This window comes from Rattus rattus, chromosome 13, assembly GCF_011064425.1.
Source record: "Rattus rattus isolate New Zealand chromosome 13, Rrattus_CSIRO_v1, whole genome shotgun sequence".
NCBI lineage: Eukaryota > Metazoa > Chordata > Mammalia > Rodentia > Muridae > Rattus > Rattus rattus.
The window spans coordinates 22,386,042-22,458,130 of record NC_046166.1 but is presented as its reverse complement, the minus strand read 5'-3'; the positions used below and the strand labels follow the sequence as shown (position 1 = coordinate 22,458,130).

At 40.5% G+C, this 72,089-nt stretch overlaps 1 protein-coding gene across 1 annotated transcript; it reads left to right on the top strand.

Annotated features, from left to right (window-relative positions):
* The first annotated feature begins 16,864 nt into the window (after positions 1-16,864).
* Naf1 (nuclear assembly factor 1 ribonucleoprotein) lies at positions 16,865-47,622 on the top strand. The gene is made up of 8 exons (XM_032918767.1): positions 16,865-17,251; positions 20,832-20,994; positions 34,528-34,621; positions 36,790-36,872; positions 40,982-41,142; positions 43,295-43,346; positions 45,254-45,356; positions 46,484-47,622. Exons 1-8 carry the CDS (start codon positions 16,980-16,982, stop codon positions 46,933-46,935), a joined length of 1,380 nt encoding a protein of 459 aa, XP_032774658.1. The 5' UTR covers positions 16,865-16,979; the 3' UTR covers positions 46,936-47,622.
* The last annotated feature ends 24,467 nt before the right edge of the window (positions 47,623-72,089 follow it).

Sequence of the window (72,089 nt, the reverse complement as noted above, 5' to 3'; positions counted from 1 at the left end):
ACTGCTGATGGGAATGTACTCTAGACTAGCCTGGATGGAGATCAGTATCGAAGCTTCCAAGAACGCTGTAAATGAAACTACCTTATAACTCAGCAGCCCTGGGAATTTACCTGCAGGGCTCCACATCGGCCTTTCTCAGAGAGCCCTGTAAATCAGTGTTTATTACAGCAATATCCTCAACAGCCACGTTATAGAACCAAGGTAGGTATCCAACAACAGAGGAGTATATACAGAAAACATGGCAAATATACACATGGAACGTTTTTAAACTTTAAAGAATAAAGCTATGTTGCTTGTGGAAAAATGGATGTAACGAGAAAACCGTATCAAGCAATTTTAAGCCAGTTTTACAACGATAAATACTGGTTTTCTCTGATTTCGGTTGGAGCTCCTAGACTTTACATTGTCACATAGAAAGCATGCGTCTACATTTAGAATGAAAGTACAAGTGAAACTGTCTAGGGAAATAACGGGGACAAAGAGGAAGGTGGAGACATCCCATATGAAATATGCATAAAAATTATAACAGTCTAGTGGGCTTTGCTTTGCTCTCTTTTGGTTGTGAAAGGCTCTTGCTAGTACTCAAGACTGGCCTTGAACTTATGATCCTTCTGCCTCAGCCTCTCGAATCGCTGGAATTGTAGGCATGTATCACCAAGCTCAGCTCTTAAAAAGGTTTTAAGCCAACCGCTTAAATGAGGAAATTGAGTATATAGTTGAAATGGGTTGCATGCAATTAGCAAAGCAGTATTTCTTAACATGATACTTCACTGGTAAGCAGTAAAAATGGTTATTGGTTGGAGGGACTCTGCCTTTGTATGAAGGCAAGATTCAGGAATGGAGAGGTGGCAGGAGAAACGGCTCAGTGAGAAGGGTACTTGTTACCTGATGAAGAAGATCTCATTTGCTCCCTGGAACCCACATGGGGGAAGGGGAGAACTCTTCTGACCTCCACACAGGATCCATGGCATGGACACATGACAAGCATGAGCATTTGCACACCAGGTAGGCACATGTAATAAATACAAGTAAAAGACTTTTAGAAGTATTAAAAAGTGGGTTACTCACAGGACCGCAGGAGAAAAGAAGCCTGGAGAAATGCCATTGTCTGATTTCATCAAAATACAAGATTGCATGTGACAATAAAACTCCAGGGTTAATTAGGCCAAAGTATCTCTTTTCTCTGTCATCCAAGTATTTTATTTCCAGACTAACTAATCTACTGATTGGCATTATAATTTAATTCTGAGAATAAATAACCTTGACACACTTGATTTTTGAATAAAAGACAAAAATACAATATTTCCTGTAAGAACTTTTCAGTCACCCATCAGCAAATCTCAGTGAAGCCGGGTGAAAACAATTTTCTCCCATCCAGCACACAAACCACAAAACATCTGTTTTGATAGCATCTTTCCCGGATTGGAAATGTTGACAGCTGCCACATTTGCTATTTTGTGAAACCATTCGTCTATTGATTGACCTCTGTTTAACTTTCAGGTGGCTTTATATTGTGCCTGGAAAAGAAAAATCCATTTTAGTAACTCCGCGACTAAATTAGAGGTCACACACAGAAACACTTGGATTACTCCTCAAACTACTACTTAGAAAAAGGGGATTAACCCCAGAAGTCTGAAAATGAACAAAAGTCAAACACAGCAGAGGAACTGCATGAATTACCCTGTGTCCACCTTGTGTTGGCTAAGTCTAGATGAACTGCGGTCTTTTTTCTGGCAACTCTGCCTCCTGCTACTGTCACGTTTAGTTCAGTAAATGTGACACAGGTGGGTGGTGGCCAGGTTCACAGCAGCAAGCCCCAGCTAAAGGATGCTATAGTCCCGGTAAAGCAGAGTTTATGACGCAGGATTAGCCAAGGCACTGACAGGAGACAGGAGCAAGGCAGCCCGGCTCTGTGGGTAGTTGTTGAGGATTACACATATCAAGACAAGAAAACGTCTATAAAAATCCTGAGGGAACCCGTATTCAGCTCAGGTTTTATGATGAATTCATAAACCTAGTCTGAGGTAAAAAACTAAAATGCAATTCTTTTTACTACCTGGTTCTTTTTGCCCCCTTGGAACTTTTTAATGGTGTCTCCCTCCCTTGCTTTCAGGATTTCCAATCTGTGGGTCCCATGGAACAATCAGGATTCCTCCCCATTAGCATTCAAATGAACTGACCACTTTCATCTTAAATGTGTGCCTAATTTACCCACAGGCAGGACGAAATTGGCCTGTTCCAGGATATAAAAGAAGCTGTGTATTAGATTTCCATACTACCCTTCAAGGGGTCCATAATTTTAGCCATCTCTGCACATCCTCCCTTCCTTGTTTGTTCCATTTGATCTGCCTGCTCCAGCTCCTGCCCCATCCATCTGTAATGATCTATTCTAATTCCTTCTCCTAACAAGATCTGTACTCTAACCTAACCCCTGTGGTTCTATGGACTGAAGCATGGTTGTTCTTGATTACACAGCTAAAATCCATATGTAAGCGATTACATACCATACTTGTCTTTCTGAGTCAGGGATACCTCACTCAGGATGACCTTTTTTCTACGTACAAACATTTGCTCCAGAATTTCATGATTTTTTTTTTTATGCTGAGCAATACTGCACTGTGTAGATGTAGCACATTTTCTTTATCCACTCATGTGTTGGACATCTAGGTTACTTACAGTCTGTAGCTATTAGGACTTGAGTAGCAATAAACATGGTTCGTCGAATGTCTCTGTGGTGGGAGGAAGCAGAGCATCCTTTGGGTCTATGCCCAAGAGCGATATAGATGGGGCTTGAGGTAGATGGATTCCTATCTTCCTGAAAACCTGCCATACTGATTTCCACAGTTGGTGTACAAGTTTGCACTCCCACCAGCAATGGAGGAGTGCTCCCCTTATGCCACATCCTCACCAGCACGAGCTGTCACTTGTTTCTGGATCTTAGCCATTCCGACAGGTGTAAGATGAGATCTCAAATTAATTTTGATTTGCATTTCCCTGACGGCTAAGGATGTTGAACATTTCTTTGTCTTTCAGCCATTGGAGGTCTTCTGAGAATTCTGTTTCGATCTGTACCAAACTTTTAAACTGGGTTCTTTGTTTTCTTGATATCTAGTTTATTGAATTCTTTATATATTTTGTATACTAGCTCTCTCAATGGGTAGTTGGTAAAAATCTTTTCCTACTTTCTAATATATATATATATATATATATATATATATATATATATATATTTACCAAATGAAGGAGGAGACAGAGCCCCAACTGGCCATCACTTGTCACCAAATAAAACTTCCAATATCGAAACTGGGGTACATTTAAATGAGTTGTTAGCCTGGAAACAAACAAACAAAATGCAGGCTATTGCCAAAAACTATAGATTAATCTACATAAAGTGACATCAAGTTCCCATTGTTCAGTAGAGCACCTACAAAAGCCATTGGACATGGAGGTGTTGAGCTGGTGCCTACATAGAGCCTTCGCCCTTATGTGCTTGTGCCTTTGGTAAACAAAGTTACTCTTTAGGATTCCAACAAGCCATAAACACCCTGCCAGGCAGAAACCCTCTCATCTACAATGGCATCCTGACTGTAAAATATGCTAGGTCAATGCTGGCACAAAGCTTTTGGGAGTAGCCAACCAGCATCTGATTTGGCTTAAGACCCACGCCATGAGATGGAACCCATTCCCAGCACTGTTTGGATGACCAGAGACTAGACAGCCCGGGGAACTCGGGTGAAACCAAATGCTACTGGTGAATGAAAAAAGGCAATAAAATGAGTCCTGGTGACATTCTGCTGTACCCATAGATCATTGCCTTGCCCAGCTATCACCAGAGAAACTTCCTCCTTCAGCACATGGGAATAAACGCAAAGACCTACAGATATTACACAGAAAGTGAGAGACCAGGGAACCTTGTAGAAGAGGTAGGAAAGTGGAGTAGCTAGAGGGTATAGAAGGCACCATGAAAACAAGGTCCTGAAAATCAAAGTTCCTATGAACTCACGGCATCTTATGCAGCATGCACAGGACCCACAAGAGTCTGCACCAGGTCCTCTGTGTATGTATTATGGCTTCCAGTTTAGTGTTTTTATGAGATTCTTGAATATGTAAGCAAGTGGGTCTCTGATTCTTGTGATTTCTCTTGGGTTCTTTTTCTTCTTTTTTGCTTGTTTTGTCCAATTCAGAAGGGTTAGTTTTTGTTTTATATTATGTTTTATTATATATCTTATTATCTTACTTATATTTTATTATATTATATCTCATGTATAATGTTATTAAATTCTGTTATTTTATTTATTTTTTATATATTATATTATTTTATTATGTTATATATTATGTCATATGTTATATTAAAAACTTAAAAGAAAAAACAACTAATCCTAATCATATTTTGCAATCCATTTTTGGGTCCCTCGTGGAATCAGTCAGCTGTTTACTTCTCAATATACTCTGCAAAATTTTGCCCCTCTGTCCTCCCAGTGATGAAATCACTAGTTCTGGGAAGGAAACCCTCAATAACAATTTTGAGATCTATAGAGGATAAAGAAGCAACTTTGATATAATGCCTGGTCTGGATAGTTGGATGTCAATTTGACACAAGCTGGAGTCACTATCAGGAGGGACCCACAGTTGAGAAAATGCCTCAATAAGACCGAGCTGTCGGCAGGTCTGTAGGGCATTTTATTTAGTTGTTTGTCTCTTTTTCATTTTTCCAATAGTGTGCTTGTCTGTACAGCCCTGGTTTTCCTGGAACTTACTCTGTAGGTCAGGCTGGCCTTGAACTCACAGAGATTGGCCTGCCTCTGGCTCCTGAAGGCTCGGATTAAAGGAATGTACCACCACCAACCAGCAAGGCATTTTCTTAATTAATGATTAATGTGGGGGGGGGGCAGCCCACTGCGGATGGGGTCACCCTGAGGCAGGTGATCCTGGGTTCTGGTTTCATTCTAAAAAAAAAAAAGTTGGCTGAGTAAGCTATGGGGAGCAAACCAGAAAGCAGCACCCCTCCATGGTCTCTGTGACGCTCCTGCCTCCAGGTTCCTGCAGTGTTTGAGTTCCTACCTTGACTTCCTTCAATGATGGACTAGAATGTGTAACTATAAGCCAAGTAAATGCTTTTCTCTCCAACTTGCTTTTTGTCATGGTGTTTCATCACAGCTATAGGAACCTTAGCTAAGACAGTGCTTAATGAACAAAGAGACTTGAAACGTGAATCCAATTATGAGATGACAATGGGGGGAAATTTTACAAAGGGGTTCCAAGAAGAATAAAAGTGAAAAAAATAATTCCAATTCTTGAGAAAATTTTCTCCAGTGGCAAGAGGATCTAGAGTTCAAGGTTAGCCTGGCCTGCTGAGTGAAATCTATAGAGGAGGCTACAAAGCAGCATTTGTGTCCAACATGTCACAGAACCCTTTGACCTGGAACCCCAAGTCTACTGCAAACTGATTTGCCAGGAAGGGCGTGGTCATTCTTCCCTTCCTCTCTTATTGCCTATGTTGCTAGTCTGGCATAGGTTTTACGCAGTGTGTTGGTTTGATTAAGAATGCTGCATAGGCTCAAATATTTGAATGCTTAGTCACCAGGAAATGACACTCTTTGAAAGGATTAGAAGGATTAGGAGGTGTGGCCTTCTTGGAGGAAGCATGTCACTAGGGGTGGGCTTTGAGGTTCAAAAGCCCATGCCATGTTTAGTTTCCCTCTGTGTCTGTGGATCAGGATGTACCTAACAACTACTTGCCTAGCACCATGCCTAGTATTCTTGCTACCACGTTCCCCACCATGATGATATTTAACTAAACCTCTGAAACTGTAAGCAAGGCTCCAAGTACATGCTTTCTGTTATAAGAGTTGGCTTGGTCATGGTATCTCTTCATGCAATAGGATGGTGACCAGGCAGCAAGTAGGCCCCTGGTGGGCTCATCAGGATCATATCCTAGTGAGGCATTGGAAGTTGAGTTTTAGGACTGGGTTTGGATAAAATATATTTTGCCATGTGCCAAACTGACAAAAAAATAAACTAACAAACACTGATGCTGGTGTGGGTCACTTTGCAATAGTTAGTGTCTTTGCTTGAATTGCCTTTTGCACTCAGAGAAGCATGCTGCTGGTGTGCTTTGTGGAGTCTTGGCTGTGGCTATGAGAGTATACAGTGGCAGGAAGTTTCCTGTATTTTGATTAGCAGATAATAGGTCTGAGGACTATGCCTGTGTAGCCATGCCTGGCATTTGAAATGTGGGGGATCAATGTCATATAAAAAGCAGTTTTCTATAAAAACAATCTGTGAGACATCTGCACGTGACAATAAAAAGCAAAGGAGAAGAGACTATCCACTAGAGAGATGGGCCATGGGAAGGGTTGGAGGGAGGGTAGCTGGGAAGGGATGGAAAAGGGAAGCAGTAGAAAGTGATTAATTTTTCTTTTAATTAAAATATGTTTTTAAAAGTCAGTACTGAATAAAGAATGATAAAAAGGAAAAAAGGAAGAAATTTAAAATAAAATCAGGTTTACTGTTTTCCCCTTGCACCATCCCATTAAACCTACCTGGTGAGGAGTAATTGCTCCCTCTTCCTTTGTTAATGCATATGCATGTGCTCATATTTGCAAATGTGTGTGGAGGCTGGGTCAATGCTGAGTGTCTTGCTCAACCGTTCACCCCTTTAGTTTTTCAACCAGAGTCTCTCCCAGGCTGCAATCTGTAATCTGAGGTTTACAGATATGGCCGAGATGGCTGGCCTTGGAGGTCCACAGACCTGCCTGTCTCTGATCCCCAGCGCTGGAATTACAGCATGTGCCTTTGTACCTGGCTTTCACATGGATTCTGGGTCCTCATGTTTGCGTGGCAAGATCTCCAGCTCCAATTCATCTCCCAAGCTCCAAGCCTTCCTACTTTCATAGTCTATTTTGTGTTGTTTTGGGCAGGCAAAATATATTTAATGGAGTTTGAGAAAATAAAATGAATGATAATTAAATTTTAAAAATAAAAAACAAGTTATGATTTGACCCTTGCGTTTCCAATGAGATGGCTGCCTTGCTTCATGAGAGCATCAGTTGCCAACAAAATAAATGTGAAGTGTCCTCAGCATGGGCCACTTTTGGGAATCAGAGATAGCCAGGGTCATGATGGAATGACAAGTGTAACGGTTGACCATGGGGGTGTCTACTGGAGTGGGATGCACTTCCACTATAAAAGAAACACTGGACACCAAGCAAGTGTCCACTGGGAACTGAAGGATGTCCACCATGAGAGAAACACTAGACAGTGTCTGAGCAGGATTATAAAAACCTGAAATGCCATCATCCAACATGGTCACTGCCTCAGCAATATATAACTTTGGGTCTAGATAGGTTTATCCCTTGAATTTAGTCTTACCTAGTCTCTTTATACTCTACCTGGAGGAACATGTAAATTGAAACTAAGTTATCAAACAGAAGTAAATATTTTTGTTTTTTGGTTTCAACTGCCTTATCCACATTTCAAGTTCTCAGTAATGAAGTGTGACTGGTGGGTTCTGCCATCCTTAGTAATAGTTATATGTAATAACCAGAGTTCATGAAGAGAAAACCACCTACAAAATGAATTTTTTAGTGCTAAGTATGAACACCTCTTCCCTTTAGAAACAAATGTTTAGAAACAAATAGAATGTAACATTCTCCAAGGAGGGTGTTTCCAGCTAGCATTGCCTGTTGAAATCTCTTCACTTCACTGTGTAATTTCTAGAGTTTCCAATAAACTCCATGTGTTTGTTTTCCACCCGAGCAATTTAGAAATGGGACACGGGAGTACTTGGTTGGAAAATTATCCTAATTATTGATAAAATTACTTAGAACCAGAACATATACTCATGATCACACTTACTCAGGATGCTGAAGCAGGAGGATGTCAAGTTTGAGGCCAACCTGAGCAATTTACCGGGACCCTGTTTCAACTAAAAATATGAATCTTGCCTACAGTTGACCTCTTGCTTCCACATGCATGCACTCTGAACACAGGACACAAGAAGACACACGCAAGAAGAGGAGGAGGAAGAGGTGGTGGTGGTAGTGGTGGTGTTGGTGTTGGTGTTGGTGGTGGAGAAGGAGGAGGAGGAGGAGGAGGAGGAGGAAGAGGAGAAGGAGGAGAAAAACTATCACAATGATTTGATTTGAAAACCTGATTTTAGATATGCAGCAAAATAGCCTTTTTGAGATCGACAGATCTCTCTATCCAGTCACTCTACTAGTTAGAATTTTCAATGTTCCTCTGGAGGAATAGTCAGAATCTATCCTAGCTATATAATCTAATTAAACCTCCTTAAGTTTCAATTTCCTTATTCATAAAATAGAGATAATAATTCTATCTAATATTTATGGAGAAAATCAATTTAATATAATGCTTAGAACAGTACCTGGCATACAGAGCAGAGCTGGCATATATGTGCACTTGTTAGTATTACATTATACAACAGAGGGTAATTCAAAATTCAGTCTTTGAAAGGATACAGAACTTACTGAATTCCCAGATGTACCCAGCCAGCCAATATGTGCAGTTGTTACTCCAAGCTCACCAATAGGATAAGTCATTTGCTACTGTCTGAGTGTTAGAGGAGAGTAGGAAGTAAGTGAGTTACTCTTTTTTGTAAAGTTCAGTTTGTGTGTGTGTGTGTGTGTGTGTGTGTGTGTGTGTGTGTGTGTTGTGTGTACTTGCATGGGGGTGCTCTTGGAAGCCAGAAGAGGGCATCAGATACCCTGAAGCTGCAGTCACAGGTAATTAATTGTGAGCTGCCTGACTCTTAGATGCCAGCCTCACCTTCTTTTGATCTTCTCCTTGAGGGCTACCTGAAAAGTTTCCGTACATGTATTAATCCTTGTTCTTGTGGCAATCTGCTGAAAGGCTGTAAGGCACTGACACTGGGTATGAGTCAGCACAAAATGGCTGACACCAGATGTCTAAGGGCCCCAAAAATGACTAGTGATAGAATCTGTTGTAGAACTGTTTTGTGCAGAGTAACATTTTTGTGTGATTCTGTATAACTTGTGTACAGTAGTTTGAATGAAAATGGCTCCATAGGTTCATAGAAACTAGCACTGTTGGGAGGTGTGGCCTTATTGGAGGAGGCGTGTCACTGGGAGTGGGCATTGGGTTTTCATGATGCTTAGGCCATGTCCATTTTGTTTCCGTTTCTATTCCTGCTGCCTTCCAAACCAGATGTAGAATTCTAAGCTCCTTCTCCAGCACCATGTCTGCCTAGATATCACTATGCTTCCTGCCGTGATGATAATGGCTTACACCTCTGAACCGTAAGCCAGCCCCAGTTAAATGTTTTCCTTTATTAGAGCAGTTACAGTTGTGGTGTCTCTTCAGAGCAATAGAACCCTGACTGACAGTGATGAGAAGCCTGCTTGTGAGTTTTTCTGGAGGTATGGGTGTCTACTTACTTGCAGGCTGTGTGACAGTCTATGTGTGTGCTGTGCCTGCATGTGTGAGGCCTGTATGTTAACATGTGTCTGGGTTCCTTCTTGGGCAGGGTTCCTTCAGGAGGCTCTCTGCTTAGTGATCAGTGTGTTGGTGAATAAAATGTTTTATTTGTCCAAGGCTCCTTAGTTAGGGATTTTTTGCTGTGAAGAGATGCCATGAGAGAGGAAGCCCTTGGTCCTTCCTATAAAGCTTGATGCCCCAGCATAGGGGAATGCTGGGGCAGTGAGGTAGTATGGGTGGGTGGGTGGGCGAGCACCTTCATAGGGGTAGGGGGTAGAGGGGTGGGATGGGGGTTTTCAGAGGGGAAACTTGGAAAGGGGATAACATTTGAAATGTTAATAAATAAAATAACCAATACAAAAATTAAAACAAAAGAAATACCATGACCAAGTTGGGGTTGGCTTATAGTTTTAGAGGCTCAGTCCTTTATATCACGATGAGAAACATGGCAGTGTTCAGGCAGTCATGGTGCTGGGAAGAAACCTGAGAATTCTACATCTTGATCTGAATGCCTTCTGCAGGCATTCAGGTTCAGGAGGCTCTCTTGTGCACTGGACCAAGCCTGAGCATAGCAGGCCTGAAAGCCCACCTTTACAGTGACACACTTCCTCCAACCAGGTCACACCTCCTACTAATACCATTCCCTATGAAGTAAGCATATTCAATCCACCACAGCTCCTCACAATGTCTTCAGCCTCCCAGCCTCCCATGACTTTCTTGGCATCTATGGATGGCCTTCACATCATATCTCATGTAAAACAGATGACTACATTATGAGTTCTATGAGCTCATGAGCTTTTTAGTTAATCATGCTTCCCCCTATAGCTAGGGCTCTACTTAACGCAGATTTGTTGACTTGCCGATTGAGTGAATAAATAGGAGACAGAGAAAACTAAGTGACACAGACAAAATCCCTCAGCATATTTGCAGGTCTGGGACTTTGTACATAGTGAGTGACTGGCAGGCAGTGGAACTGTTATGAGAATGGGGACCGAAGGAGAAGTGTGAGGAAGGGAAGTCGAGCATTTGGGAGTTTGAGGAACTTGTTGCTAACCTAAGTATGTGGGGTGGCCTACAATAAGTGTACTGGCTGGTTTTGTGTGTCAACTTGACACAAGCTGGAGTTATCACAGAGAAAGGAGCCTCCCTTGAGGAAATGCCTCCATGAGATCCAGCTGTAAGGCATTTTCTCAATTACTGATCAAGGGTGGGAGGGTCCACTGTGGGTGGTACCATCTCTGGGCTGCTGGTCCTGGGTTCTATAAGACAGCAAGCTGAGCAAGCCAGGGGTAGCAAGCCAGTAAGTAATTTCCCTCCATGGCCTCTGCATCAGCTCCTGTTTCCTGACCTGCTTGAGTTCCTGTCCTGACTTCCTTTGGTGATGAAACAGCAATATGGAAGTGTAAGCTGAATAAACCCTTTCCTCCCCAACTTGCTTCTTGGTCATGATGTTTTGTACAGGAACAGAAACCCTGACTAAGACAGTAAGATATTCAATACCTGGATTGTTCTCACTGACTGCACAGTGACCATAATTTTTGAGACGGATTTTCAAGAGCCCAGAACTGTGTAGAGTTAGGCTAACTGACAAGTGAGCCTCTCCAAGGTCTGCTCATTTCCTTCCTTATTTTTCCTCCTCAGAGAAGGCATTGGTATACGTGACACTACATGTGGTGGTTTGAATAGGTATGTCCCTCATAGATTCATGTGTTTGAATGCTTAGCCACAAGGGATGGCATTATTTGGAAGTGTGGCCTTATTGGATTAGGTCTGGCCTTGTCAGAGGATGTGTGGCACTGTTGGGGCAGACTTTGAAGTTCTATATCTCTGGAACACTCAGTGAGATAGGCAGTCCCCATCTGCTGCCTGTGGATCCTTCTCCTGCACCATGTCTGCTTGCACGTTGCCATGGTTCCCACAATGATGATAACAAGACTATAAGCCAAACCCAATTGCAAGTTTTCTGTAGCTGCTTGTATTCTAACACAATTGGATCCCCCAAAACTGTTTGCACAAGAGGGTCTGCAGGTAGCTTCTGGGAACCTGTACCAGTTAATTCTGATTGGTAAATAAAGGTGCCAGCAGCCAATAGCTGTGGAGGAGAGACATAGGTGGGGTTTTAGGTTTACCAGACTTGGGACCTTGAGGAAGCAGGAGGGAAAGAAATGTCATGCTTTAGGTCTGTGAAGGAGAGAGATTGTAGAGAAGCAAGGAGAGCACCCTGGGCTCTGGGCCAGAGGACTGACTAACTGAGTTAAGAGCAGCCAAGATGGAACACAGAAATTAGTAAGTAGTAAATCGGAGTTACCGGTGGGAGGTAGATTCTAACAGCATGGAGGGTAGACTCTGCCCAGCTATTGTGCTGCTTAAGGATATTGAAATATAACAGCTGCGTGTGTCTTACATTCGGCAACGTAAACCATTGCAGTGGGTAGTAACACCGTGCCAGGATTTATTAAAATATTCTTACTATAGTTTTTCTTTGTAAGAGTTGCCATGGTCATGGAGTCTTCTCACAGCAATAAAACCTGAACTAAGACACCAAACCTGTCTGACATTCCTTTCTCTTTCCCTCTCTTTCTTTTTTTCTTCATCTTTCTTTCTTTCCTCCCTCCTCCTTCCTTCCTTCCTTCCTTCCTCCCTCCTCCTCCCTCCCTCCCTCCTCCTTCCTTCCTTCCTCCCTTCCTTCCTCCTTCCTCCTCCCTCCTCCTCCCTCCTCCCTCCTCCCTCCTCCCTCCTTCCTTCCTGCCTTCCTTCCATATAGTTTTTTTTTAAGTGGGTTCCAGGGAGGGCACTTAGCCCTTCATACTTGCATAAGCAAGCACACCCCTGACTGAACTATTTCACTAGCTCTGATTTATGTTTTTGAAGTCGGGTCTTACTAAGGCTACAAGCCCTAAGTAGCTTTAAACTCCCTAGGGTACTCCTGCTTCAGTCCCCCAAGTGAATGCTGGGATTACAGGTAGGATCCACCCCTCCTCCCCAAACTCAATTAAAATGTGGATTGTAATGTAGAAGGTCTGGGGCAAGGCCTAAGATTCTACATAGTGCTCTGTGACAGGTGTTAACCTCCTACATTTTGAACAGCAACACAGACAGTGCAGAGTAACAGCCTCGTTTTTGTTTGTTTTCTTTTTTGTCTGTTTGTTTTCTTTGTAATTTTTCAGTCGTAACAGTGTACAGAATATTGTATATTTGTTAAACTGTCTTCCTAAGTTATTTTCACATATTAAATAATGTGTCATTCTGAAGCGGGATTTGGCCTTTGACTTGTAACTAATCGAACACAAGGCAAATTCTCCTCTCGAAATTTTACTGGTGATTCTGTCAGGTATTCAGATGCCAAAAAGTTAGAGTTAGCCTTGGGCTAAACACTTCAGGCTAAGTTTAGTAGCTATTAGAAATAATGCAGTAGGCAGGAAGGTTCTAGAAGTACTGGAGGTAAATTCAGGACAGTTTGAAACGTTCGAGCACTTAGAGAAAGCATCAATTGTGAAAGAGTGACCTACTTCAAAGCCAGGCACAGGTACAGCTATTCTTATTCTAAAACCCAGATTGTCCCCATCTCAGGAACAAGAGAATTTTATCTGCAACAGTGGCTTTCTTAGATATCGCTGAAGGACCATACAGAGAATGAACACAACTGCGCTGTCATCCTAGGTGTTATCTAAATGTAAAAATATATAAAAAATAAAGTATAAGTTTTACATTTTTTGTTTTTCTTTCATTCTTCTATTCAAACATCTTTATGGGGGTTGGTAACATGGCACAGTGGGTTAATTCCCCTGCTGTCAAGCCTGGTGAGCTGAGTTCAATCCCCGGAATCCACATGGTAGAAGAAGGGGACTGGCTCTCCATATGTACCTGCCCACATACATGTGCATGTGTGTATACATGCACACACACATACAAAAGATGTTTCAAAAAGTCTTCATAATATGTTATAATCTGGACAAGAAAGAAACAGCTGTAATAGACAGACAAAGTTCTTAGTTCATGAGACTTCATTTTTCAGGAGAAAAAGAGACAATAAGGGATGATAAATATAGTAAGTAGTTCCTAATTTCTTAAGTGTAACTTGGAGGTATTGGACAGAAAAAGTGAGCAGTAATGATTTAGGCAGTGACTAATACTTGAGTACTAAGGTTGACTAAGGTCGAGGGGTCTCTTCTGGAGTGTTACCAGGGTAGGATGAGTAAATAATTCTTGTTCTTGCGCAAAGAATTAATACCAGCAAAGGAGAAAGATCATAAATGGAGAACAAATCTGGCAGTCTGAAGGGTTTCTCAACCGGAAACCATGGGGCGCAAGAGAGAGGGAGAGATCAGGAGACAAAAATAAGAGAGTAAATTGCATCCAGCTCGAGATCAAGTAGAACTTGGAATCTAAGACGGGCATTAGGTTTGATTGGTTTTGGTTGTTGTTTGGTTGTTTTTTGGTTAGTGCAAATATTTAGGGTTTGGAGCAGGAAACTGTGTATCTGATTTTTTTCCCCAATTCTCTCTTGTGAAGTTTTCCTGTTTTCTCAGATTAAAATATTCCTGGATCTCTTTAAAGGCTTAGCTCACTCACCCTAATGTAAAAGCCTGCTACAGTGCCGGGTGGGTATGCGGCAATCCTGGGGCTCCCTATCTATCCTGGGGACCACTTTTCCACTTTGTTTCAGTTTCTGTTGAAGATGACCTTAGACACTGGCTGGAACTCACCCGTTTTCTCCTGGTCTGACAAGATAGGGTAAGGCAAGGGGCGTAGCTCAGTGGCAGAGTTTTTGAATAACCTATTAGAGGTCCTGCCTTCACTCTACAATACTGCAAAGAAGGACATTGGTGGCCCAGCTACATAGGACAGATATAGTCAGATATGGTAGCTACCAGCTAGTTGGGTCTCTACGTGGAGGTCGTTCGTGGGCTTTGTGATCCTTTTCCCCGCTATTGTTGTATTTGATGTGGGTCAGTTACAAAATATTGGCTTCACAGAGAAAAGTCTGAGCTGTTCTTAGAAGGGTCAGCTTTGTTTTATGGTTCAAAAAAGTCTTGTTTTCTAGAAGTCCCTGAGCCCAGCAGCATCATATTGCTAAATGATCTGTAGTGAGGACATTGAGATATGCTTGAGGCAGGGTTATGGCCACTGTGAATAGTTACATTATTTTCCAGACTGCATACTCCATTCCCAGTTTTCCGCATCTGTGCATTTCTGCCATAAAAATGCACAGAATGAAAACAAGCAAAAAAAAAAAAATGCCAGGGGAGGTGGTGTACACCTTTAATGTCAAGAGGCAGAGACAGGCAGATTTCTGTGAGTTGGAGGCCGGCCTAATATATAGTTCCAGGACAGTAGAGAAATACTGCTCAAAAAACCAACCCAACCCAATCTAACCCAACCCAAGCTAAAACCAAAACCAAACCAAATCAAACCAAACCCAACCCAACCCAACCCAACCTAACCTAAACCAAACCCACCAAACCAAACCAACCTACACCACACCAAACCAACCCAAACCTAAACCAAACCCACCAAACCAAACCAACCCACACCACACCAAAGTACACCACATCACACCAAACCAAACCAAACCAACCCAAACCCAACCCAACCCAAACCAAACCAAACCAAACACTATAGTACGTGCTTCTAAAGTACTTTCCTCTACTACACAAATATCTCGTTTTCCAACTTATTGGTTTTTTTTTTTACTGATCTATGAATTCCGTCTGAAGGATTGTGATTCATTAATCTTCTTGTCCAAACAAGTTATTCAGCCGTGCACAGCTCAAAACAGTGCTAAATAAACAATTTTGGAATGAGCAGATGAATTTGGGAGTTATCCTTGAACTCTGCTTCTGAGCCTAACTTTTTATCGAATGTCTGTCTTGTATTTTTAAATTCCTTTTGGCATTTTCAATGAATCGGGAAGGTTTATTTTTCCTCTGAGTCAATTTCCCACATTTCATTAGCATTTTCCAATTTCTCCAGTTTTACAGGCAATATCAACATCTTTGCTCTTTCCTAGGTCACAGATCTTCTAGTACCTTGTTTTCGGTCTTAAGATTTTGAATAGTCATTTATTCTACCTCATTAGAACCCCTAGTTCAGATTGCCAACATCTAGTTCTTGAAAAAAAAAAAAAAAGCCCATAACATTTTGCTGCTTATAGCATTATTCTGAATCAAATGTTGTGTCTTGTAACATTCAGCTCGGTGTCTCTGCACTATTGGTCATTATCAACGATGCATACCACTCATAAACCCCAGCTTCAGTTCACTTGGCAAGGATTTCTGTACACTGAATGCATGTTAGGCAAGTCTTGCTTCTCCACACAACCTTATTTAATGTTGTATAAACTAAATGAGATAGTATTTTTGTCTGTATTTGACAGATAAGAAAATTAAGATTTAGTTCCAGCAGGTTGCATATTTCAGGAAAAATGATAGAATTGGGGTTTTAGGACATGTGCATTTACCTGGGAAATACTGCCTAATTGTTGTGTTAGTGCCTGCCGTCTTGACTTTCTACTTCATCTAGAAGGCTTTCCAGGATACAGCCCACCAATCTTAACATGCCATTGCTGTGCTCTGGAATCTTCTCTTCTATATTTCACTTCTCTGCTTCTAAAACTCACACTCGACTGTAAACGTTTTAATGTGGAGGAATGCCTGGATTACCTCTTCCTTTACTTTGAGAGTCTTCTGTAGAGCTCCTACAATAAATTGTGAATAAAGAACTCAAAAAATTTTCCATAGTCCTTCATGAACGTGCAAGCCTACTAAATTGTTGCAATATTATTAGGTGAGGTATTGGGGCATCGAACGGAAGACCCAGAAAAATCAGAAAATTCTGATCTCTCTCTCTCTCTCTCTCTCTCTCTCTCTCTCTCTCTCTCTCTCTCTCTCTTTGAATGCTGGGATTAAAGGTCTGTACCAATACCTGGCTTCTCTCGCAAGTCTTAAGAGCTTGGTGCTTGAGTGCCTTAGATCTGACTAAAGGATATGCTATATTTTAGAGTCCTTCCTATGAAGCTGCATAGGATATAGCATTGCCAGAACGTCATCAGTAAAATCCTTTTACCTGATTTCAATATACTGGAGAAAGAAAAAAATAGTTTTTATGTTTCTTTTACGGTGAGAATGTAAATGCTTTTTATCCTCATTTAACTTTCAAGACAAGTTACCCAAAGTGTCTTTTCAAGACGTCCTGACTCAGGATTCTCATGTACAGAAACTAATACCATAATCCTCCCTTTTTTCCCATCATGCCTGGAAGCCCTAGCTTTAGTGAGAGGTACAGTTCCTCAGAAGCAGTGAACACGGCGGACTTGGGACCGCGCGGAAGCCAAGTTTCCTCTGTACTTCAAATCCTCCAGTCCCTGGGAGCCTACGTCTCGTCCGTGACGTCACCCGCCTTCCCGGAAGTCCCGTGAATGACGCCGTGCGGTTACCTGAGAGACGCGCGAGTTTTAGTGCGGCGTGAAGGCGAGCGCGTCTTCTTAGGAGAACCTCGAGCTCGTCTTAGGCCCGTGCGGCGCCATGGAGGTGGTGGAGGCCGCCGCGCAGCTGCAGACGCTCAAGTTCGGCGGCTCCGGCCCGGGATCCGCAGCATCGCCGCCACCTGAGGAGCGCCCGGACGCCGAGCAGGCGGAGCAGGCCCGGCTGGCAGGAGAGCAGCCGCCTCCAGCCCCGAGCTCGGATGCTGGTGAAAACCCACCGCCGCCGAGCGGGCCCTGCGCCACCGCACCGGACGCCGCGGAGCCGCTGCCAGAGCTGCAGGACTCGGACTCATCGGACTCGGATTCGGACAGGTCGAGTGCAGGCGAACCCCGGGGCTGCCGAGGCCGGGGGACTCGGGGCCTAGGTAGTAGTGGGTGCACGCGCCGTGCGGGGCGGCGCAGCTGATGCTCTGCGCACGTGCTCTCGGACTGGTACCCGGTGTCGCCGCATTGTTTTTTTCCACGGTCCTAGGAGTCCCCACTTACTTTCCAAACTTGATAGTTCGCGGAGTTACAAGGGAAGGTAGCAACCTGCTTACAGTGTATAAAACCCCGACATTCGTAAACTATTTGTAAAGTTACTTTGCTATGTTATTATCATAGGAACTCAGTTTAACATGTACTTTTGGGTTAGAACTTCTGAATTTTGTGGTAGTTCAGAATTGTTACTTTTTTCATCGACTATTTTTTTTTTCAAACCTTAGGAGTTGCGGATCAGAAAAGGATTACTTACGTATCAAAGTTCATTCTTCGCTCTTTTTTTTTTTTTTTTTTTTTCTCGTTTAACCCAGAGGGTCTATAGCTGGGGAGGCTGACGTCGAACTCCTGGTCCTCTTGTCTCCACCCACCAAGTGCAGGGTTGTAAAGCCACCCACCACCTTTCTCTTAAAGTTGCTTCTTGACAGTTGATATTAATCAGAATCTTTATAGGGAGCAGGATTTTATGAAACTTGCAAATCAGTTTTTTTGGTATTTTGGGCTCTGAGCTTTACACAGACATTTCCTGTCTGCGTTCTTTGTGGAAGAAGATCCATTATATAGAAGGTTAGGGGTGAGGGGCGTTTCAGGAGTCGGGGCACTTTTAGGAAACCACAAAGAGAGGAAAGGGAAAATGGTTTCTAACAGAGAAGTGTGAAGAGATTGCTGGAGAGAGCCAAGCCAATTATGAACAGCTTGTTTTCTTGGCAGTTCTAAGATGATAGTCATCTTGCCATCCGAGCCTACACTGCTCGGCAAGGGATGCAGGAGGTAGACCAGGAGCCAGGGTTGGAAGGGAATCGGGGATATGGTGCAGTGGCATGACTGAATAGTGTTGGGAACTGACCTCTGACCCTTGTGTCAGAGGATACCAGATACTTGAAGAAATGAGAAAAGTACTGCTTTTTGACTGTGTGCTAGGTAGGATAGTGTTTTGTTAGTAGAACCATTCATTTCAATTTTTTGATAATTGCCGTGTGACTTTTTCTGGGGTGACGTGAACAGACATCTATCTCTTCATCCCAGATTGTGCAGAGTAACAGGTCAAGGAAACACTGCACCCAAGCCTTGCTTCGTGAGCAATGTACACGTGCCTGTATGCCAGGGCATGGTCGACTCAAAGGTAGCTGTATTGTGGGAAAGCCCACATAGCCTGGGTGACAGAATAGCTGTTGCTGGAGCACCTTGCTGTGGTGGCATCTGTACCGGCAATCTGACCAGCAGTTTACTACTTTAGTAACTTCGGGTTAGGGCCTTGTGAGTTTCATGAGTTTTTTGAGTCTTCTAGGTCCCTCTTCTTCTAGGAGACAGGGTTTCAGTTGGAAGGAAATAGTACACAGCATTATCCCAAACTAGTTTTTAAGAAGTTGTGGATCTCCTCCGGTAGCAGTTTGAAGAGTGCACTGGGTAATCAGGAAGGAGAGTGATTTGGTGAGTAGGGTGACATGAAAGCAGGCAATATTTAAGGAGGAATAGCGTGTTTGCTAGGCTGAAGGCATTTCAGGCAAGTCACATAGTATCATTGCATAATAGTGAAAATACTAGGAGTTTGGAAAGTTCGTGCATTTGGAGGATAGAATCGGACTTCATGTGAATAGTGGGAGGAGCTAGGTTCTGGAGGTTACTAGAAACTTGGTTTTGAGGCAGTCTAAGGCTGACATACAAGGAGCATGTGTTTTGTTTTTTTTTTTATCTTGTCCACAGTATAGATATTTTGGAGGAGAATTAACGTTTTTCTGTATGTTTGAATATTTTCTTAGTTTTAAGTACAAAGCCATATAGCTACGGTCTCAGTTTAACACAAGTATTAGTATTTTCATAGTTGAATGTTATTGGACCATTTAAAACTAATATCTATTATAATTGAACTTTATTTTTGGTCAGGTAGCATATTCTGATCATGGTTGGACTTCATCTCCTCCCAGATCCTCCTCACCCATCCAAGTTCACACCACCTTTTTCTATCTCTTTGGAAAGCACACAGGCAAATAGAGAGCATTCTCTCTCCAGGGTCTCAGTCAGTCGAGGGTGGCTTCAAAGGTAGCCAATGATGACCTTGAATTCCTGCTTCTTGGAGAGCTGTTTCAACCATGTACCACTATACTTGGCTTAAAGTGGACATTCTTTTATTTAAACACAACACTATGACCACAATCATAAGTACTGTCTTAAAAAATTATTCTTATTTCTTATATTTATGTCAGTTTACATCAGTCATAAGTTTTTCCTTTAAAACAAGAGGGGGAGCTCATTTGGATGACTGGCATGAGAAGGCTAAAGTAACTGCAGTGGGGTGGAGAGCGGCTGTGGGAGAGGCTGTGTTGGGAGAGGCTGTGTTTGGTATTGCTACAGCTATTACAGAAAAGGTGGGGAAGATGAGGCACTGGAATAGGTTAGGAGACTGGACTTTTGTGATTGACCTAGGATGAAATAGTTGTAAAATGGTCCCAGGGTCTCACCCACATGACTGGGTGGGAGAATGGGTAGTGAAATAAAGAGGTATTCCAGGACAAACCCATTCAGTAAGGAGGATGATTTTTCCCTCCTCTCTGGTAGCTTGATGGAAATAGGAGGCATGTATAGCTCGTACAGTTGGGATTGGTATGTGCCTAGGCATTCAAACTCTAGAATGGTAATGTCGGGACTGAAAATGGAGGCATTTATTTGCATGGATGAAGATTGAGATTATGGAGTGACAAGTGTGGAGAAAAAAAGGTGACTGTGGGTGAAACATATAAAATGGGCTGAAGTAAGGGGACTGGTTGAGTCAAGCCAAAGAAGTTTTCAGTTAAGTGGTCACTGTGACAACTTTGAAGAATTCCAAGGTAAGAAACTTGTCATTGAATTAAGTAGTCTCATCAGACAGGTTCTTGGCCTAGACTTATCATTAGTCACTGATTGTCACATTTAATTATATTTGTAGAGATAACAAGGCACTATGGGCCCAGAGAGGGCCCAGGTTTTATATATCTTTAGTAGTTCTATAGCCAGTGCCAAAAATGGCCTCTCCCCACAATTATTCTTTGTCTCAGTGTTACTCTGACCTTCTCACGACCTTCCATCCTAACGAACTCTGTTCTTGCTTTAAGTCAAGGATTTAAAAAATGAACAAAATAAATCAGGTGTTGTGGTGCACGTCTTTAATTCTAGCACTTAGGTGGAGAGGCTGGCAGATTTCTGTGAGTTTGAGGCCAGCCTGGTCTACAGAGGGAGTTCCAGGACTGCTAGGGTTACAGGAGGAACCTTGTCTCCAAAACCAAGACAGACAACAAACTGTTATCCCACTAACAAAGTCGGTTTGAATGTTAGCTTTCGAACTGGACAAGCAAGAGAAAGTAAATTGTTTCCTACGTAAAACAAGATTTTATTTTAATTATGATAGTACTTGACCAAGTTTTCAACTTTTCCTCTACAGTGAAACGGATTCGGACAGCTCAAGCTCTTCCTCTTCCTCATCTTCATCATCTTCCTCCTGTGGATCACTTCCTCCTGTGTTGTCAGACGGAGAGGAGGATGTCCAAGTTGAGAAAGAAAATAAGAATTTTCCTCTTAAAACAAAAGATGAATTGCTTCTTAATGTAAGTACTTACATTGATTGTTCCATAAACTTAGCAGTCTCCTCTCGGCTTTTTACGTGTCCCTCTGTTGGGCTTTGACAGTAACTGAGAGTCCTGTGGAGGCATTGACTTCACTTTGGTGACTTCTTTGTTTTCACGTCACAGAACAGTCAGTTTTGGACCACCTGTTTATTAACATGCATGGAAAACCCAAGGCTCTGTGTTCATTCCCTAGCACTACCAAAACAATGTTGAAAGTACTGTACTGGCTCTTCTGTCAACTTGACACAGTAGAGTCGTCAGAGAGGAAGGTGCCTTAGTTGAAGAAACTCTTCCATGAGACCCAGCTATTTTCTCAATTAGTGGTCAGTTGGGGAGGACTCAGTCCATTGCGGCTGGTGTAGTCCTTGGGCATGTGGTCCTGGGTTCTATACGAGAGTAGCAGAGCAAGGCAAAGAAAGCAAGCCAATAAGCAGCACCCCTCCATGGGCTCTGCTTCAGCTCCTGCCTCCAGGTCCCTGCCCTGTTTGAGTTCTTGTCCCGATTTCCAGTGATGAATGGTGGTGTGGACGTGTCCACTGGCTTTTGGTCATGATGGTTGATGGAAGCAGTGGAAAGCTGGGATAAGACAGTAGTTCCTTTATGGTGTTTGGCATTCCTTTCTTTGTTGCTGCTCTTGGTTCACAAGTCAGAAAGTTTCTTCCAAAGTAACTGAAGCTTTTTAAGTTAATTTCATTTTATAGAATTAGAGTGCAAAGTTCACTGGCTTTCTGTGTTTTAAGCTTTTTAGGATACCTAGTTACTTGAAACGTTATATTTATTATTTTAAAAAGTCACAATTGGGAAACAACTTATATTGGTAGGTACCTCATTGAGGTCATTGGCTTAACTTTGAGCGTGTATGTAAATCTGCCTTTGGAAAAGGATGACAAGTTTGAAAATCTGTAGTTCCAGAGGATGGCCTCAGAAATGAGAGTCCAGGCTAACTTGCTTGTGTTTGGTCTAGTCTGGGTACTTAAGTCAGTGTCAGTGCTTTTAAAAAGGTTGGTAATCATTACCTGCAGTTAGTGTGAAAGGCTACTGACTAATGTGAAATCTGAAGGCTGTGTGTTGCTTGGCAGGATTCTGCCAATGTTACTGCTCATAGTAAAGACTTTTTCTTTACTTAGGCTTTTGGACTAGTGTGCCATGGTTTGTGTGTTAGTAGTTGATGATAGATTCTGGCAAAAAAAGGCTCATAATCTAGTATTTTCTGAAAGTACAAGGAAACCTAGTATCTATTTTACCTGAATCCTGATGACCTCTCAGAACTTCTCAGATTATAAAACCAACAAGTAGGAGATTTATCTAATATGGTTTGATTTGCCTTATTGAGTCTGAATTTTTAACATTGAGAGTCCTTTGAAATTTAATGCAAAATCTTGCTGATGAGTGTGTGTGTGTAAGTGTAAGTGTGTAAATAGAATACTAGAGATATTCATGAGAAATCAGACAGGATCTTTGGCCTTTGAGGACTGAGTTCATAACTGATTTTTGCATCTCCCTGGAACATTGAATAGTTGACCCTGGTGATAGGTTCACAGTCAGCAGTAGTAATGGTTACAGAATGAGTGTGAGTAGCTGTCTTTTCTTCATTGGTTCATTTAGGAAATTGTAACATACCTGTAACATATGCTAGGTACTTTTAACAAAACCAATCATGTCCCTACTTTCATATTATCTAATGTAAAGATACTAAATAAAGAGACAAATTTAATTGCTAGGAGTTCTGTGGAGGTGTGTATTTGGCACAAATGAATTTTTTCCCTTGGGAGTACATTGTTGTCTTTTAGAACTTAGAACAGTGACTAGTGTGTTCCTTTTTGTGCCATTTCTAAGAGATCTTTTGGAAAAGACATAAGAGGCACTGGTGGTTTGATTAGGAATGGGCCCCATAAATTTATGTATTAGAATACTTGGCCCATAGGGAGTGCACTATTGGTGGTGTGGACTTGTTGGAGCAGGTGTGGCCTTGTTGGAGGTGAGCTTTGAGGTCTCATAAGAGCTCAAACTATACCCAGTGCGGATAATAGGCTCCTCCTGCCTGCCTTTGGATTAAGATGTAGAATTTCGGCACACACTGCCATATTTTGCCATGGTGATAATCGACTAAACCTCTGTACCTCTCTGTAAGTCAGCCTAAATTAAATGTTTTCCTTTATAAGAGCTGTCTTGGTCGTGTTGTCCTGTCAGAGCAATGAAACCCTAAGATGGGCACTTACAGTTTATCATTTTAGTATATCATTACTTAGCTTTGTGTTCACTGGTGTTTGTCTACATGTGTGTCTGTGTGAGGGTAACAGAAGCCCTTGAACTGGAGTTACAGACAGGTGTTAGCTGGCATGTGAGTGCTGGGAATTGAGTGCAGGTCCTCTGGGAGAACACCCAGTGTTCTCAACTACCTCTTCAGCCTTATTTACTGCCTTGATTCATTTAGGATTTTGAGTCAGGGTTTCTCTACATAGCATTGGCCGTCCTGTCCTGGAATTTATTGTGTTGACCAAGCTGGCCTCAAACTCACAGAGATCTGCCTGTCTCTGCTTACTAAGTTCTTGGATTAAAGGTACACCCACATCATACCCAGCAAGTTTTTAGTTTTAAAGTGAATGGCGTTTGATTGGAAATTGAATGTTTATATCAATAGTATTAGGAAGGAAAAATACTGCTGCTTTGTTGGTAGATGTAGTGTAGACATTATAATTTTCTGGTTTGCCCTAAAACTCTGTAAGGATCTATTAACCACTCTCTCAAAGGATTTACAGTTCAAGACAGGAGAGTGTCTTGGGAAAATTTTTTTTTAAAAAATTAGAGAAAATAAGTAGCTGAATTCCAAGGATAGTGTGACCTCAGTGTCTTTCCTGCTCTGTCTGTGCGTGCGTTGGTCTTCAGGGGTGACAGTTTGTCCACCAAAATGCATTTTTATGAGGGACTAAATCAGCCATGTACACCTGGTTGGTTACACAGTTTTCAGTGAATCATAGTCAGTGAAATGCGTGTTGAGTTTGCCCGGACCTGAGCCTCATGGTCATCCCTGTTTGTGTGGGCAAGTCTGTAGGAGGTGCGAATGTGTGGGAGAGGAAAGCTTGAGAAGTGTGGGCTCCTAGTGATAGCGGGAGTGCCTGTGAGCCACTTAGCGAGGGCAGTGGGAATGTGTGGAGCGACAGTTTTGGAGTTTGGTTTCTTAAAAAAAAACCCACAGAAATAATTATAATAATGTGTTTTCATTTTAATCCCAGGTATGGGGTACGGGGCTGTGGGGCTGCCGTTGGCTATGATTTGCCTTGTGGTCTGGTAGGGAGTGGGGGAGCATGATTTTGCCAACTGCAGATAATTTCTGCGATCGTGTGACATGTGGAATTCGGGGACTTGTCAGAGGGTGTATGAATGCTAGAGCTGCCACAGGTGGGCTGGGCTGTCCTTGGTGGTGTGTAAAGAGGAAGCAGCTGTCCTGACAGCGAAGATCAGTCCTGCCACAAGAAACTTGAGTCCCTAGTCATCAGCAAGTGGTCTAAATAAAACATTGCCCCTTTCTGACCCCTGACGTCATTCAGGGATCTTTTGCCTTTCCTCTCTTCTCTAGTATTAGGTTGAAAGGGTGAAAGAAAAGGGATGAAGGGTAGAAGAAAGAAGAACCCATGAAGTAGGAAAAGGCAGCTACAGGTGTATTTGGAGGAGGGGTGGGTGTTGGGTTACTGGGTGGTTTTCTGACAAGGAAGGGATGCTAAGGTCTTGGAGTATGAGTGCTAACGGGTGGAGCCAGTACTCGGAAGTGACTGATGCTAAGCTCAGGTTGGAAGCAGTGTTGTGAGAAAACTCAGCTTTACCAAAGAGAAAAGAGAGACTTCTTGTAAACTTGGGTTGGAAAGTCATGGGAACTAAGGCAGCTATTAGGTCATTTTTTCTTTCTGTGCACCTTGGATGTTCTTCCAGCTTCAGTGGAAGCCGTGTGACTCTGTCTGTCCATGCTGGCTTCCTGTGCTCACCTTAGAGTGAACTCTTCCATTCCAGCTTCATGACTTCCCCACCCCTGGCTCTCTATAGATGGCAGTTTCTTGTCAATTGGCTAACGTTTTGTTTCTTTTATTTTGGGTCAAAATACTAGGTTTTTGTTTGTTTAATAAGTAGCAATTCATTCTTCTGGGAAGTGTTCTCTCTTTGCTATATATTAGGCTGTTTTGTTAAGACTTTGGATGGGTCACTTGAACTCTTAGGTAGTGTTAGCGTGTCTTAGTGTGGAGCAGCTGGATATAAGCAGTCTGTTAATTTCATATCTAATAAAATTCCAAGGAAAATGAGTTGGTTTTGCTAAATGCTCTGTACAGCTTGTGGCAGCTTTTAGTTTGTGCAGGTCCAGGGATGTCTAGATTGTGGGCATGCCCAGTTCAGTGCAGTTTTATGTCCTATCTGCTTTAAAAGTGTTTCATCTTCAAGGAGTGTTCTCTTCATAAAGAACCACCCTCCTTACTTCCTCCAGTCGCTTTCAAGCAAGAATACTACCTCTGCCTCCTTAAGTCATTCCTATGTTTGAAAACTCGGTGATCTGGCTGTAGGTTGAGCATCCTTAATGTGAACCATAGAGGAACTGAAAAAGGAGCCCCAATTGGCCCCCTTGATGATCTCACAATTACAGGCTCTGATGTGCGATTTACCTCGTTGCATTTCTTCAGCATAAACCTTAGAGTGTTGAAAGGTTGCTATAGAGCCTGACAGATGGAAAGCAGCATCTCTCACAGCCCTGCAGTCATGTGAAGCCCCATAGCATTGAGTGTGAGTCCCTACAATAAAAAATTAGATTCTTTTTAAAATTTTTCTCAGAAACTACTGCTTTTACTTCTTCAGTCAAATAAATCAAATGTAATTGAAAATGTAAATTATTAAAAAAACATTAGGGATAGCAATGTTTTATGCTGTGAACTAAAATAAGTTATACATTGCTGATTATTTTGTTACCTAAAAATTAGGACTTCAGTGCTTATGGGCAATATTCAGTAGGGATTGTCATGTGTATTTATGCATATGGTACAGCATGACCATATGTTAAATGAAAATGTTATTCATGAGAAATTTAACTTTGTCATCAAGATTGCCTTTATTATTTATTTATTTATTTATTTATTTATTTATTTATGTATAAGAAATGTACTTAGTGTTTGGGTTGAGGGCATGTATTTGCCTGATTTTGCTAAATCATGTATGCAGACATGTCTAAAACATCTCCATATGAAAGAAAGAAATACCTGGGCACTTCAGGTAGTTAGAAGTTGTACTGAACTATTTGACATGTACCTGTGTCTCAACTCCTGTGAAACTGGTCTGTTGTCTGCATTACTAAGTGAATATGTGTTTCTCAGGTTCTGACTTATTTATCGCTTTGTCCTAAATATAGGGAAAAGTTTCAAGTTTTTATAATACTGTGTAGGTTTGGAATTCACTGTAGTCTCACCTGGATACTATTGAAACTTGTCACGGTGCCTTACATTTAGCAGTGTTTTATAAATGAAAAGGAAGCTGATTTTTCATTGATATTAGATGTTATGCAATAGTCAAAATTTTTAAAGGGTTTGTCTTTCACTGTTGAGATGATTCATTCCGTAAAGCCCATATGCACCATGCTGGAGACGTAGCTGTGATGAACCACCAACTGCTTTAAAACACCCACGGGGTCCTGGGTTCTAGCACCATGCACAGTTATTCAAGGCAGGAGAATGGATGGTTTGTTAAGCTTCAACTGGAGGTTTTTATACAATGCACTCGAGCATCCTTACACTTCCAGTGTTTGTACATACATGTGGTTTCCCCATAGACTTTAGTGAGTGCCTTTGTCTAGCTGAAGGGTGAGGGTAGTTTAAGTTGAAAGAGTAACGAAATAGTGACAATTTCAGAGTGCTGTGTGGTAAGCCATAGGACTTATAAAAAGAGAAGGCCACTTGCCTTGCAGTGCTGAGGGAAGGCATCAGGGCTGAAGGGAGACTTGGTGAGGAACCTGTGAATTTGCCCGAGACAGGGTGATTTTTGTCCATGGCAGTTGTAGTTTTAGTCAGGAGGAACGCACAAAATTTTTTCCTTTATCACCACACAGCTGATGTTGGTAGTTCTACTGAACTTTTCTCTTAAACCTTTAAACATCTTAGATACGTGATCTGCGGCAGTAACTGCCTTTTCTCTTAGTTTTATGTGAGATCTTAAATGAAATGTACAGTCTCAGGTAACGGGAGATGCTTAGAGTTTTGTTTTTTTTTTAAGATTTTTTTCATACTGAGGTATAATTTTAATTCAGTTATATAGTTGTTTTGAGTCTTTTGCAGTTTTTTTGAAGTTTGTGTTTTGTGTTTTGTTTTGTTTTGTTTTGTTTTGCTTGTTTGCTGTCTGTTTCTGAGACAGGGTCTCACTGTGTAGCTCTGACTGGCCTCAAACTCTGCAGCTGGCCTTGAACTCTCAGAGAGTTTCTGGTTCTCCCTGAGATTAAAGGTGTGTACCACCATGCCCGCTCTTGAACTTTGATTTTGTTGACAGTCAGTTTAGAGAAAAATAGGATGAAAACACAATCATTGGGGGAAAAAGGCATTTCAAAGAATCGTTGACACGTTTAGGTGGAACTAATGGGTGGCCTGAGACCGTGTGATGTCCTATAACAATAATTACCAAGGACACCAGTGATGCAATCAATACACAGATGGCTGAGTTCTACAGAAATCTGTGCAGCTTCTCCTGGAGAAGTTGAAAAATTATGAATGAAATAGTAAATATGGTCATAGTTGCCACAGATTGTACAGACCTAATCCATTTTTTTTTCAATATGTTTTACCAGATAATAGGAAAAATAAAAATTGAGTCCTGGCTCTCAGAACTCCAGAGATTGGATTCTACTTTCCAAGCATGTCTGAGAAGTGAAGGCTCACCTAATAGCATCAGGTAATTGGCATGCGTTCTTCTTGGTAACGAGAAAAGTGGCCAGACAATTTATTCCACTTTCCCCACTTTTCTCTGTTCCGCCCAAACTGTACCAGGAGGGAGTTTTACTTTTTCCCAGAACACTCTTTACTCTAAGTCCATTTTTATGAGTAAAAACACACGTAAGAGTGTAGATACTTTCACCTTAGATCATCAAATTGCCTATTTTTCTTTTTGTTTTTCAGTAGTAAACCTTCAAAAAACAACTAGAGAAGGCAAAGCCATTGTAGTGGATGAATGTCATCTGCTAAGGGGCTTACTTGGGGCAGAGTAGCTCCTTAAACTTTTGTGCTGTAAGTTTTGCTTCTAGTAGGATGCATTTTGAATGTTGTGCTTTACTCATTTGAGTATTTTGTTGGACAGATAACCTTGTATAGCTCACAGATGTTTACAGAGTCAGAATACAGTATTCTCACAACAAATGCTTCATGACTGTTTCAGAAGTATTGTCGGGGTCTTTTTGTTTGATTGGTTTGCTTTGCTTTGCTATGGGCAGTCTCTGGTTAGCTCTGGCTCTCAATGTAGATCATGCTGGGCTAGGACTCACAGGAGAGCCACTTGTCTCTGCTTCTTGAGTGCTAAGAGGAGGCGCCATCATGTCATTCCTGGGTCTTGTAATTTTATGACTTGCTTATAAGTAATTTATCAGAAAATCATGGTAATTTTGTTTTTATCTGTGTGTAGTTTTCATATTCATTACATGGCCTTTAGATGATGATCCCCAGTGTGTTGTAAATTGTGCTGTTAGACATTTGTGCTAAGAGACTTTGCTCAGTTTTCTGTGTTACTAATGGAAAAAACCCTAATACAGAAAGAAAGGAACTTTCCTGAGAACTCGTTAAGTGGAAAGGAACAGAATCAGAAGTGAAAAGATTAATAGCAAAGTGCCTAGCGACAGTAGACTCTGGGCTAAGTTACTTAGTATTTAGGTTCTGAATGATCGTGGGCTCTGAATGATGAAGAATCTGTTGGATGCACATTTTTTTAAATTGTATGTTTGTCAGGTTTGCCTCAGGAAGACTTTTGGCCTAGCTGTGGAGTGTAGAAGTAAATGATCTGAATTTATTTAGTATATTGGTTAGTCACTGACAAGAAGTGCCTGGTGTATTTTATGTTCAGTTGGCCTTTTGGACGGATGATGTCAATCCTTACATACTCTGTTATCAGACACAGAAATATGGACTGTCTAGAAAAATATTTTATTCTTGGATTTTAAAGAAAGACGTTTAATACTTGTTTACCTAAGTGTTTGTGTTTAGTTGTAGGTAATGTACATTTAAAACAAGTTTTTAATTCCATTTTAACTTTAGGAACTAAAGTATGCATTAATTACAGACCTTCATTTCCCTGGTAGAATATTTAGGTTAGCATGAAGGTGCTTCAGTAATATGGTTATATAATTTTAAATTTTAGTTCTGTCCCAGGCTGGAGCATATCGATGCCTGTGTATGGGTCTGTGTGGTCTGTCTTTGCGAGACTATAAAGCAAGAGTATGCAGAGGTTTATGTGCAGTAGTGAGATGTGTAAGGCTAGTCTGACTTGAGACTGGCTCTTGACATTTTCTAATGTGCAGATAAGTACCTTCTTGTTTTCTCAGCATCCTAGGTTTTGTTCCTTTCTTGATGGTTAAGGTCTTTCCTATTTTTCTCTAATTTCTGCATTAGATAATTTACAGATCTCTTCCAATTCTGTAAATTATGATTGGAATCAAAGTGCCCATCAGTATGTACTACAGCTGTTTTCTCCCTATTACTGCTGTTTGTGTGTTTTTATTTCTTGTCACACGTATACCCTTTTACCACCTACAAAAAACAGATTGACTTCTGTTTCCTCTAATGGAGGATAATATGCCTCTGAGGACATGTACGTCCTGTCTGACCAGGGCATTTGCTGTGCCTGGGGACACCAGTGTTCACCTGATTGTGTTAGTGCTTGCAGCTGCGGCCACCTGTGTGCGTCTACACGTCCGTCATTCTTGGCAGTGTGTTTTCTTAGGAAGCTTTACTTTGTTTTGAGGTGGTTGGGTTCAGGTGTTTTTCCTTCCTTAAGGGTTATATATTAAATTATATTTTCATTTTCTGAGTTTTCCTTGGACTAAAGTGAACATTGACTTCTGAGATCTGTGATTAGCTTTGAGTGGCAACATGGATCAGTGTGTTTAATAAATATATAATGAATGTGCTAGCTAACGGTTCTGGGTGCTAAGCTGACCAGGTCCTAGTTACTGGGTTTATTTTCTCATTAGCGATGTGAAAAAAGTTAGAATATTAGTATGATTTGATGGAGGAAAAGAGTAGAATCATCAGTTAAAGAATAACTAGCTTTGATCCTGTAGTGCTTTAGATTTAGTGGTTAGGAAGTGATGGTAACATTTGGAATATAAACACCAAGATAAGGCCATATTCATACTCTAGTGGCCATGGTGACCTCTAGAGACTTAGCCCTTGCCATCCTTTCAAAGGTCTGTTTCCTCGGGCTCCCAGGAAAGAACATCTCTTAGATGAATTCTGGCCGATAGGACTTAAAATATTTTTAAAATATTTCTCTTTTCTCTCTCCTAGCCTGTTTATTCGAAGGAAATAAACTCTATTTTCCACCATTGTTTTTCTTTTCTTTCCTTTCTCTTTTTTTTTTGTCTGAAAAATATATGTCATTCTGGATGTAACTTTGTACAGCTTGATTTAGCTGACTTTTCAAGGTATACCAAGCTCAAATTGGAATTGCGTTTCATTACTTACCTGTTGCAGTTTTTTGTACAATATATAGATGATTATGTATGCTCTGTATGCTATAGAGTATTTAGAATAGAGATTTTATTTATGGCACTTTACAGGTAGGTGTTGTGCTGTGAAGAATGCTGTGGCATGTGTCTGCAGCTCCATCGCTGGGGAGGGAGGGAGGGTCTGACTGCAGGTCTGAAGCTGCCACATCAGCCTGTGTAGCCAGTCAGTGAGCTTCAGACTTAGCAAAGATACTGTCTCAAAAACCAAGCTGAGAATGGCTTACACACGTACACACACGAGCCACACACGCGCCACACACATGCACGCACACGCGGAGACACACACACATACACATATACACACACAAATTAAGGAGTGAATAAAGGTGATTTAATACCTTCAATTTAATGCTTGGAAGTACACATATTCATGTTTCTGGCTCCTCAAGATTACCCAACTGAGATTGGAAGTATGGTAACAATCACAAATTCCAGGCTTTAGTTTTTCCTGTGTTTATTTCTCCATGAAATCAGATGTCCTGCACAGTTTTAATAGGAGCTTTTCATTATTATAATAGTGATTGAAATAAGGTGGTGAATGGCTTGCTATGCTCCCTTCTGACAACAACACTGATCATTTGCCTTGGAAACTGTCTGGTACTGTATATTATGTTTTATTTTCTTGCAAATATTTCTTAGAAGAATATTAGTACTTCATTACATTGTTCACTGAGGAAGCTTAACTTACAAAAATTGTGTTAATAATAGGATATGAAGTGACAGTAAGGCTCACTGGACTTTTTTGATTAACCTTAGAGGAATAGCTACATATCTTCTTAACATTATAAAATGCAAATCAATATGGAATCTGGAAACATAAAGCACTAATATTGCAAAGAGTGTGTCAGTTGCAAAGAATCAGACAATGCTGGGCAGAGTGGCACGCACACTTAGGAAGCAGAGGTAGGCTGATTTCTGAGTTTGAGGCCAGCCTGGTCTACATAGTGAGTTCCAGCTCAACCAGAGCTATGTAGTGAGACCCTGCCTCAGAGGAAGGGGAGAGAACTCAGCTCATGGTCTGGGGTTAAGAAGGGGTGTGGGGGCTAAATACTAGGAATTTATGATAGCGAGTAATTAATGTAGCTTAAAATGAGCCTAAGTGCTAATGTAGGTATCAAAGCTACTATACTGTGATCTCAGTCAATACTAACAATACTACTATGACAGTTCTGAAGTCTGCCTAGTAGAATAAACATGTAAGAACAATTAGAAAAAAATGCCATCCGGGAAAATACTGATGGAGTTGGTAGGGAATTAGCTCTTCCTGAGTAGATGGGAGCCACAGTTGTTACTATACTGATGGTGTCGGTGTCACAGGTCAGTGGAGCTAAACTGAGATTTTGGTAGAACCGTGCAAGGATAAGTATATTTAATATGTTAAAGTCTGCTTTTCAAGCCCATCTGGAATATTATAATCCCTGGGAATTGCCGACTAGTGTTTTAGGTAAAGATAAAGCCAATTTCTGCTCTACTTTTACACAAGGATAACATAATGAATGGACCAAATAAACAAATGTTGACTCCCGAAACTAGAGAAGTGACAATGCCAGTGGGTTTTTTGAGCAACTCAGAAGTGTCAGATGTGTGTCAGACAGTGCTAGCATCAAAGGGAGCAGATATGCTCATATGTGAAACAAGGAAAAGAGCCTTACAAGTCCATAGTTCTCAGAAAAGGCAGTAAAAGAGAAGTCCTCCAAAACGGAAACTGCATGAATTATACTTGTAGTTCATGAACACATACAGATACACCAAGAAATATGTAGTCTTGCTTATCAGTCAATTTAAATCAACGATGTTCAAAAGCTAGGTGTTTTCTTATTTTGTATCAGCTGGCAGAGATTTTAAGTTTACTTCACATAAGGGCATGATGACGGAGGTGTGAATTGATACAATGTAGAATAGTGTGGGAGATCTGCTTATAAGAGCCTCAAAGTCATGTAAAAACATGTATGTCAAAGACTTTTAGAGAACAATTAAATATTTCATGATTACTGTGTTAGATTATGTCACACCTCTACAAGACCACACAGTAGGTGTAAAGTATGATTGGGTAGATATTTCTGTTTTGGTCTAGGAAAATATGCAGGCTGTAAAGGAGATAGGTAGTGTACAGCAAGGGTATTTGAGTAGAGTGAAAAGTATCAAGCTAGGTAAAGCTGTGTCTGCATAGTGAATGGTTGAAGGGAACACAGGCCAGTGACAGTAACTGATGTGGCAAGGGTGAGGTCAGGGGGTTGTTCTTTCCTTTGTATCCTGTACTACGAGAAGGTCGGTTTGCTCTTTTCATATGAACATATTTTACAATTAGAACTTATTTTGAAAGTCTTTTTGATGTCTGATAAGCATACTAACACTTTGAAAGCAGGAGGATTTTACCATAGAACCTCCTTCTGTCTTTATTGTGTTAAAGTGTTAGAGGTGGTTGGACAGATCACTTAGCCCTTAAGTGATTCAGTTCCTTTCATTTGATGACTCACAACACATCTGTGACTCTAGTTCCAGGAATTCCTCTTCTGGCCTCCTTGGCATCAGGCATACACATGGTGCTCTCACATACTTGTAGCAAAAACATACAAAATAATATATTTCAAAAATGGCAGGTGGTTGTTCTCTCCCTAAAGATGCTCAGTAGAAATCTGACAGTTAAAACAAAATTATTTCCTTTAACATTATTAGGCATGTTTTAACTCTACTGAGGCAAATTGCTGTACTATGTTGGCAGAAACCCTTAGTCTATCTTTTTGTAAGTAATCTTTGATTTAAAAAATATATATTATAATATATATATAAATATATATTATATAAATATAAATATACATATTTATAAATATAAATATAAATATATAAATATATATATAAATTATTATATATATATATCCCAGAAAGAAGTATGTTTGAGACATATGATTCTTTTAGAAATGTATGTTGCACAGGGAAAATGACTATCCATGATCATTTGAATTATACTTTGTATTGTTTAGATTTTTCTCAGCTTAAATTTCTCCAAACATTATGCTACCAATAACCACTAAGTGTATTGACAAGGCCTTTGCACTCTCAGGTCTCAAAGCTCTGTTTACTTAATATGAAAGCTAACGTCAGTTTTATTCTTAGGTTTTGCTTTAACTTCATTTATTTCAGTATTTAGTTTCTATAGCAACGGAGGTATGGTTTACAGTTGGGTCAAAAAAGAAATCTGTAGGTGTTAAGAAATGTATTTTTTAACCTGGAAAGAGAAGGTAGGAGGTAACACCTTTTCAGCTTTTACAGGGCATATCTGTTTCCAAGAATTCTGTATTTGATTGATAGGTGTCACTGTCAGACTTTCATGTTTCACGCGGTGCCAGGAAAGATTGTTGATTGTTTATTCTACTATAATTAAAGTCACATTAATTAATTCGCTAGATTAACAAAACTGATCAAAGAAGCAAGCCTCCTGTCGTGGAGGAATGGTAGTTCTTAGTAGAACTCTTCAAATGGAGTCTGTCTGGTTTCCTTAATACAGCTTTTCTTTACAGAGGTCATCTCTTGTCAAGTGATTGGTAGTGTTATATCTATAGTCTTTGGCTAATGTACAAAGAGGTACTGAGTTCCTTAAGTGTCTGAGCTGCAGTCAGCAGTCAGCTGGCTCCTTACTACAAAGGAGCCACTGAAGGAATGCTTTAACCCTTACCGTCCATCTTCAGTAGTCTCTGTCACACTTGAAATGGAAAATATTGCTCCTTGTTTTAGAAAGTGTTTTTGAAGCTGCAAGAAGATTAATGTCTTCCACTATATTATAGGAACTACCTTCTGTGGAAGAACTCACTGTTACTCTGCCTGAAGACATTGCGCTAAAGCCTCTTGGGAAGGTTTCGAGCATTATTGAACAATTAGGTATGTAAGTAACTTATATTAACAAGATTTGTGTTCAGGCATGCACTGATGTCAAGGTCAAGGACTTGATGTATTAAGTTTTTTTGAGACATGTACACTTTATCTTAGTCATTAAACTTGAAAGTATCATATTTGGTTTTTACTTATATATTTTCTTTGGTTTTTTGAGATCTTTTTTTGAGAATTTGTTGGGTTGTTTTTTTTTTTGTTTGTTTGGTTTTTTTTTGTAATTGTGTTTACTTTATTGGCTGTAACAAGTTGACACAAATTTTATGACTTTGCAGCATTCTGCATTCTTGGACATGACAGTTTAGCCTTCTAGGACCAGACCTGCATCAGACTACTCCACAAAGCTGTCCAACAGTGCTACGCACTTTTGTGGGGTCCTTTCTTTGTCTTTGTTTCTTTGTTTTTCTTTGTTTTTGTTTCTAGGCATAGCCCACAAGATTCCTATTCCTGTCTCTTGTTTCTCTTGTTCATTCTTCTGTTTGCTTGCTTGCTTTGCTGTTGTTACTTGAGAGAGGGTCTCTCCCTGTATCCCTGGCTGTGTCACTCTTCAGAGCAGCTAGCCTTAAACTCAGATCCACCTGCCTCACACTTAAAGGGAGGAATTAATCCCCTTTGACCCTTTTGTATCCATCATTACATCCATTAGATGTTGTTGGCTATCCCTTGGAAAGTCTGCTGTGACACGAGCAGCCAGTAGAATTAGTAGTAATACCACATGTAGATGAAGAAGACAGATTCACCTTCAAGAATATGAACTACATCCTCTCCCAGTAACCCTGGATTTGGTCAGGACGGAAGTTTGCAGATTTTCTTAGAAAAATAAACAACCAAAGGATAAAGTGATTGGCCCTCAAGGCCCTAGCTGAAGAGGGTTTCCGTCTATAGCCCATTCAGTGTAGTTTAGTTTTTCTGCCCTGCAACCACACTATGTGGAGTCTTTAGCAGCTGGATCTTATCATCTAATTATGGTAGTCAACCAAGAACAACTCTTGAGTCTTGCAGTGAGGGAATCTAGGAAGCCACCGTTGGCTGAGACAGCCATAGGAGTTTTGTACATAACACAAAGTTCAGGTCTTCCTCTTCTGATCACTTGTCAGATAGGTGAGATAGAGCTTTACCTTTTGATCCATTCCCAGACAATAGGTATATTCATATCTTTAAAAATTAATACTTACCATAATTTTATAATTTTTAATTTAAATTTATATTAAAGTAAATATCTTTGTTCTTATAAAAAATAATTCTAAAGCTTACTCCAGTTACTACATTTACTGCAATTACATATACTCCATGGTAGATAATTTTTTACATTTTATTACTGAGTGTATGTGTGGGGGAGAGTCTCCTGAATTTCATATCATGCATTTATATTTAGAACTCAGAATTTAATTGAAGAAATAAATTGAAATACAAAAGAGAATTTTGTGTTACTTTTAATTATCTGCGCTTCATTTCCAGTAAATAATGGCATTTTCTGTGTAATGTAGTGGTTCTCTGTGTTATTGTAACTTTTCTAGAACTTACTTATGGTGTATATGTTGTACACATAAGAATTGGGTATTGTGTTAAAGCCTTGGGACACCGAGTCTTCCTTCTTTGAGAAGAGCGGTATGCAGTAGCAATCACTGGGGACCTGTTGTCACTTTGCTTTCATTTATTCAGAAGAAGCTGCTTTCGTGACTTGGTAAAAGCTTACCAGTATTCTGTAATAGAAGTTTTGAGACTAGATGATGATATATTAGGTAATAACGCTTAAAAATGCACATGGCGGGGTTGGGGATTTGGCTCAGTGGTAGAGCGCTTGCCTAGCAAGCGCAAGGCCCTGGGTTCGGTCCCCAGATCCAAAAAAAAAAAAAAAAAGAAAGAATAGAAAAAAAAAAAATGCACATGGCTTGAATTTGTTCAAGACTGTTGAGCAATTAATATTTTCTGTTATACTTTTTCCTCTGGTAATTGTAGCTTCCTATATTAAAATAACTACAACCCATCGACCTTTGCTATTTGGTAATTAAGATTTTGTTTACTAAGAAGGAATACTTATTGAAGTATGTTATGCCACCTTAAATCTTTAGTTGTATTGCACTTAAGGCTTAGATGATATTTAAAATTCTGGTTTATCCTCTTTATAAAGCATAATCTGCTTTTTGTGTATTTTTCAGTGATAATTGAGTCTATGACTAACATACCTCCAGTTAATGAGGATACTGTCATTTTCAAAAGTGATCGACAAGCAGCAGGGAAGGTTGGTTAAAACTCATAAAAATTCTTGTTACTTTGTTTTTTGGTTTGTCTTGTTTGTCTTAAGAGCTTATTAAGTAGACAAGTCATCAAGTTATAATTCATTCTCAATTCTCCCGGTGTGTTATAAATTGGTTTAAAATGCCTTAGAATTCTTTGCAGAATGGACCAGTAAATTCACATGTTTGTTTTATTTTTCTCAGTGTTTTGTCAGCTATTCAGAGGCAGAAGTTCTAAATAGAGACATTGCTTCTGTTTCCACAAGTACTCAGAACTGACTAGCATTTGCATAGTGTAGTAAAATAACTACTGCTTTTCTTGAAGTTAGTGGCTTTGAAACACTTCAGGTAGAGGTACAGAGGGGAGTTTATTTATATGTTTATGGGAAAAGATTTCAACAGCAAATTGAGTATTGCTCTACATACAAGCTAGAGGGTTATCAATGTGGATGAAGTAGCCATGCCCACGGGACCTCTTTTACCCTCTTAGTGGGTAGCCATGCATGTCCATGTTTAATGTGAAAAGCACACACTTTGCTCAGTAAGTAAGGTAATTCTGGGCCTCTTAAATTCAAGAGCTTAAAAACTAAACAAGTGTTCATTTTTGAATTAAACATGCTGAGTAGATGTGTACCTGCTTGAAATCCTAAGTAAGAAACCAGTAGTTCTCTGCAACTTGCTGTTCAAAAATTTATTTCAGGAGATTAAAGAAAGTTACATTGAGTCAGGAAAAAGGAGATCTTCCTAGGCAAACTTACCTCCCTTTCTTGGTTCTCTGCTTTCCTCAGTGTTTTAAAACAACTTAGGAAGGATTAAGTTTTACGGAGTTCTGTCACCTTTTACCACTACAGATGTTAAATTGGGCAGGCTAGTGTACCATGGCTCGTTACAAAGCAGTTGGTGGCAGGAATTGTTGGCATTGAGAACTTTTTATTTTGGGTGAAGGTTGGGAAGGGAGGGGAGATTTGTATGAGGAGGATGGTGCTGTGCCTTTTCTCCTCTGTAAACTGAGGCTGAGCGGTTTTGGTGCCCATGTGCATCTACACACAGGGAGAAAGACAACGCCCTAGGTGAAAGAGAAGGCGTGTGAGAGGCCGCAGGGCTGAGCCCTGGGCAGGTTTCTGTGCTTTCTGTGGGCTGCTTTTCTATGACTTCAGAGGAAAGCATATAGTGTTCACTGCTGTCCCCAAGGAAGGAGGAGAAGAAGCAAGGGAAATCTGTGACTTGATTTTTCTTTTAATCTGAAATAAACTTACTAAAATTGATTGTTTCCCTAATTCTTATTATTTTTTTCTCATAGTTTTCCTGAGCAATTTTAATTTTAGAATATGTGCTTTGGTAATTTAGCCTTATAAATGGTATTTCTATACCACAGATATATGTGAATTTTCAGACTAGTAAATGTTGATATGCATTAGATGAAGATTACATGTATGAAGGTAAATGACATCTTTGTTTAAATTTTACTCAGAACTCGTAAATTTGAAAAGTGTTAGACAGGGCAGCATTCTATGGTCTGAAGAGAATTGAAGAGGTCCTACCTCAAAGAAGGAAATAAAATGCATACATCTAAATACCTTTTCTTTGAAATGGGTTTAGAGCAGAGCTGGGTAAAGGTATTTGAGAAACAAACTAGTGACCAGAATGAGGAAAACAAGCTGTTGTAGGTCTGTTTCCTGATGGTTTTCTCCTTAGAGAAGGTAGGAGTAGCCTGGTCCCACATGGACTGGGTGAGTGAATGAATGGAAGGGAGGTGGAGCTCATCCTCCATAGAATCTGTCAATCGGCTAGGCCAGCAGGTCACACACTGCTGGGTCATAAACTGAGAGCAGCTGTGAGATGAGAATTTGGGGGACTGCATACTCTGTTACTAGATGTTTCCTTACAGTTTCCTATGCTGAATAAGTGCTATGTTGTGGTGATGGCCTGTGCTAACCACTTTGATGGGCACCCTTTGTATAATTGTATCGTATTTAAAGTATAAAGGTGTGTGTAGGTGGCCCAAAGTAAAAGTCTCCGTTCTTATTCTTCTAAACTTTGCTTTTTATGCTTTTCTCACACTGTAAAAGTTCCTTTGTTTTAATTTCACATTAGGTGGTGTACAGTTACAAACTTTCCAATACTGAGTAGAATGTTAGGCAGGGGTGCAGCGCGCTTGTAAGGACCTTTGAGAAGGCAGGCCTGCTACCTAGAGCCCCGATGTAAAGATGCTCTTCAGTCTCACCCTCAGGTGTTGCTCAGCACCACACCCACATTCTGAGCTCCATGAGGTTCTTTTGATTGATTGTTTCCTTATTTTAAAATAATGTTTCTACATCCTTTTAAATAATCTTGATTGAACAAATTGTTTATATCAATCAACCAAGTTTTCCTTTGACTGAGGTACAACCATGAGGTGCAGGCGAAGACTATAATAATCTTCCTATCACTTGCTATGTGATACTTTTTTAACATAATTTTTCATTCACTTTATATCCCCAAATTGTCCCTCTTCTCCTTGAGTACCACTGGAAACTCCTCCGTCCTTCTCCCATTTTCCCCCGTACTTCCTTCTTCTCTGAGAATAGGGATCCCTGCCTGGTCCCGTCCTTCCCCCCCCCCCCACTCATGTCAGTTACTATACTATAGGGCACATCCATTCTCACTGAGGCCAGACAGGGATGGGATGTTAGGGGAACAGGATCCATAGGCAGGCAACAGATTACAGACAGCCCCTGCTACAGTTGTTGGGAGACCCACATGAAGACTAAGCTGCACATCTGTTGCATATGTGGGGGGGCCTGGGTCCAGAACATGTATGTTCTTTCGTTAGTAGTTCAGTCTCTGAGAGCCCCCAAGGGTCCAGGTGATTTGACTCTTGGTTTTCCTGTAGAGTGCCTATCCTGTTAGGGTCTCTCAGTTCTTTCTCTGACTCCTCCACACGACTTCCCAAGCTCCATCTAACGTTTGGTTATGACTCTGCATCTGTTTAGGTCAGCTGTTGGGTAGAGCCTCTGGGGACAGTTATGCTAGGATCCTGTCTGCAAGCATAACAGAGAATCATTAATAGTGTCAGGGATTGGTTTGTGCCGATGGGATGGGTCTCAATTGAAGCCAGTCATTGGTGGCCATTCCCTCCGTCTGCCATATCTATCCCTGCACATCTTACAGGCAGGCCACATTTTCCATGGAAGGTTTTGTGGGTGTGCTGCTATCCTTATTCTTTTCACTAGCAGCACTGCTTGCCTACGGGAAGTAGCTACTACAGGATCTGTATCTCTACTACTAGGAGTTTCAGCGAGAGTTATCCTCATAGCTACCCTGAGGCCTACCCCCCTCCCCTGTGTCTCTATCCCCCATTCCTCCATCTCCCCCTTTGTCCATTCATTTCTCCCTACACCTGATCTCCACCCCACTCCCTACCCCCTGTTCCCCTCCCATCTCCCAACCAGTTTCCTTCCTCTAGCCACCTCCTATGTGATACTTTTTTTTAACTTAAAACTTCATAATGATTTAGTTGTAGCTTTGAAGCAGAACCATTTTAGATCCTAGGGGAAGGGTTACTTAAAACGAGTCCAAGAATTTTTAGTGTCACAGATTTAATATAAACCAAGCTCTACATAAGCCAGAAGTCATCATAGGGGTCCTCAGGTACAGTCATTACCATAGTTAGGAAACGGAATCATAGGATTCAGGAAATGAGACCCTAGGAATGAGCCTTAGGTACAAGGTTACAGGGATTACCATGGATTGTTGGAGTCATAGAATTTTTTTTAATGATGTAGATTATTACTGTCTTATGTTTGTCCAGGAAGTTAAAATTTTTGACTATGTCCTATAGTTTTATATAGCATATAACTCGTGAACACTAATAGAAAAGTTTACTATTTGCATCTAGAATGTACTGACAAAATGGTTAGAATTGTTCATAAAACAAACTTGCTTTTCCTTTATTTGCAGGAAAGAAATTTATAATAAGCTATTGTGTTTGTAATCAAAATATGAAAACTTCAGGTGTAAAAAAAGTTTATTGCTGTAACAGAATTGGCTTGTTTTAGCAATTGTCAGTGTTTTTAAAAATCTTGCTACCTTTTCAAATTACTAGGATATATGTTCCATGTCTTCTGTTTTGTAGATATTTGAGATCTTTGGACCTGTTGCCCATCCATTTTATGTGTTACGGTTCAATTCTTCAGAGCACATTGAGAGTAAAGGAATCAAAATAAAGGATACTATGTATTTTGCTCCATCAATGAAAGACTTCACTCAGTATATATTCACAGAAAAACTCAAACAGTAAGTGCTTCATTGATGTGTGGTCTTCCTGTGTCATATATTTTAGGAGTGGTTTTTCTTAGATGATCATTTCTTATACTTAAATGGTAGCTGTTTTCCAGAGAACTCATTTTTCTTACTATGAATATCTTTGAGAGCTATGATTTATCATTAGCAGTAGCAGGTAGAAAATATGTGATCTTATGCTTTCCCCAGATCAGCCACCAGGTTGACAGCATTTGCAGAGCATAGGAGAACCCTTATGGATTTTAGTTCATTGTTTTCTCTTTTCACTATATATTTTGGTAGATAAATTTCAATATTAGTATTACTACATAAAGGAAATTATTTCCAATAAAGTTATAAGTTTAAAGAGCTGTTTTTAGTTTTGTTTTCTTGTTTTGTTTTTGTTTATCTTTTGGTTGTTTAAGGCAGACTGTCATGTATCCCTAGCTGGACTCATTCCTGGTCCTTCTTCCTCTGTTGCCCATGTGTGGAGTTTTCAAGTTTGCATCACAGTGCCTAGCCTTATAAAAAGATACTATTTTCAGATACCACAGAGTAAGTTCTCTAAGCCATTTTTATATTAAATTAGGTTTCTAAATTTCACGCACTATTTAGAAGTAAATATTCTGGTCTTCATAATGGACATTGCCATCTATAAGACTCTAAAGGAGGACCAGTTAGCCTCAATTATTTTTCCAGCTGTATGTGGTTAATTTTTTTTATATGAAATGATGACAAGATAAATGAGTTAAATAGATACTGAACCATAAGGACATTACATTTTAAATAATTGAGCTTATGCAGTTGACTGTTTCATTCTTCTGTGAATATTAAGACACATCCAGTATATGTGCCACACACAAAACCTTTAGCAGATACCAAAACAGGGTTTCTGAAAATGCTTATGAAATAGGTAAGTAAAAGCTTTCAATTCTGAGAAATAGGAATAAACCAGAGAAGGGAGTGATGAGGCTGTACTGCAGAAACAGTTCCCATTTACTCATTTTGGTGTCTCCTTGTACTTACCTGTATCTGGACCTTGGCTTCTGCAGTGGAGTGGTTCATCCTGTTTGCAGTTCTACACCTAACAAGACTACTTTAGCTGCTTCCTATCACTTCTGTCTGTTGCTTGATCTTTCATTGGTGAATTTGAGTTTTTTTTTTTTTTTTTTTTTTTTTTTTGATTCTTTTTTCGGCTGGGGATAACTAGGGCCTTGGCTTCCTAGGCAAGCGCTCTACCACTGAAAATCTTTTGAGTTTCTTATCTAGCCTTTCATAAACCTAGACGAAGGATCCTATACATCATTTTTAGTACTGATTGTATTCAAAAGGGACACTGGGTTTAAGTAAGGTTAATGCCAGCTGATTCACTTAAAAAACTGTCATTGATAGCACCATGTAATGGCAAAGATCTCAGTGAAAATTTTAAATTTTAAAGCAGTTTTCATTTTGTGACATTACTATCATTGGCACATAGATTTTAGTGGCACTGATTCAGGAAAATCCATTTATCTTTAAAATCTAATTTAAAGTAGTCAGATATCTGGTCTCAATTTATATTAATATAGTTAAGTAAGAAATATAGCTGAAACCATGATATAGTTAAGATAAAACATTTTAAAATGAGGTTTTAGAAGTAATTATACTCTAATACATTTTATTTTATCTCTAATGACTCATTTCATATAGGCTGCTGATACACTACAATGTCCTTCAGCCTATTCAGTGTCCTTCTCCCCAAACTCACCAGTCTTTCTTTTACCCTTTTGTTTTGAGAATCACTCACAAAACTGATGGTATTTCTTAGGTGAGTTAAGGAAAAAGAACCTTGTACCTTTGCCTCTGCCTGTTCCTGCAAAACATCGTCTCGTGTGGGTGTGGAACCAAATTCTGTACAAAGGTCAGCATCTTCAAAGTGAAATCAAGTGCAGAGCCACTTTCTCTGCACAGCATAACCTCTCCACGCAGCTCCCTAGTGTCAGCACACGTTCCGGTGGTCCAGTGTGTGTGTGTTTCCTGTAGGAGGCCTGCATTATTTGAGATTGGTGAAGGCCACCAAAAAGAGTCTCAGTTCTTGGTGTTTTCGTTTAAAAGTAAACACTGGGCTCATCTAATTTCTAAGAACCTTGGGTTCTGTAAGCACTTAACAGAATATGATCTTTTCTAGGGACAGAGGATCTGATGCTTCTTGGAAGAATGATCAGGAACCACCTCCAGAAGTTAGTATGAGCCTTTTAATGTTTCACAAGGCAGCATATACCTTACTCATATGCATTGTTAATTAATTCTAGCTTACTTTGTTATAATTCTCATTTTTATGAACTTTGTTGATATGGCATGTTATTATTTAAACCCAAGTTTACTCTTAGGTGTAGTGAATGTCAGTGTGGAAACTGATAACATTTGGCTGTGATGCAAAAGTGAACCTCCCATTGGAGGTGTGGGTAGTGTCAGGAGCAGATGCCCGCTCTACTCCCTCACGTCTGTGTAACTCAGTTATTCTTCTCAAACCTCATCTCGTGATTTTATGTTTTGTGTCTATTTTCATAGGACCTTAGTTTCATCTCCTAAGGTGGGATAGTGATTTAATCTTTCTAGAGATGTGAACACATGTGAGCACATGTGAATGTTACGGTTATTTTCTTCTACTCCAGGTGATGGAGAATTGGATATTCTAAAGATTTTGTTGTTACGGCTTTGGTGCAATTGAAGATGTAATTTCTGAATACTTCAGATATGTCAAACAGTGCAGAAGAGCATATCTGTGTTAGCGTCTAACTTTTTGAGGTTTGAGTCAGGCTATGGCCCGTTCAGGAGATCTCACAGGAGTGTGTTACTCAGCGATGTTAAGAATGTATGCCCACTCACACGCTCTGTCATGCTTACAATATCTTAATAATGAGATCACGTGTGTAAAGTGTTTTGGACATCAGCGTGGGTCTTAACATTGATCCTGTTAAATCCCCATTTTAGGTCTCAGGATTAAAGTTAATAATTTTGGTAATGTCAAGTTCTTGTGAAATTGGTTTGCTTAGATTGACTTTTTTATAGAAGCCATTCCCACATGCTGTATGATTGTGGTTTTGGGGGAGGGGGGCGGCAGGCAGACTGCCTCTTGAAAAATGACGGGATTTTATTTTATATAGTTGTTAATGATATCTTACAGGCTAGAAGAATTCTCTAATTTTAGACCATGGTAAAATGCTAGACATTCATAAAAGACATAAAGATTTCTTAGAAATAAATCTTACTCATCTTTACCTACATTTTAATGTACATATGCAAACTTCATAATGGATTTAAATACTTCATAAATGCAAAATTGAATTTGTATAAGAAAGATGATTTTAGGGAATGAAAGCAAAATTTACTCAAAGCAATCTCTAAAACTTCTCCCAATTAAAAATTTTCTCCCTCTCACTCCTGAGAAGACAGTAACCTGATACCACAGTGTTCTTATTCCATTCTATTAGAGAGAGCTTTCCTTTGCCTTACAGAGCACATTGACTTAGTACTCTACTGTTTTGACTGTGCTCAGTAAGTCTTTGCTGCTTTCTCCTTTACCCTCCTATCACAGCTTGTTTGTTGTATTGTGTATTATAAGCAATGAGATTCAAGCTGACGTGAGGCTGAGAGACAAGGCTTGTGTCCGATTTTGAGTGACCTGGATCTGGTGATGTATTAAAGTGGCTTAGTCTTCATTACTGCTTTCTTTGGCTTTCTTTGGCATTCCCTGGCAGCTGGCATGATAATGATTATTAAGTCTAAGCAGGAAGTTGGACTTCTGTTCAGGGAATGGAATATGTATTGCATATCTGAATATTGCTAATTTTGGCATTTTAAAGTTACCCCTCTGAAGATTTCTAGGAATTAGATAGACCAAAACCAAACAAACAAACAAAAAGAAACCCAGAGTGTCCAGCTTAATAAAGTTATTAGGGCTTAAAATACAGTAACCAGATGTTTTGTTATTACTTTAGAAGTTAGCTCATATATTAATAGGTACGTAGTGTTGAGTTGAAGTGAGCACCTTTCTGCTGGTCAGTCAGTAAGCAGTGGTTTGAGCAAGGATCTACTGTCTCATTGGCAAACTGACGGTAAGTGCATCTCTACTTTTATCCACAAGGCCTTGGATTTCAGTGATGATGAGAAAGAAAAAGAAGCCAAACAGAGGAAAAAATCTCAGATTCAAGGCCGCAAAAAACTCAAGTCTGAATTGAATGAGTCAGGTGAGTGTATTGTTATCTTACAGTCATTTTTGACCTTCATGTACAGTAGGTAAGTAAACATTAAAGAGAAGCATCAGCGTTCGTTCTCGAATCTCCTGCATGTGCTATGTGGAGAGCCCTCTTACAGCTCCATCTCACGGTGTCTTCTAGGGTAACAAGCTGAGACTGTTAGAGGAGGTTTTCTCAAGGAGTCTATGTGCCCGTGATCAGACTTTATAGTGTGGCACCCAGTCCCCACTATTTATTTTGACTTTTCCTTTTATAATATTTTCATTTTAAAAATTAAGCTTTTTGAGATTACTATAGATTTACATAGTTGTATTAAACAACAGGAGAGATGTATTATATGTTCTTCACTCTTGTGAAATTGCTGTCTCACAGCTAGGGTTATTATTGAGGTAGTGTTTTCAAGGCTCAGGATTTCTAAGCCCAGAAGAATGCTCCTTAGTTCTTTATTCGCTTTCTAGTTGTGGCTATGTTTGTCTTTCTCACCTCAGCTCATCGGAGCTCGTCTGTCTGTCTGCGTTTCTCTGCTCCTTCCTCCTCTGTCTGTCTTACACATGCAGTTGCTGGGCTCAGGGTTGCTTTGTCTGGCTATTCTCTCTCTCTTCAGTATCCGTGGTCATCTCCGGAACATGAGTGAAATCCTGTAGTTGCTTTTGGTGCTGATCATACTTCCCTGGAAATTCATCCAAGTTGCAGACGTGTAGATTGTCCTTTCTTTCTGGAGTCCTGTCCTGTGGAGGGAATTATACCATACATAGTTTAACTACTTACCCATTAAGGAACATCTGGCTTGTTTCCTTTGGGGGGCGGTGGTCAGGAATAAATCTTGTATAAATATGTTTATACAGGCTTTTAAAATAAATTTTCCTTTCTCTGGACCAATACTAGGCAGGAATGTAGCCTTCCTGCTCAGCCGTGGGTGTGGATGGGGATAATGCTCTGGGGCTTTGTGGGGTTTGAATGCAGTTATTAGCGTCTTCCCTAATCCTTAAGCATTAAGTTGTGCCTTTTCAATTCATTTAAAATTGAGTTTTATGTCATGTTATAAGGAGTAGAAGTCACTTTCTGACCGATCTTGATATATTAAATTTTTAATTTTTCTTTTATTTCTGCTATCAAAGGTGAAGATTTTGGTGAAGTGCATCAGAATTGGAATGCCAATAGCTCTTCAGAACATTCGAAAGGATATCACAACAGGGAATTCACGAGAGGCTTTCCGAGGGGCAGATACTCTCGAGGAAGCCATAGCAGGCCTCCGCCGCCGCCGCAACAGTACTATAACTCAGATCCTATGGCATCTCAAGAGAGCTTGGGATTTCCACCTCAGAGACAAGATAATCCTGTCATGCCCCACTATCCTTTTCCCCCACCCATGTTTGATATGCATAACTTTCCACTGCCGCCCCCACCCCCACCCCCACCAACGGTCAGCATGGGATGGGCTGCACCTAGCATGACCTCTCATCCTGTTCTTAACTTACCATACTCCCTACCCCCACCTCCCCTCCCTCCTCCCCCTCCTCCTCCCTCTCCTGGGGAAAGTAATTCTTCTCATTTTGGACCTTACTATTAGTTCTATGCTTGTATTTCAGAGAAATATGGTAAAAAAATTTAAACAAAAATATATTATAGAACTAGATTTAAAAAAAAACACTGTAAAATACTAAATCAAATGATTCAGTTGTACATTCATATATATTTTAAGTAACTCAGTTGTGAGTTCATATATGTTTGTAACCTTTATGAAGGTATTCCTAGGGACAGTTCATCTCATTCTTAGAAAACATGTAATATTTAAATATTGACTCACGTCCTCCACTACCCACAGCTGGTTAACAATGTGTATAGTAGTGGTTATGAAGCGGGTTTCATAACAGCCTCTAATATGCTGACCACTGAATTGTCTTTTTAGTATAATCTTAAAATGTTGAAGTCCTACTAAGAGTCTTTAAAATAAAGTATTTTTATAAACTTGACACTTTTGAAATTGATTGTAAATGCAAGAATTCTTTAAACTTGATTTCCTTAAGCGAGTTAGGAGTGTGAAGGAGGAAGACCCTATTGGCCGAAGCTCTCACTAGCTGGTTAGTATTAGCTATGTATTGGCAGACTTGTTTTCTGTGTAGCTGTCCGTTGTTGAAAAGCTTTACTGTTCTGCTGCTTCCATTAAGGTGTGTATATATATGTGTATTCTGTCTATTCCCAGGCTCTCCAGTGTCTGACATGGATGACGTGCATAATAAAGGCATTGAATGGCTGAGTGAATATAGTTTTTAATTAAACGAGTGTTTTAGCCAGCATTGGTATAAACGTTAAAAGCAGTTGAGGACTATTTGGCCATGAGTAGGCCTGCCGTGTAATTTGTCCTCCCATGTATTGCCTGAGGGGCCCGAGTGCTCAGAAGGCCATCATCTTACCAAAGCCACGCAGCTATTGCAATGGCGGAGTTGGACGCAGGTTTCTCCTCTTCGCACCTTGTTCAGGTGGTGCTCCCAACCTTTCATTCCGTGACATTCCTAGTGTGGCACGCGTGTTCCAAGCCTGGCCGCTGTGTTTGCACCTACAGAAAGAGGCAGCTGTGCATTTGTAGTAGAGAGCTGCAGAGCTCTGGTGTGGCACAGAGCTTTACCTAGTCTGTGTGCAACATGTGTCAGCTTTTTATGTTGGGTGTTTTATTCTCTGAAGATTGTTCTTTATAGTTTCAGTGTGTATTTCTGGCTTGTAGAATGTTTCTCATTGATCAATTAGGAGTGAGATTGTATTTGGCGTGGAGAGCTGGCTCAGCAGTTAAGAGTGCATACTGCTCTTGCACAGAATTTAATCTTAGTCTGCAGATATTTCAGGGCAAGCACATTGCTACAGCTTTCTTGACAACTCAAACTTGAGTAAGCTAAGCTTGGGGAGCAGTGGTTGTACCAGTGAGAAAAATTAGCTACAAGTTCTATCTCCTCGGCATTTGAGGACGGGTTGTTTTCTCAGGCCATGTCTTGTAGTCACCTCTTCATCTTTGGGCTGGAGCCCAACTGTTAATGGTTTAACTGTTTTCTATCCAACATGGGTGGTCAGACACACTCTGCTGTTGGTAGTATTAGTATGGGGCCTTTGGGATGTGATTCCTCATGAACGGAGCTAACCATCCGTGGGTAAATGCCCTGTACCATGGCTGGAGGAGACTGCATTAGCTCTCTTCCTCTCCTAACTCTCTCGTGGAAGATCTGGGAACAGGGTGCTGATTTTGGAGCAGAAATGGGCCAGCGCCAAAAAAGCTGCTATGTTTTCCAGCCTGGAGAACTAAGAATATCAGTCTATTGTTTATAAGTTACCCAGTTTGTGGATTTTGGAGGAGTACACAGACTAACAAACCTTTTGAGAAAGATGTTGCAAGATTGTCACCCTCGCTTTAATTGTAGAGTGCATTTCAAATCACTCTGGCCCTACAGCTAAACTCCAACCTGAAAGGTTGGTAAAGGACTTTACTGAGGGACATGTCTTACTGGGCAGTGGAGTTCTGTAGCAGTGTACCACAGACCGGGTAACTCATATCAAAATAACCGTCTCACAGTTTTGGAGTCCTGGAAGGCCAGTGTCAAAGTGCCAACATCTGGCAAGGGCCTACTTGCTGCTTCATCACATGGTAAAAGCGGTTGGGGAAAATGGGGTATTTATCATACCACTTTCTGAGGCAACACCCCAATGTCTAAGCCGGTTTTAAAAGGATACTTACTAGTATTCTTCCAATAACAAACATGAGGGTTTTTTGAAGGGGAGGGGGGTAGGCAGACCACATTGGAAAGTGAATTAAGTACCCCATGCCACTGTAATGAGATGGGTAGTAACAGTCCTTATCAGTGCTATGTAGAGAAGGACAGCGACAGCTAGAAGCAGGGTTTCCTCTCTTCCCCACTTGGTACAACTCTACTACTTTATGTCTTTTTAGTTACTTTTATGTGTTAACTGTTTTTTGCTAATAAAACACAATTTGGTGAGAATCTGTGTGTTGTCATTTTAGCTTCTAATATGAAGGAGGGATTTAAGGTCCCAGTATTTCAAGGCTACTTCATGTACATGTACAGCAATACTCTGAAGCACTGCTGTTTTGAGGAGACTCAGCTCAAGCATAGTGTATCATTCATGTTTCCTTTCAACAGTAATGGCCGGGTTTTTTATTTGATTATGTGGATTTATACATTTTAATATTTTAAGTGGCTTTGATATTTCTGTTAGATCTTTCACAAAATTCCCATTGTTGAGTTCCTACTATTTTAACACCTTTCTGTTATACTATCGTCTGCCTCACTTCTGGATGACTTAAGATAGGGAATATAAACTCAGTAAAATAACAGCCTTTGTTCTTCACTTTCCCCATCTTAACAAATGTCCTAAGATTTGAAGAAGTTCTTTACATGGAGTGCTTCCATCACATGCTCAAGGTGCTTACAACTCAAAACTTGGCATTTGCAGAATGGATTAATCTATAAGTTCACACAATGAGCCTTCCTAAAATACATGCTTGGTATCAAAGAAAACCTATGAGGTGTGTACATACATGCACAGACACAGAAATTTCATTGTGGTTTGGGCTGAAAATGTAAAATACAAAAATCTTAACAAAAAACCATCAGATCGCCTTAAAGCTGAATTATGACTTAATGCAATTAGGATTCTAAAGGAAACCACACATCAGTATCTTTTGCAGCCATTTTAATGTTGATGTTCTCTGCTCCCCATTTTCTATGACTCTGCTCATCCTTAGGTATGTGAATGTAAGTTAGCATATAATAACAGACGAGATTCTGTGCAGTTGTGTGCTGAGATATTAAGGACACTGTATATAGTTGAAGCCAAAGTTGGACATTATTTCTTCAGTATTTCCTAGCAGACACTTGTTTTAAGCTTCTAGCTACAATAACATCGCATTATATTTATCTATACAGTATATCTAAATTATTGCAGTGAATTAGAAATGTACAACTGCGGGTGTACTGGAAAAAAGGAACAAATGTATGTATTGTTGGTAAGTGAATAATGAAAACAATGAAAAATAACATTCCTTAGTGCAAATAAAGTCACTGTGTGTGCTCTATATTCTGTGCTGCTCTTCGTTTATCATTTGAAACCTAGTCTGAAAACCTCACCACGACATGCCAGTTGTTCATTGCCTCTTCTCTTTTGTAAGGTTGGTGAAAGGCAAATACATTTTACACTGTAGTACTTTATAGTTCATTTCATTACTTTATCCCCCAAATAGAACAAATTGACCTTGTTCATGTGGTGAAAGCTTTCCTTCTATTGAGGATAGAGGAACCAAAAGCTTTTTCTAACAAGAGATGTGACCCCAAAGATAACCTAGCACAGATACAAAGGGATAGGTCCGTTAGCAGGTACAGCCCATTGAACTGTGGTAAAGAGATGATGACAGTCTCTCTGGTGATGGTAGAAATGGCCTAAAATGTCCCCTGTACTAATTGCCAGTCATTGGGCAAAACCTGTTAGCATGCCTCTCTAAAGCTATTACAGTGTTCTCCAATGACATACAGGAGTGCTAGGGAACATTTTTTCCCCTGCAACAGCTCCCGAAATATCTGATGCTGTATCATGCAGTGTTTTGTCTCAGACATGATTTGGCACCATCAGACTCAATTATGGAAGCTGTTTCAGTGTATTTGATGAAGATAATTTTAATGCTTTGAATTTTGACTGTATAATTATTGGTATATTTGTTGGTAACAATACAGTTCAGGTGAGTTAGATTACAAGTTATAGGTAGAAGTGGTTTTAAGAGAAGAAAATAGCAGAAGGCATTAATTTTGTTAATTTGAGCCATTCAAAACTGGCTGCAGGTGGCAGTTGCCTATGGTTTAATATTATGTGTAGGTTGTTGTCATATTGCTTTCTGTATGTATTTTGCTTCCTAGTATTTTGCCTGTAAGTGCTTTCGGGATAATTGGTAGAATTTTGCGGTAGGGTGTTGTAGTTTGAATGAGAAAACCCTCATGGAACTCAAGTTTGAATGGAATTGTTGGGTTCTCCTTAGTGGAGTGTGCCCTTGTTGAAGTAGTTATAACCTTGTTGGATTTCCTTCTCCCCCTCTCTCTTACCCCTCAGAGATAATAAGCAAACTCATGATTAAGTGCTTTCCTCTATACAAGTTGCCTTGGTCATGGCATCTCTTTCACAGCAGTAGACAGTAACTAAGACATGTCTGTCTGAGAGATGGCTCATCTGCTAAAAGATAATTAGACCAAAGGCCTTTGGTGTAGTCTGTAGGTTCAAACATGGCTTCTGTTACCCAGTCTTTCAGAAATTCCTTTAAGTCCATGTAATGCAGATTTCTCAAGGTCTTGTTTTCAGGAGAGAGGACGAGAAAAGATCCACAAGATGTTGAGAGCAGTGGTAGCATACAAAAATGTTTCTAAATCTGACAGTGTCCATATTCAGTATCTCTATTGTATGTGTGCTGTCACCTGTACATACCGGCTTTCATTTTCATGCGGTACACTGTGTTCTCCCAGTTCCCCTACCCTCGCCACTTCTCCAGTCTACTTTGAGGTCTATTCTCTTTTTTGCGTCTAGCTTCACGTTGGTGGGTGGGCAGTTACCTTTAGCTAAACATGAGCACCCCTGCTTCGGTTTATCTTCCTGAAAGGAACCTGATTTGGGGGTGGGTTTGAATATTCTGTTATGTATCTTTACTATTTTCTGTATCCTTTTATCATTTGATGGGCTGACTTCACAGTGTGGCTCTTAAGCATGCATATACAGATGTCCCCAGTTCCCTTACTTTGTTCCCTTTGAATTTTCCTGTAAGTGCCATTGCCAGATCACATGGCACTTATATTCTTACCATGTTAGGGAGCTATATTGTTTTTCCATGGTAGCTGTGCTAATCTACATTCTCTCTGTGATCTCTCCCACCCCCAAACTCATAGGGATTTCTTTATGAATCTGCTCATATCCTTGCTAGCATTTTTCACTAGTTTTGTTTTGGGTTTGTTTAGTATGTTGTTCGTTTTGTTAAAAATTATTATCATGAGTATACATATGTTGAGATTAGAAGGCAGCGTGTGGAGTCAGTCATTCCGCCTTTATGTGGGTACCAGGAACTGAACTAGCCTTGTTTTAGAAGCACCTCAACACATCGGACTACCTCCTTGGTAGTCCATTTTGCTTTCTGATGAAGCCGTTGTGACTGGAGTAAGATGGAGCCCAGCTAGCTTTGGTTCATTCTCATTCTGTGATTTTTACTTTGTAGATAAAGATATTCAGCATGTTCCTGTATTTGTTGGCCCTTTGTATGTTTTTGAGAATCTTTTCATAGTTTTTTTTTTTTTTTAATCTCTTTATTCTTCCCTTCTTTTGTCCCTCCATCCCTCATCTCTATGCTGAGGGTAGCAAATGCCAACCCGAGGCCCTCCTGAGTGCCAAGGAACCCCTCTACCACTGAGCTTGGGTTCTTTAGAGATTCTGCATGCTGATGCTCTGTTGGATGAATCAATGGCCATGATTCTCTTCCTTTCTAGAGGTGACCTCTCCTCTTGCCTTATGCTGTGTAAAAAGCTTTTTAATTTGTATTATACACCCCCATATGTCTCCTGAGCTTTGTTAAAAGTCCTGATCGGCAAATCAGTCTATGCCATTATCTTGAAGCTTTTCCTTTGGTCTTCTACAAGTCGAAAGTTTTGCATGAAGGCCTGTGCTCTATTTTGAGGTGATTTTCATTCAGCATAAAAGGGATCTAATTTTGTTTTTCTATCTGCATACTCTGTTTTGTAATACCTTTATTACAGAACACGCCTTTTCTCTAAAATTTTTTGCCACGTTTGTTCAAGAAGAAATTAAAAATAATTGTTAAGGACACCTGATTATCTGTGAGAAAGTTTGGGAAACAATTGAGTTTTAAAACTTTTAAAAAATAACTTTTGTACTTAAAGAATTTTATGCAGTGTACTTTGACCACACTCACACTCTACTTCTTTACCCCAGCTCTGTCCAGCTTTACCCCCTCCTTTATGAAGCTAAAATTGCACTAAACGAGAGGGGGGGGAGGAAGAAAGGGGGAGAAGGTGTTAAAGGACAGAGAAAGGGAAACAAGACTGGTTTTTAGAAGGGCTGGGAGAAATGAGGGGTGGATGGATTTTTAAGCAAGTACAGCCAAAAGGAGAAGAAATATTTGACATCTATGAGTGCCCAGGATACAAGTTTCTTCTAGAAGGGAACTGGATTCTAGATTGCAAATGAGAAATCATTCTTACAAGAACGGGATGCCAGCCTTAGCGTGATGCTTGCCAGGTTCTACTGTACATAACTTATCGCAGGCAGACTGGTAAAGGGGGGATTATGCAAGTTATCAAAGACTATGGATATTCATAGATGAAGGAAGGAGGGAGGGAGGTGGAGGAGAGAGGCAGGATGAGGAAAAGACAGAAAAGGTTGTAGAAGAGAAGAAATGGAGGTGAGGGTAGAATGAGGCCACTTTGGAGCCTGTTCAGGCAAGATGTTGTGATCTTTGGGCAGAGGATTTGCCAAGTGTCACCACATTTAAAAAAAAAAAAAAAGTTAGCCCTTGGTATTATTTACACAAGATTGAGCCTGGTAGTTCAGAAGAGTTCTGATCTGTTCTCTTCTCTGCTCTGAGTAAAGGCATCCTATCTATTAAACAGCACAAAAAAAAAAAAAAAAAAACTCTATGGAAAAAAGAATGAGGGATTTTTGTTTTAATGACTCTTTTACAGGAATCTCTCAAGTAACGGAATTGTTCTTCTCACCCTATTGACCCAGTACAGCACACAAAGCCATAAGCAGGTATCATCAACCTATGCCCACAGGTTGTTTTCAATATTGGTGGGGGGCCATTGCCAATGGTGCTTTGAGTAAATAGGCAACATGTATTATGCAAGGCACGAATCAGGCATGAATGGTTCACAAAGTAACAAGCTCTGTGTTTCCAGCTTAGCTTGTTGGAGTTAATGTCCTTAGGAGTCCAATGTTATTATATATAGTAGGATTGATTACATTGGTTTTTGTAAAGGTCAGTTCATTCTAAACAGGCCGAGTCCACTGTGTGCAAGACAGAATGCATAGCTAGCTGTAAAGGATCTCAAAGCATAGCATTAACTGGTTACTACAAGCTGCATGAAGCATCTCTGAGAACAGCCATCCCCACAGACCTACAGGAGTGTATGTAATCTGCAGTTTCATAACACGTAGTGAGGAAAGCTGCACAGATAGGTTTTCCTTACAAAATGTGTATTCAATTATGGTAGCTCACACATCTGGGTAAAGATCTTTTTGTATGAAGCTATTTGGATTTGATAAGACATCATGGCTATTGAAGTGGACACACAACAAGGCCTATTACATAACTTCCATTTCTGTCTGTAAATGTGACGTGTCACAAGGAAAGATCAACTGTGCTGACCTTCCACTGCCGTGGTCCTCATCAGAAAGTCGGGGGTTAGTACTAATCTTCCTTTCTGGAGTCTTTCCTCCAGGGTCAGCACTAGAAGTGATCTATTCCGGTACCTAACACAGAGAGGGCATTTAAGAGACAGCCACTGCATCCTTGTTTCTGGGAGTCACTAGCTGTCTCCCCTGGGAGTCTCCTTTGTGCTCTGAGTACAGAGCTTTATATGTGCTGATTGCAGAACATTACCAGGAGCCCAGGTGACCATCTATTTAATGACTGGGAGGTATCTTTAAATTCATCATAAACCTATTTTAGCATAGAATTCAGGTCAGTTGTTTCTGGCCTAGACCAGTGGAAAATGGTTCCTCCTCCTCTTTCTTCCTCCTTTTTCTCCTCCTCCTCCTCTTCCTCCTCCTCCCTCCTCCTCCTCTTTCTCTTCTTTCCTTCTCCTTCCTCTTCCTCCTCCTCTTCTTCCTCTTCCTCCTCTTGTCTTTTTTTCTTGTTTTTGAATGTTTAAATTTATTTTCAAATGATATATAAAAGTTGTACATATTTATGGGACATGCAATGTTATATCAATATATTTATACTTTAATAATTGAATATGGTTCTATCTCCTCTCAGATTTGTTATTTCTTTGTGATGAAAGCATTTGGGATACTTTCTGCTACCCATTCACAGTATACAATATAAGTTATCTATAAGCACCCCAGGACTTCTTGTTACTGTCTATAATCCAAGTCAGGGTGAACAACCTGTCCTTCCACCCCACCCCTTACTCTCCTCAGTTGCTGGCACCCAGTATTCTACCCTGAGATCCTTCGTAGTCCATAGTGTAGTTTCTCACAATGTGCTTGGGTTTCTTAGTTTGTTTTTGTCTAATGCTATGAGCTGGGACTGGTTTTGAGAGGACTTCATCAACTGTGACATAAATCACTGCATCTTAAAAAACAAAATGTGGATTTTGTTTGTTTGTTTGTTTTTTAACCCCTCACCTAGTGAACTTCGTGCTTGAAAAGTAAGAGTTCAAATACTGTCTTAGTGACTGTTCTGTTGCTACGACAAAGCATCACGACCAAGGCAGCTTGTAAAAGAAAGCGTTTACTCTACTACTTGATGACAGTTTTAGAGGGTGAGTTTATGTGTATTGTGGCCACAGAAAGGCACTGGACAAGTAGTTGATAGTTGTAAGCATTCTAATCCAAAAGTCAGGCAGGCAGAGTCAGAGAGACAGCGTATGCTAACTGTTGAAACTATAAAGCCCACTCCCCACTGACAAACCTACTCTAGCAAAGTCATACCCCCTCATCCTTCCTTAACAGTCTACCAACTTGGGACCAAGTGTTCAAATATATGAGCCCCTTGGGGCTATTCACACCTGAACCACCACAGATAGTCTATAGAAAAAAAGGCTCCAAACTCTATTTAAGGAAGATAAAAGTCTCGAAGGTTTTTAGTTCACCTCAGTGTTGATATTCCAGAAAGACTACTCAAGGTGCTGTATTTGTAAGGACACATCTGGGACAGATGAATGATCCTATCAAAAGCACTGTGCTTTACAGAGTTGGCAAAGACTTATGGGTGCCATATGTATATATCATGTTTCTGGGGAAGGTTAAAGGATAAGATGAAACATTCCAAGAGATTTATTTTGACCTCCAGGTTCGCTCTACTTTACAATAGCTTCAGGATGAGGAAGACTCTGGAGGCAATACACTAGATTTACTTGTAAAAATATTAAAAAGAAAAATTAAAGGAACAAATCAGTAAATCTCATGGGGCAAGCACTAGGGGAGCGCTGTATAATTTGTTGTTAATGTTTCTTTTAATGAGTTCCCCTAGTAAACGTAGTTTAGAGAGCCTTTGAACTGTCATCTCATTGATTCAAGGAGTATTTGTTTTGTGGTCATTGTCTGGTGATAGGGTATAACTCTTAGAGTTCAGTGGTAGGAATTATACACAAAAGGACACCAGGTGTTATACAATATGTGTGTTTAAGCTTCAGTGGCAACTATAAGAGAGTGAACCATTCTACATCAGGTAGGGATGGGAAGAGAAATAAGGCAGGGAACTAGTTCACAGGGAACAAGTTCCTAGGGTGAATAAAAATACTTTTGGAAACACGATGGAATCAAGAAATCAAGCAACCAGACTTGGCAATGCAGGCTTGTAATCTTAGTATTTCAGAGGCCATTGCAGATAAACCTTGAGTTCAAGTCTGGCCTGGGCTAACTTTGAGTTTGGTACCCACCTGGCGTACATAATTAAGCTCTATCTCAATAAATAAGTGAATAAATAAATAAAAGGAAACAAACAAGCTAATTAAATTTCTAAACAAATTTTGCTTTACGAGACAATTTGGTGTCATAATGATGACATCAACTCATGTGCTATTTTGACAAACATGGGATATTTTGTTTGACTTTCAGAATGGTTCATTAAGCAATTAGTAGAGAACAGCTATGAATTTCTCTTCCATTTCTGCATATTGAAAACATTAAAACAATACAATTTGTACTATTTAAACAGGAATATTGCAACCTAGCAGCAACACTGAGTAAGGTCACGTATGCAATCCCTCTTATGACACATAAAAAACAACAAATAACTAAAATCTGTAGCCCATGGGATGCTCATGAAAACTACTTGTTTGGTAAAAACTTGCCAGAAATGTCCAAGTTGCCAGATACTTTTGAAAAAAAAAAAAAAAACAAAAAAACAAAAAAAAAAAAAAAAACCAACCAACAACCCCTAAACAAGGTAATCAAAGCATCCTTTGAGCGTGTTAAGTGGTCAACACATGATAAATTACAATGATGCTGAGTTTGGCAGGAGCCGCAGAAATGCTTATTCTCTTGCTCTAACACTTTTAAACTTCATAGAGAGTAGCGGTGACATATGTACTCTTTCATGCAGTTGGTTCCAATAATTCTACTTTTTGAAATTGCGGATGATGCTATGGGAAATAGACTTGATAAGTATATCCACATGGTTAAAATAACCATGATTCTGTATATGTGGATATAAGCAATAGGAGCCCACAAGATCCTTCATGCTGATAAGTTTTCCCCCAAAATCAAATTTCTCTAAAAACTTAAATATGAAAATGGACAAAAAAAATATCAGTGAGGCCCCTTAACTATTAAGCAGAAGCAACATCAGGGAACCAACCAGTTTTGTTGAATACTCAGGGCCACATAGCTTCACACATAAATTATAAGCGTTTTACAGACAAATATTCAATTTCATGTAAAATTGATGAGAGAGCTGAAGAAAATATCATTTATGAGACTAATGTAAGTGATGCTAAAATCTGACTAAGACACTGAAAAAGGAAAATGATAGGCTTGTTTCTCTTAGGAAAGCAGACTTGAATATTCCATGGACTACGGTGAATGAACAACAAGAACCCGATGTACCTGGGCTCACGTTCCAGGTGCAGGCTGGCTCAACGTGTTGGTCATTGCAGGAAGTCCCCTCTCAAACACCATCATGCTTTCCGTACTGGGAAACTGCCTCTGCCGTTGTATCTTTTTAAGGTTTACTTTGACCCTCTTTGCCAGCTTCTGTCCCCCTCTACTTCAGCCGTCCTGTGAGTTCAGTCTTCAGTTTCTGCTGCCACTCTCTCCAGTTTATTCTAATGAGGCCTTTGCAGCCACTGACTAGAGAAACAACTCCATCAAGTCCACGAATGACATTTACGACGTCTGGAGATCTGAATTAACAAGTCTGTAGGAATGATGGAATGTGTAACTGTCTGAACATTTTACATTCTCTTCATAGTATCAAGCTGCTGTGTCCAGCTCTCTTTTACCTCAGTCCCAGGACCTAACTCAGGTCACCAGGCTTGCACAGCAAGCGCCTTACTCACCGCGGCACCTCCTCACCCCCGTTTCTGTCTTCTATGTACATATCTCTCTTCCATCCATCTCTCAAAGCGAGTCTTTATTTAGCTTTGTAACAGAGACTTTACCATGCCCAAAATAGAACGGGAGACTTGCATTTAAAATTTGCCTCAGTAGAAGTGCATGCTCTTCTGGTGGGTAACTCCACCTTTTCAGTTGCTTGAGCCTCAGGCACCTGATTCAAAACAAGGTCACGTGGACAAAGCAAAATAAAGACTGCCCTTTTCATTTACATTCCATTTTCAGGCTGGAAGTGAATAGCAGTGGTTAAAGTAGAAGACTGCCCTGTGTGCCAGCATTTTAGGAGTTAACCTATTTCAATTAAACATTGTCCACATCCACAAAGCAAGCCACTCACAATCTGTGTTGCCTAATCTTGGTTGCTAAATTAACAGCCCAGAAGCAGGAACTGCCACGGATTAGTTGCCTTCCTTAGATGGGCCTGAGGGCATGCCTTTGGGGGCATTTTTGTGATAGCTAATTGATGGGGAGGTTTTGTTGCACTGGGCTTGATACCATCCCTAGGCAGAGGGGCCTGGGGCTGGATGAGGAAAGCTGGATGTTAAGTCTGCAGTGAGCAGTGTGGGTGAACGTGAGCAGGCGATATGCCTCCATGGTCTCTGCTCTGGGTTTCTACTTGAAAACGTGCCCTGGCTTCCTTCAGTGGATGTAACCAGTAACACGAAAGAAACTGTTTTAAGTTGCTTTGTCGTTGCCCACCATCGCAGCAGAAAACCACATTAGAACACTATCTTCTCCCTTGATACCCTCCCCTTTTACACTTGACAAGACTCCGTCTCTGTTTATCATCACATCACTGTTAATGTGGGGAAGCAAGTATTTGTCACTTGTCCCTCTGGAGAAGCAGCTAGCAGCAGTGAGCTGTGCTGTCAGTGATGTCTAGACTCCTTCTCCAAAATTTACATAAGGAAGTTTTCTGGGGAGCATTCAGAAAATAATTTCTGAGGTTTACCCTAATCCTCCCCCATCCTGTGAATAACTGGGGAAAGGAATACAAATCCTACTTCTTGTACAGGGAAAAGCAGGCTCCGACAGCTCCACAAATTTTTAATACAAGGCTTTATAATCTTTCAGAATATTACTTAATCTCTGTAGATTGTAGTACTGTAGAAAAAATTGTTCCATATGCACATATGGAGGTCACTGAACAATCCAATGAGGTTGGCATGCCCGTTCCTCCCACCTTTAAGTGGGGCTCTTGGATGGAAGCCAAGTTGCTACGAGTGTGCGGCAGCTGCTCTCGGAGCTGACCTGCTGAGCCCACGACTATCCCGAGGTCGAGATGGTCAATTTCTAAGACTCCAAATGTAAACATCTGTGCTATGAGGTCGCTAGAGCTCACCACTGGTGTGCTCCAAGAATCTATACTACACTCTGATATGATGGAAACAAAACCAGCAAAGTCCCAAAGCAAAACTGAAAGGCAGCTTCAAGTCCATCTCTTCATTGCAGAAGAAACACGGACACAGGAACACTCCACTTTGGCTTAATCTCGAACTTCCAGAAGAGCAGGACAGACCCCACTCCTCAACTCTTCAAGTTAAGATGCTGCATGTGGTGGCTGGGGACAGGAACGGCAAACCTGGCAATCTACTGGAGCCTTTTTACAAACCAAAATACTCATCCTGTGTCTACAAAGAAAGCAGGTAGGATGCTATGCGCGTTACATTTGCAGTAAGAAGGCATTTGAAAGGCATGGCGTTTAGTCATTTCCATGCAAGCATTGCACCCAGGCATTTGAAAGGCGTGGTGCTTAGTCATTTTTACTGCACGTGGGAGCAGAAGACCAGGACTGTTCCTGTCCATTCAGTCCTGAGCCTATTTTAGATTCTGCTCAGACTTACCAAGGACAAAAATAATCTCTAAATGTATGCAGCGTGTGAGGTAATTCTAAAAAGTACCTTTCTGTTAAAATGAAGGCAGGGTTTAGCTCCTCATAGAAGACTGTCCCCCTCCCACCCTAGAGTTCACAGAAACATGTTCCACTTTGCCCTTCTAGGTTCGCCAAGACAGCTGCATCATTATCTGTTGGGATAACCTTTTATTTTTTTTTTTTAACTTTGCATGAAGGCATGTCTCTACATTTCCAGTTGTTAACTCTCTTCTGGCAGAGGGCTAAGTGCCGGCAGGTTTTGGCATTTTTATTTCTATTGTGCCCCAGTGGACATTTCTACTTTGTAAATATTCCTCACCTGCCTAAAGGCAATCTAGAATTGTATCAGATGTCTCATTGCTGATTGGTTATAATAACGATCTGATGGCCAATGGCTAAAGCAGGAAGTAGGAGGCAGAACTTCTGTGCAGAGAGGTTGAAGCACGGGAATAAAGCACAGATGCAAGATATTCAGGAGTGGACACAGGGACCAGAGAGACTACTGCAGGTAGAACAGTATAGAGCCGTTCTATATATGGTGGGTCATAGGCAAGATCGTCGGGGTAAGTTAGATGAGCTAGCAAGAAGATTGTCTTAGTGAAAGGCCTGTGCTTTAAACTATATAGCAGACTCCATGTCATTATTTATACCCCTGGCAGGTCTGAGAAAATCCTGCTATAATTATCTCTTCTTGTTCCTACCTGGTGTCTTCTGTATTTCACTTTGTCTAATATCTCCAAAATAATCGTGTCTAGAGTCAGGCTACTTTTCTCTTCCTAGATGAATTGAAGTGGTTTGTTTCTTCTCTGCTCCAAATCAATAGTAGCAGGTGTGAGTCATCATTTCGATGTAGTCAAGATGAATTCTATTCGTGTTTAAAACCTGAGGTTCTCTTTCCTAGATTTTCTGTCTCCAGGCTTGAGTCCCTTTGTGCTTTCTTTATTGTTTTTATTTCCATTTTCTAATCCTGGATGGTTTGTTCAGTTCCTTCAACTGTTTGGTTGTGTTTTCCTATAATTCTTTAAGGGATTTTTTGTGTTTCCTCTTAAGGGCTTCTACCTGTTTACTTGTGCTGTCCTGTATTTATTTAAGGGAGTTATTTATGTCCTTCTTAAAGTCCTCTATCATCATCATAAGATGTGATTTTAAATCCAAATCTTGCTTTTCTGGTGTGTTTGGATATCCAGTATTTGCTTTGGTGGGAGAACTGGGCTCTGATGATGCCAAGTAATCCTGGTTTCTGTTGCTTAGGTTGCTGTGCTTGCCTCTCACCATCAGGTTGTCTCTGGTGTTAGTTGTGCCTTGCTGTCTCTGACAGTGGCTTGACCCTCCTGTAAGCCTGTGTGTCAGCACTCCTGTAGACCTGTTTTCTTTTAGCTGGATCTGGGAACAGAGGGCTGCTTCTGGGTTTGTGTGACCTGAAGCCTCCAGGTGGGTTGCTTGGCACAGAAGAATTGGTCTTAGGTGTGTAGGCGCTCCTGGAGACTGGCTTTCAGCTCTCGTTCAGGCAGAAACCCGAGGGTCCTGCCACTGACTGCTCCTAGGTCCCTGTCAGTCTGGAGGTTTCTCAGAAAATTGGACATTGCACTACCTGAGAACCCAGCTATACCTTTCCTGGGCAAAGGGCAAAGATGCTCCAACATAAACCAGGAAAACGCTCCACTATGTTCTAGCAGCCTTATTTATAATAGCCAGAAGCTGGAAAGAACCCAGATGCCCTTCAACAGAGGAATGGATACAGAAAATGTGGTACATCTACACAATGGAATATTACTCAGCTATCAAAAAACAATGACTTCATGAAATTCATAGGCAAATGGATGTAACTAGAAAATATCATCCTGAGTGAGCTAACCCAATCACAGAAAAACAAACATGGTATGCACTCACTGATAAGTGGATATTAGCTTCAAAGCTTGAATTACCCAAGATACAATCCATAGACCACATGAAGTTCAAAAAGAAGGATGACCAAAGTGCAGATGCTTCACTCCTTCTTAAAAGGGGGAACAAAACTATTTATGGGAGGGAATATAGAGGCAAAGTTTGGAGAAGAGACTGAAGGAACGGCCATATAGATACAGGCCATATAGATACAACCACCAAAATTAGATAAGATTGATGAAGCTAAGAAGTGCATGCTGATAGGAACCTGGTATAGCTGTCTCCTGAGAGGAACAGCCATAGCATGTCAAATACAGAGGCGAATGCTAGAGGCAAACCACTGAACTGAGAATGGGACCCCCGTTAGAGGAATTAGAGAAAGGATTGAAAGAGCTGAAGGGACTTGAGACCCCATTAGAACAACAATACCAACCAACCAGAGCTTCCAGGAACTAAACCACCACCCAAAGACTATACATGGACTGACCCATGGCTCTAGCTATATATGTATCAGACGATGGCCTTGTTGGGCACCGATGGAAGGAGAAGCCCTTGGTCCTGCCAAGGCTGGATCCCCCAGTGTAGGGGAACGCCAGCGGGCAGGAGGGGAGGATAGCTGGGGAGGGGAACACCCTTATAGAAGAAGGAGAGGGGGATGGGATGGGGGCTATGTCCAGGAAACTGGTAAAGGGAATAACATCTGAAATGTGAATAAAAATATATCCAAAATAAAATAAAATAAAATAAAAAAGCCTGAAGTTAAGTAAGTAGTTCATCTTGAGTTAGTTTGTGGCATGAATTTCTTATGGAGTCTATGTTGTCACGATTAATGCAATTGTAGAAAGGTATGAGGAGAGAACTATTCTTTTTTATTTTTTATTAATCATTTCATTTGTTTACATTTCAAATGATATTCCCCCTTCCCAGTTACTCTTCCACAATCATGCTCCCAATCCCATCCCCTCTCTTCCCGCCCCCCTACTTTGCCTCTATGAGGGTGCTTTTCTACTCACACCTCACTACTCTAACATCCCCCTGTGATGGGGCATCAGGCCTCCCTCCCTCTCACTGATGTCAGATAACGCCATCCTCTGCCACATATGTATCTGGAATCCTGGCTCCCTTTTTGGTAGGCGCTCCCTGGGAGCTCTGGGTAGTCCAGTTAGTTGATATCGTTCTTCTTATGGGGTTGCAATCCCCTTCAGCTCCCTCAGTCTTTCCCCCAGCTCTTCCATTGGGTTCCCCAGGGATCAGTCTGATGGTTGGCTGCGAGTGTTGTCTGTGTTGCTTTGTGTAATAAACCTTAAAACTGTCTCCCATGATGCTTTAGGATCTTCATAGTTACTTTTATTAATTTTCTTACATGGAGCATAATGAACCAAAACATCAATGAAACAGGTACCTGTGTTGCTTTTGTTTTAAAGATTTCTTGGTTAATCAATGAATATAAGGAAGAAAAACTTAGAATTAACTGGAGAATATAGGTTTATGTAAATCTTTAGCTTTTATTATTTTCTTTTAAATATTTTAAAAGATTTGTTTTATTTTGTGTGTCTGTGTGGACGTGCATGCACCTCCCCCCCCGTGTGTGTGTGTGTGTGTGTGTGTGTGTGTGTGTGTGTGTGTGTGTATTGAGCTCTGGTTTTCCTCTGGTCCTCTACAAGAGCAACAAGAGTTCCACACATTGGAACTGCCTTTTCAGCCCCAGAAACTATTGTTTCAAAGCACAGAGGATTCTCTCATGTTGAATTTAGTGATTGGATATCTAAGTAGAACTTTGTTTTATGGAATTGGTGAGAGATTTTAATCATTGAGCCTGGAAAAATAGAGACAAATCTTGAGAGCCACCTTTCAGAGTAGGATGTTTCAGAAGAAACATGGGTAAGTGATCGACTAACACTTTGGAGAAGAATGGCTCCTAGAAAATTTAGAATGTGTCACAAATGGTAGTCTATTGTCTTCCCTTTCACCCCCCTCTCCTCCCATGAGGTCCATGATTCTGTCTTGCTTGTAAGCACTGCAAATGAAAATTGTAGAGAAGAATGACATGTGCCTTTCTAGGTCCAAGACAAGTGATTTCAGATGCCATGACTCATGAAGTTCAACGAGCCTATCTCCAAAATGAAGCATTGACGTATGCGAGTTATGATGTATGCAGAGACCATATTATCCTGATGTTTTTACTCTTTCAAACAAGTGTGGTATTGTGACGCATGTGACAGTGCAGTGTGATACAAGCAAAGGCTCCTGAATGTGCTACCTGTCTCTAGTACTTCAATTCCTATGTCATTATCAAAGCTCCCACAGATGTAACTCTTGAGTCTTAGGAGGGAGAATGTTCTTCATCCTTTTATGTCTAAAATATGTCTATATACAATGATCATATGCACACCGTATTTGGCATATTGAATTTTTATGGTAAGGGTTTGGGGAAAATGTCTGAAAAGGCTTTTTGGAGGCACAATAATAGTAGTGATGATGATGATGATGATGATGATGATGATGATGATGAGATGGAACTCAGAAACACTATTATACTTTGTGCTTTTAGTTTTTATTAAAGATTTTTATCCTCCCATGCCCTGGCTAATGGAACAAATTGTAGAGAACTAATAGCTATATGGGAAGCAATTTTTTTTTAAGTGGTTGTGCCATTGAAGGGCTCTCCGGTAAAAGCTTGTTTACAGCGTGTGCTGAGTCTTAGACTAAAGTGAGATTACTCTTGTTTGAACTGAAGTCTGGTCATTTCTGAAGGACTGGGTGAGCCCCAGGCAGAAGAAAGAAAGTTGTGTCCCGGATGGAAGATTGTAGTCTGAGAGTGTACCTGGACTCCCAGACTGAAGGGTCAGATTCAATGAGCTGGTTCTGGGCACAGCCTGACCATAGCAAGTAGACACACAGGGTTCCACTCTGGGGCTGTACCATGCCTATCTCTACAAAAAGGAGAACATTTTATATTCCTCTTAGGAAGCATTCAATAGTATTTCATTTCATGGGAATGAAATTTTGCTTATAAAGGAAACATTGCGTACCAGTATGTTTTTCATCTTACTAAATTCTGTCTGTAAATAAAAAAAAAACTAAGAAAAAATAGTTATTTTTGACAGAACTTTGTAGCATTAAAAAAGTCTGTCTTCTGAAGTCCAGCAGTAAAATGAGAATATTCAGAATATATGTTTAATAATAAATATCGAGCACATATATTAGTTCAGAGTAACAGAGAACAGGTCCCAAACCTATAAACTTCATTTTTGTAATTATTCCTCTTGCTTTTTTCCAGTTTCTACTCAGTAGTTTAATTATTGGTAACATTTAGTAAGCATTCAAGACTATACATTGGGTACTCTTCTAACTGCAATTTAATAGAGAGTTTCTCAATACTTATTAGAATGCTATTATCTGCGAGCTATTCTTAGCTGCAGCTCATAGTGAATAATTTTCCAGTGCTCACACTGCTAGCAAATTGCAGAGCTGAGGACTACATCAGCCTTTATCTCAGTGCTGATCCCGTGGCTCAAATCTCTACCTCAGGAGCGACTACCCCAGGGGCTGCTCATTATGCCACAGTACTTGCCAGGAATAGCCACGGGAATCTGCAGACCAGTGATTAAAAGGGAGGGGTCACGATGTCTCTGGGGGATCTCCCCATGGCAGTGCAAGAATGCAACTTTTAATAATATTGGAAGAAGGAAAGATTTGTCTTGAGTCGAATGAAAATCCCAGCTGCTGCCTTTTGTGTTCTTTGATTCTCTGAGACGTGGAGTTTGCCAACACGTGAAAAAAAATAATGCTGAACAATTCGTTGAGCTGAGAATACAATTAAAGTGGATTTATTTTATATACAAATAGTTTCCTGGTAATTTATTCTCATCCACCAGCATTTTCACGCGTCCCCACATTCTGGCGGGAGCCCTCACTCTGACATTAACCAAAAGGGGAAACAGTTAGTCTCCATTATAGTCAAATTGTCTCTTAGTGGCACTTCGCTGTGACTCTGGCTTGTAAATCAATAAGCTTGGGAAGTAGGATAAATGCCTTCTTAAATAAAAATGCTCATCTTTGCCACTGTGATACAGGAGAGTAATTATAGGAATAAAATTATCGATATCTTTTATGTCTGTCTTTTTCAGTAACAATGAAATAAGGCATATAAAATATAACAGAGCATGCTGAATACTTAGCTATTATGGATGTCTCTGCAATCTTTTCTTTTGTATATGTTGGTGGTGTATAGTCATGTGTGTGTTCATGTGTGCATGTAGGTGCGTTGACAAGTGTGTGAGCATGTATGGGGAGAGAGGAGGTAGACAGTGGGTGTTTTCCTTGACAGTTCTGTACCTTACTGTACAAACAAACAACAACAAAAACAAAAAAACAAAAACCTGGGTCTTTCTCTCCCTGAACTTGATCACTAGACTGGCTGGCTTGCTCCTTCTGCCTGCCAAGCACTGGGCTGACAGGTTTGTGCCACCACACCTAGGTTTTTAAACATGGGGGCCGAGTATCTTCACTCATGTCCTTACACTTGCATGGCAGGCACTTGGCCAGAGGGTCATCTCCCAAGCCCCGCCAACAGTATCAACTTCACTAAAGATATTCTTTTGCAAATGCTAAGTATACCAAAGATGACAGCAAGAAACTACCGTCTAAGTCACATTATTTATTTATATGTCAAATATAGTTAAATTTCTTATGAAATTATCTGTCCCAAAGACGTCTCTTGACAAAATTTATGGTCATCAAGTTGCCATCTCTTTGTAAACAAATAGCTAAGAAATGATTAGTGAAGAACTCCAAGTAAATATACAAAAGCTGTATATAACGTCTGTAATTCAAAGGGGAGCAGCTGTTGTTTTGTTGACAGACTAGTTGGCAGACTTCAGAGAGCTAGAATTTTGACAAAGACTAATTTCCGAGAAAAAGAAATATATAGTTGTGGCTCATTGAGTCACTTTAAAATTTACATTATTATAGGTTCTGCTTACAATGGTTGGGTCTTTTAGTTTGGAAGAAGTCAGTTTTGCTTTTAATTGAAACTTTTTCTGTGTTCATTAGTATCATGTGACAGTGTATGATGCATGTGGGCATATGTCCCATGGTGCACATGGGGAGGTCAGAGGACAAGGCTTGGGCAGTCTCTCTCTTTCCACATTCCAGAAGTTTCTGGGGATGGAACTAAGGTTCCAGGTTTTGTAGCGAGAGCCTTTACCCGGTGAGTCATCTCACTGACTCAACCATATTACTTATTTTTTTCATTCAGTTCACTCTTCTTTTGCCTCGTACATTGACGACAAGACTGGAGAGAGAAAGAAAAAAAATCAGAATAGAGACAATTTTTTATCTTTCCAAGTTTACCCTTTTATAGATGAAAGAGGAAGAAACTGAATTTCGAGTTGCAGCCTGCAGCAGAAATAAAGTCCTGAGGCGTGTACTCCATAAAGGTCGTACGAGCTTCTGCAAACTCAAGCAGAACTGAAGCACCTGAAGGAAACCGTTTCTCGGAAACGGGAAAGAAATACGGTAAACAATGAGAAACACAAACAAAAACTAGGTGAGGACACTCTTCTTACTGGTTTTCAATTTTAAGGGTTTGTTTCAATTATGTACCTCTGTGTGACTGTGCAGCGTCCCCTGGGGGCAGAGGTGGGCATTGTTTCCTTTGGCGCTAGAGTTACTCTACCGGATGAAGGTCCTGGGATAAGGTTTACTGCAGGAGCAGTGTTTCTCCATAACCACTGAGCCATCTCTGTAGCCCATAAAAGTAGGATTTGAGGTTTCTTTGTTTTCCTGGAAGGTAACCATTGTGTGTTTGAACCTGCTAGGTCCAGTGAAGGCTGGTTTTTTTTTTTCCTGGAAAGTTAAGTGAGAGCAATAACACAGTGAAAAGAGGGAAGACGTCTCCAACTCCAACAGCTACAGACTGGGGCGCCTGCGAATATGTCAGACTCCCTAGCCTTGGCCCAGTCTTTGAAGTGACTGAGATGTGGATTGGGAGGGTAAGCAGAGGCAGGAGGCTTCTCAACCTCTGTTAAAGAGGATTTCCTTGGACCCAGAGTTTTAATGTGTTAATGAGGAAATTTAAAAATGAGAAAAATGGAAATGAAATTGTGGGATACGGAAAAGATCCCTTATCTATCCTTCCCCTCTCCCTCCATCTCTGTCTCTGGTTTTGTGAGAAGGATTTTCTGGAACTACGTAGCTCAGACTAACCTCACACCTAGAATTGTGCTTCCTTAGCTCTTGAGTGCTGATGTAGAGAAGTGAACCCCCATACTTGTAGCGTGTAGTTAAAACAAACAAACAAACAAAAACCCACCCACGTTTCACCCACCTGGATGGCCAGCCCCAAGCAGCCATCTTTCCCTGCTTCCTGAGGCCACCCTGCTGCCAAGCTGCTCTGATCAAAAAACCTTCTCCCAACCCTCAGTCTCTGCTTGCTAAGCTGACCAAACCATTTTTCCTGAAATGCTGGGAGCTGGCACTCCAAAACCTCCTACTCCCCCGCCCCCATGGCTGGCCTGCAGAAATCCAGCTACTGCTCCCTCAGATATGAAATGATAACAGTAGACACTTACTTACGTTATACCAGCCAGATATATATTGGTAAATATCCAACCCCAAAATGGCCGTGCAAAGAACACACAACTCAATAATATAATTACAAACTGTAGGCTTAGACTAGACAAATATATCACTTTACTACTCTAGTGTCCAGCTATGAAATCCCTAGCTACTTGTGGCTCTTTCAGGCCACATGGCTCTGGTTTATCTTCCTCCTTCATCTTCTCTCCGTCCTCCATATTGTCCGACCCTTCTCTTCTCCCCTTATCTTCCTGTTCTGCTTGGAAGATCCCGCCTCCATATCTTCGCCCAGTGTTTGGCTTCCTGCCGTCTTTATCAGCCAATCAAAAGCTAGGGGAAATTTCCCTACACATGCTCAGCTCACAAAAGCTACAATAAGAGAAAAATTAATGTCAATAACAAGCTGTATTCAAAAGAGAAAATTTATAGTTAACATTCTAATATTACACATTAAAGAATCCAAAAAGGAAAGAAAGGAAAAAAATGCAGCCTGAAGTTAGAAGAAATATTAGTGATTAGACTAAAAATGTATGGACAAGATCAACCTAATGAAAACTTGATTCCTTTTAGAAAAATATTAACAAACTTTGAACTTAGTGGGGGAGAGAGAGAGAGAGAGAAAGAGAGGAAGAAGAAGGAGGAGGACGAAGAGGAGGAGGAGAGGAGAGGGGAGAAAGAGATGGAGAGGAGAGGAGAGGAGAGGCGAGGCGAGGAGAGGCGAGGCGAGGAGAGGAGAGGAGAGGAGAGGAGGAGGAGAGGAGGAGAGGAGAGAGGAGGAGAGAGGACTCAAATATATAAAGAGCAGGCATGACTTATGCCAAGAAAATAAGGACCATAATAGAGTAGTCTGAGAATGACACACCAATAAATTGGAGATACAGCTTGGGAAAAAATGGACTGATTCTTGGACACATATGAAGGAATAGAATATTGAAATGGAAGTGTGAGCGAGAGATTAATAAGGTCTGTACTTTGCTGCGTGTGGTGCCACATCACTGTAATCCCAGCACTAAAGACTGTGGGTGTGAGGTCAGGGAGAGTTAATGAGTGAGTCTGACTGAGATCAGTCTGGGCATAACCTCCCATTGAAGGAAAGCCTGGACACTGCTGGCTTTTCCACTGAATTCTATCAAACACTTAAGAACGAATAGCAATCATTTTTAGACTTCCAAGAATAAGGAGGAAGAAATATTTCTACTTTTTTCCAAGGCTAGTGTGACTATGATATCAAAGCAAATAATATTTCTTGAACAGAGAGTTATAGGCCAGTGTTCTTGATGAATATAGATGCAAAATTCCAACAAAAAATACTAAAATAATTGAATTCAGCGGTGTGTTTATTCATCCTTGAGATATAAGGATAGTTCAATGTATGCAAATCAATAACTGTGATTTAATCTTAATACAACAAAAGACTAGAAGCCCATGGGATCATTTCATTGCATACGGGGGAAAAGAACAGCTTTTGTCAAAATTCAGCAGCCTTCCACAGTGGAAACTCTCACAAAATTGTGTGTAGAAAGAATGTATCTCTCAATAAAAGAGAAGCCAAGTAGGAGAAATTCTAAGGTAATGGTAAGACTCAGCTTCATGGAGAGCATGCTGGACCAAAGTTTCCCACACTAGGAGAGAGGAAGAAAGGACCGGGGGAGGGGCACGGATGGAAAAGACAAGACATGGACTGAGAGGCGCTTCCAAGGACCGGCTTCCTCAACTGGTCTTCACCCCCAGAGTTTTGCCACCTCCAGTTACATCATGTCTTTACCGCACAGCCTTTTGGGGACATTTTGGAGCTAAACCAGCATACAGTCCCTACTCTCTCAGCAAGTGTTGCTCTCACCAAAGTGATGCATTTGTAATTGTTTCTTACACAGGATCTCACTGTGTAACTCAGGCCATCCTTGAACTCCCAGGGATCTGCCTGCATTTGCCTACTGAGGGCTGGAATTAGTAACGTTTGTGACAAATGATGACTTTGTAGCGATATATAGCCACTCAATCATTTAGTTCCTACCAAGAGCTCATTTTATTCTTATGTGTAAAATGAATTCTAAGATTCGAATGTTTGCATTTCCCTGAAATAAAATGCCTACACGTTTCAGGTGGTGACGTATCAGCTAATATTCACATATGCAGCAAATGCATACTACCTTTGTCTTTCTCAGTCTAGGATATCTCCGCATGATTTTTTTCTAGGTCCACCCATTACTAGTAAATGTCTTGATTTTATTTTTCATAAAGGTTGAATAGCGTTCTATTGTGTGAATGGGCCACATCTTTATCTATTCTTCTGTCGAGCAACATCTAGGTTGTTTCCAGTTTCTGGCTGTTATGAATAGGTCAGTACTGAATGCGATTAAACAAGTACCTCTATGGTAGGATGGAGTGTCCTGTGGGTATGTGTCTGTTTTATTTAGGGTTACATTGCTGTGAAGAGAAACATGACCACGGCAACTCTTATAAAGGAAACCATTTAATGGGGCTGGTTTATAGATTAGAGTTCAGTTCATTATCATCATGGCAGGAAGCATGGCAGCATGCAGGTCAATATGGCGTTGGAGGGGCTGAGAGTTCAACATCTTGATCCCAGACAGCAGAAGACTGTATCACTGAGGATACCTCGATCATATATAAGACATCAAAGTCCACCTCAGCAGTGACACACTGCCTCCAGCAAGGCTACACCTACTACAAGGCCATAACTCCTAATGATGTCACTTCAATGGGGCCAAGCATCCAAACACATGAGTCTATGGGAGCCATATGCACTCAAACCACTACAATATCCAAGAGTGATATAGCTCGATCTTGAGGTAGATCAATTCCCATCTTCCAGATACACTACCACACTGATTTTCTAAGAGACTGTTCAAGTTTGCCTCTTGCCATCAGGTTTGGCTTGTCTTGTTGACTCTGAAAGTAGATTTGCCCTCCTGTAGGCCTGTGTGTCAGCACTCTGGTAGATCTACTTTTTTGTCAGCCAGAGAACTCTGCTTTCTGACTTTCAACTGATTTTCAACTCTTGGTGCAGGCAGAAACCTGAAGGGTGCTGCCCT

Excerpts from the sequence above, each read along its gene's own strand:
- Naf1 (XM_032918767.1), top strand. The coding sequence starts at position 16,980 with ATGGAGGTGGTGGAGGCCGCCGCGCAGCTGCAGACGCTCAAGTTCGGC. Across the intron at positions 34,622-36,789 it reads GAGCATTATTGAACAATTAG|TGATAATTGAGTCTATGACT; the intron begins GTATGTAAGTAA and ends TGTATTTTTCAG. Across the intron at positions 41,143-43,294 it reads TTCACAGAAAAACTCAAACA|GGACAGAGGATCTGATGCTT; the intron begins GTAAGTGCTTCA and ends GATCTTTTCTAG.